The sequence below is a fragment of the Dreissena polymorpha genome, chromosome 3, assembly GCF_020536995.1.
Source record: "Dreissena polymorpha isolate Duluth1 chromosome 3, UMN_Dpol_1.0, whole genome shotgun sequence".
Lineage (NCBI taxonomy): Eukaryota > Metazoa > Mollusca > Bivalvia > Myida > Dreissenidae > Dreissena > Dreissena polymorpha.
The window spans coordinates 11,393,561-11,465,649 of NC_068357.1; the positions used below are offsets into that span (position 1 = coordinate 11,393,561).

The 72,089-nt window shown below is 36.1% G+C and overlaps 3 protein-coding genes across 3 annotated transcripts in view; all 3 read right to left on the bottom strand.

The window, feature by feature from the left end:
* The window catches only part of LOC127872987 (neurogenic locus notch homolog protein 2-like), a 19,992-nt gene extending 16,133 nt beyond the window's left edge, over positions 1-3,859 (bottom strand). Inside the window, exon 1 of the mRNA XM_052416520.1 lies at positions 3,622-3,859. Coding sequence (XP_052272480.1) covers positions 3,622-3,721 — 100 coding nt within the window. The 5' untranslated portion in view covers positions 3,722-3,859. The remainder of the gene's footprint in view (positions 1-3,621) is intronic.
* A 2,302-nt stretch (positions 3,860-6,161) lies between these two features.
* Positions 6,162-16,664, bottom strand: LOC127872988 (uncharacterized). Its single transcript, XM_052416521.1, has 3 exons — positions 16,553-16,664; positions 14,152-14,271; positions 6,162-7,271 (listed from the first exon to the last, which is right to left on the bottom strand). The coding sequence occupies exons 1-3, from the start codon at positions 16,635-16,637 to the stop codon at positions 6,319-6,321; spliced, it is 1,158 nt and encodes a 385-aa protein (XP_052272481.1). The 5' UTR covers positions 16,638-16,664; the 3' UTR covers positions 6,162-6,318.
* Positions 16,665-16,929: 265 nt separating this feature from the next.
* Positions 16,930-47,426, bottom strand: LOC127871204 (fibropellin-3-like). The gene is made up of 5 exons (XM_052413943.1): positions 46,986-47,426; positions 19,841-19,969; positions 18,449-18,577; positions 17,552-17,680; positions 16,930-16,964 (listed from the first exon to the last, which is right to left on the bottom strand). Exons 1-5 carry the CDS (start codon positions 47,080-47,082, stop codon positions 16,930-16,932), a joined length of 519 nt encoding a protein of 172 aa, XP_052269903.1. The 5' UTR covers positions 47,083-47,426.
* Between the last annotated feature and the right edge of the window lie 24,663 nt (positions 47,427-72,089).

Below are 72,089 nucleotides of genomic sequence, written 5' to 3' on the forward strand. Positions count from 1 at the left end.
TTATAGACATGTGACAGGATAAATGACTTTCTCGGATAGGCGTGGTAATCATTTTAGCACCTATCACAAAATTCAAATGAAACATGAGCTTTGCTCGAAAATTATACATGTAAACATGTTTTACTCGAGAAAACTGAGTTCTTTGATAAACTATATTCGAAGAATCCATGATTATTGTTTCAATATTAAAATTTCAAATTATCCCCGGTCGCACACTTCCATATCATCCGGCTAACAGCGACAAATCTTTGAGTGGATTTTAAGATTTTATTTTAATGAGCTTGGGATTTACGTGCCTGGTAACGGACAATTGAGTTGATTGAGAGTAAACGAATTAGGTTATGCTTTTATAAATTAGGATGTACAATATTTAATTTGTTTTTGATGATAGTAGTCACATTAAATTTATTTTTTGCCTTGGATGTTTGGTAATGACGCTTTTACATAAATGCGTGATTAATGGTTGTTTTTATGTTAACGACTCATCTAAAACGTATGGGGAATGTGCGCATCACACGTTTTAGTCTGGTGAAATAAAAAAATATATTAATAGTTCAAACCCTTTAAGCATTTAAAGGAGATGAGTATTATAAGTTCATGATATTGCATGATATTGCATACAATGCGCAATGAAGAGTTAGAGCTTGGGCTAGCCATGCGTCACCTTAAATGTAATGACTTAACATTGACAGACCCCATCTGGTATTTTGAGCGGCACACATTCTAAAATAGGCTTATATTTGCAGCAATTCATTTTGAACTCCTTCATCGCAACGCGAGATTAAGTTCAAGTTCAAGAGTAAGTTTGGAAACCTCAACCAACCGACCTAGAGAAAGAACGAGCGAATGAAAAAATCATGGTTACATAAAGACAACGACACCTTTCTGTTTTTTGGGAGCTAAGGACACCGTCCAACACGTTCTTAAATGACTATTTATCGACTGATTAAAAAAAAAATGATTTCATTTGTATGATGTTTCCTAAAACTATGCAATGGTACACAGATTTTGACTTTATATGTTTGTGTGATAGAGACATTGGTCATTAAGCTCGACATCAATACAAACTTTTCGCAGACAATGTAAAAAAGTGCATTATCAGCAAATTGTCTGCAAGCATATAAGTGTTACCTAGCTCGTACTTCAGTTTAAGGTATGATAGAAACAGATATTTTAAAACTTCCTACGGAAAAATATTTTTAATGAAAAATTAAAATAAATGTTTACAAGAGATGTGTTCGTCAGAAACACAATGCTCGTACTGCGTCGCTTTGAAATAAAATTTATATTTATCATTTGGCAGGTATAGAAATCATCTCCCTTTAAAGCTTATTAGTTCCCTTGGATTTTGTCCAATCCAAACATGGGGAGGGGGTCTATAGACAGTCAAAATTACCAAGTCAGACATCACTGACAACCAAGGCCTGTGGTTTATCAAGGAGATCATAGCCATCATGTACCTATAGACATAAGCCCAGAGGTATATAATGAACCCTACTATTCACAAATTAGTACAGTAAAGAAATGATAATTATATCATTAAAAAAACCGTTGAAATATCATTCATTTCAGTTATAAATAATCCAAATAAAAAATATGTACAGTAACTGTGAAAAGATGTTAAATTCTTGGTAAGGAAATATATAATATGAGATTTATAATTATATAAATTACTTCCCTTGAAAATAATTGTCTCTAACAAATCTCTATTTTTAGTAGCAAATAATTAAAAGCCACTCTCTATTTTAAGTAGATTCATCACTCAATGTGCAGCTCCATGAGATACACATGAATGCCAAATATCAAGTTGCTATGTTCAATATTTAATAATTATCTCCCTTTAAAGCTTATAACTTCCCCTTGATTTGTATTTTTTACCTTAGAACTTGTAGGATGACCTTGACCTTGACCTTTTACCACGATTTGTTTGTCAGAAACACAATGCCACCTACTGCGCCACTTTGATTTATTAAAAAAAATAAATTTGGCAGGTCAGATAACTATGTCCATTGAAAGCTTATTACTTCCCTTGGATTTGTTTTTCGATCCCTAGACCTGGAAGGATGATGTTCACCTTGAAATTGTACCACTCAAAATGTGCAGCTCCTTGAGATACACATGCATGCCAAATATCAAGCTGCTATATTCAATATTTAAAAAGTTATGGCTATTGTTAAAGTTTTTTTTTCGGACGGACGGACAGACTGACATACTGACTGACGGACAGTTCAACTGCTATATGTCACCCTACCGGGGGCATAAAAAGCCAGAAATTGTAGCGATTTAAATTTGATTTTGGGATTTCATTACAGGGTATAAGTTGTTTGGCTGCTTGCTTTTTTATACAGGATATAGGCGTGAGGTAAAACTGTCTAGGAATTTGAATAACTTCCGTTTGAACAGTTGTTTTTAAGCTTAAATATATCAAGCGTGTTAACAGTGAGTCAATTAGAATTGTGATGTTTTTTGTGTGTCATAAATGTAAACTGAATCCCACTCATATATGTACGAGCTGTTTAGCCAGATTTTAATATTTATTTATCAAAATTATATATTGATAATAATTTATCTATAGCATAATGCACAAATACTATGTGGAAAATGCAATAAAAGCATTGGGTTACCGCACTATCATGAATCACCCATACATATTTTAAATATGTATACGCGCGCGTTTTTACATACTTGTTTGAGTTGTTTGCCATACTATTTGACTGTTGTATATATTATTTATAGTATCGTTTATCAATTTAATTATGATAAGTATATTCGTTTAGTTTATGGAATATTTTTTAATTAAATGAACCAAAAATGATGACTATCATGTTAATGGTCTAAGCACATTCAATATCTAGTAAAGTGCACATGTCTTATATAAATGATGTACCCTAGTGTGCATGAAATGTTAGCACACGCCGAACGATGTTTGTTGTATCGCTTTGCATTCTAAGGACGATTTCTTGACACGCCACGCACTGGCCTTGATACTATGCGATATGGAATGTATCGCATTTTAAGAGACTGCACGCTAAAGTAGATGGAGGTGCTGTGAAAGCATGTGAGTTTGGTTGGTTGATACCATACTGGACTGGTACATGGTTTCTAGATGCGGGTACTCAAAATTCGAAAATTTTTGCGTAACAACTAACTAGCTGTAAATTACAGCTATTATTCAAAATTCAGTCCTATTTTCGTTAGTCTAGTAAATGTAATTTTTCACCCTTGAGAGGAAATGAAGTTCGATGTTTATATTAGACAAATCAAAGGCCACGAACAATACAACATAAATATGATTTCACTTAAATTGTCTACAGGGGCGAGATTTTGCTTCTTCGGGGGCATTAAAACAGTTTTAATTATTTAGTATAAATAAATATTGTTTAATTCGTATATGTTTGAGTGAAAATAATACACATGTAAATCAAACCTTTGATTTATTTCGTGTTCGTGTGTTGACATCTATTATACATGAACGTGGCATTTATAGTACATGTACCTTTATATCGATTTGCCTGTTCCCAAAAGCGGTCAAAGAAATCAATAGTTGAAGAGGTTTATCAACTTAACCATTAAATGATCAGAGCAATATTTATGTACGAAAATAAATAAATTAGTACTTACATGTATGGAAAGTGTGTACACACGCTCCGATATGTAACACCAGTACAAATACAGTCCGTAATTTAACTCTAGAATACCAGAGTTTTTCGCACGCTTCCATCTTTTTTATTTAAACAAGCTTTTCGTCAGATCCGTAAGTAATCACATTTAGTTATATATACTATGCAACATGATCTTTTCAGAAATACCCTAACGGTAACTGTGGTTATAGTTTTATCCTTAAGTTATTTATAAGCATGCGTAACAGTGTCGCGGAAGCAAATTTCAAGTATCTTCCTTGTTACGTCTAGATAGCAAGTTCGCAACGCAAGACGTTGTTTACAATATTCCATTAAAAGTTCAAAGTGTTGGACATTAAGGAAAACAACAAAGTCGTTGAGTTAAATTTTACTGTAGAAAATTGTGTATTTATTGAGAAGCAAATGCTTGAAAACGTTCGTCGATTGGTAGACGAGTATTACCAATCCGGAAATGAATATGGTGGACAGAAAATACACCTGGAGACTTTTCAAACGTCTTACTTTCGAAAATCGTATTTATTTACGGACACATTGTATTAAAACGCACGTCGACTGGTCATGGAATATAACACATCCAGACAATATTGCAGAAAGAAAATATTCTTAAGGTGGAATTTAAATGTACTTTGATTATGAACCGTACATTTGAATCAAATATGAATAATAAACAATTCCAATCTACCGGTAATCTAAATCAGATGTTTTTTTCTTTCATCCGATAACAAACTTAATCAGTAACCATGGTGTATTTTTTCTTATTTAGAATCTGAGAAGTGCTGGCCGTACATTTCCTAAACCAGTGAGCCTCGCTCTGCAAAAACGGGACTTAATTAATGTGCGTAAAAACTCGCCCTAGATTAGCCTGTGTAGTCCGCACAGGCTATTCATGGACGACACTTTCCGTCAAAACCGGATTTACGTTAAGAAAATACTTCATTCAAACGAAAAATTCCATAAAGCGGAAATTGTCGTCCCTGGCTAATCTGGGATGATACTTCCCGGGTGTAAGCATGATGGGCATGTACGATTACAACACGTTATTTTCTAGTAAAAAGAGGTTAAACTTTAAATCGAGAGTTTTTAACCCCAAAATAGGTTCTTTAACCCATTTATGCCTAGCGTCCTAAAAAAAGGACATTGCAAACAGCGTAGACCCAGATGAGACGCCGCATGATGCGGCGTCTCATCTGGGTCTGCGCTGTTTGCTAAAAGGATTTTCAGTAATAAATATTCTAAATATAGAAATAAGTATACTAGACATCCCTAATTTTCGAAATAAATTGATCCAATTTAGAAGGATGGGAGAGTCCATTGGGCATAAATGGGTTAACGTTCTTGATATGCTGAAATAAAGTCACATATTACTTACTAACAAAATTCTTGTACTCGTGTAATAAATATGACGACAACAACAGAATTCTCCAAATTATTCAATCGTTTCGCGTTGCAACGCTTTATAATTTTCAGGTTTTTAAATCGTCAAAAGATGCATATAATGGCTATTTTAGAGCATGGTAGATGTTCAGTATTACTGTTTCCTCACGAATATCATAACTAGAACGAAAATTTGCGTATCTGAAACATTTTTTTTTAATTTGTGAATTTACCAAAACGTGAAAAGGCCCCTTTAAAAATTAAGTGAATCACATAGAGAGTATAACAATGGGTTGTTTCCTTATCTGATTTTAAATGAATTTCATTCTACAAGTGTCATAGCAATATCTTCATATAAATAGACATATACATTAAAAAAAACAGTTTACGTTGGTGGTTATGTAAATATTCACACATTTGTTTTATTAACTTTGGGTTGTGTTGTTGAATTTGTAACACACTGCGGGATGTATGCAATCTATTCGAATGACAGAATTTATTTAAAAACTCGCAAAATATCTTGGACATTAGTATTGTGCTATAATTTTCAAAACCGGTTCAAATACTGCTTTTACGCGTGAATTTGCAATAACGTTGAAGATAACAGTGCAATTAATGACATATTCATGTATATGACAAGTACACTGATGAATAAAACGCACAATAGTTTATATGTAACGACGTTATAATCAAGATGTGAGGTGTTTAAGACGGCAAACAACAATCACTCACAAACAAAAAGATTCAATAAAATGAGATGCTAAATAACTTAAAATCGTTTATCAAAATAAATTACTGAATTATCATATGTGTCGCGTCTTGTGGACATGGGTCTTATGTCATATGCGACCAGCTTAACTCCAGACCAGCCTGTGCAGTCGCTAGCCTGGTCAAACACTACGCTGTCCGCGTTAAAACCGCGCTTGATTTCGTGGTCTCATTAACCCATTCACGCCTAGCGTCCTGAAAAAAGGACATTGCAAACAGCGTAGACACAGATGAGACGCCGCATAATGCGGCGTCTCATCTGGGTCTACACTGTTTGCTTTAACAAAATTCTGTTAGAAATATTCTAAAAATAGAAATAAATATACCAGACATCCTTAATTTTGAAAATAACTTGATCCAATTTAGAAGGATGGGAGAGTCCACTGGGCATAAATGGGTTAAGATATATAGAGTCGCTCCTGATCACACTACGAGGATGCACTTGCTCGGCTGGACCTACGCTTGCCGTATGCCATATACGTCCTTCTTTTATAGTGATCTTATACTTCTGTCTATTTTGGACAGCGTCCGTATGTCATATACGCCCTTCTTTTATAGTGATCTTATACTTCTGTCTATTTTGGACAGCGTCCTCATAGCTTGGAGGCAGATCGCCGCCGTCTTTGGGATCGGGCCACCGACCAGCTCTGTCTATGTGCTCTAGAGAACGGTATTCAGGTGGTGGCTGGTAGGTGGCCCTGTCTATAGGATCGCCGTATTCGTCAAAGGCCCGATTGTCGTTTCCTCCACTTCTGGAGGCGACGCCGCGACTCGCCAATTGGACCGTGAATATTGCATTGGCCCGACTGGTATTCGCTCGAGGTTGTAGCCTGCAGCACTTCCTTCGGAGAATGCTGTTCTCTGAGCGCAGACACATAGTGAGTATGATTGTGACGACCATGAAAAAGGCAATCAGACCGCCGACTAAGGCGCCGATGAGGCCACCGTTCGGCTCGGAGGATTTGATGTCCGAGCAAACGTCATCAGGGCTCTTACAATACTTGTCCTTATCTGGTCCACACGCTAGGGTTCGGTGCACGCACATGTTTGAACACAACGCTTCGTCGTTGTCACAACCTTTATTTTGCACGTACTGTAACGTGAATGCGCTGATTTGAAAACTAACTGACGCGTTGGGTGACATTTTCACACGAAATGCTAACTTGTCGCCTATAGATTTTGATTTTGAGTAATCAATCGTTTTGGCATTTTCTGCTGAACACAACTCATCCTTTATTGGACGGCCATTGTGAACATACTTCACAGTTAATGAATTCTTGCACTCACAATGTTCGTTTTCTCCCGCACAGAGGTTGTTTAAGTTTAGATACTCGAACTTGAAGGCGATGACATAACCAAGATCCGTTACCAGATTCATGAAGCAGTCAGTCGGCTGAGATGGATTCACTCTTCCCGAGAAATATATATCTGCGGTGTAATTTCCCGATCCCTTACCGAGTATTGTTGGTTTTTTGCATGGGCTTTCAACTGAAAAAGAACAACAGTACAATGAACTCAACTGAACATAAAACAGTTAGAATTTGTTTCTGTTTAAACAAGAAATTAAACAAAGATTATGTAGCATACATTAAACTGAGGATGTGCTGGGACAACTGTTGTTATTTCATTTGAAATGGCTTTATTCACTATTTGTAACAAGTAGCAAATGATTATTATTGTTATTAGGTCGACACTAGCAGAAATAATGGGTAGCTTTAGTAAAAACCTAATTATTTAAGCTCGAATACATCAAACGCCGAAAATGTATTAAAACGCTCTCGAGTCCGTTTCCTGGGCAAGTCTCTTTTTGTGTTCAAGATGCGTTTTATTTTTGTCTGAGTTGTGCATGGTGATGGTCTTATTTGAACTGCGTCGAGCGAAATTGGGTATTAGTCCATAGCCGAGAATTGTAGCCCCAATTACGCCCCTGCATTCGTATAGCTTAATGAAGACTCATACCCTCAGCTAATTAGACCACCAAACGTTGAGTGATATTATAGCGGACAGAGTGGCCTCTAGGCACAGCGCGCGAACGTGCTCATGTTCAGCTGATAAACATGGGTGGTTTTACTGATTCAACATTTTAACTAGGGATGGCACAATTATTCGGATATTCGAATATCCGATTTAATGGTCAGTCTGCGAATAACAGAATTGATATTTTCATATTCGCAAATAATTTACCAATTGACCGAACTGCGTCCATACGGTGACTACATGTATCTAAACTCGTCACCAATCGCACTCAAATGTAAACAAACACTCCTTAACATTCCCGAGTTTAATGTTTATTGTATATTTACTATTAATTAAGACATATCGGCATATCGGAACAATACCCCAGGGAGGTAATGGAAATCCGACAAAAGCTTATTCCAATTATGAAGAAGGCGAGAGAAGAGAATAAGGAGGCCTACCTGAGGGTGGATAAATTATTCATCGACGGCCGGGATTACAAGTCGAATGCTTAGGAGAAATGTGGGAGTGTTGTGAAATGTGTAACCTGGAACGTTGAGGGGCTCACAACGGACAAGTCTTCATCACCGGAATTTGTAAAATTACTTTCACAATATGATATTATTTGTTTAACTGAAACATGGACAAACTCAAAATCGAATATTAAATTGTCTGGATTTAGTGATCCAATACATTCATATAGACGTTATCAAAATAAGCGTGCGAAGCGTGCAAGTGGTGGAATTATTGTATATATTCGCGATAATATACGAAAAGGGGTTTCAGTTGTTAAAAATGAAATAGATTGTCTATTATGGATTAAACTTGATCAACATTTTTTTAATACTGAAAATGACACGTATATTGCTGTGACATATATTGCACCTGAAAATTCACCTGTTCACCCACGATTTGATAGAGATATTTTTAAAACTATTGAATCTGATATTAATATTTTCAGCGAGCTAGGTGCGGTTTACGTAACGGGCGATTTAAATGCAAGAATTGGTCGAAAACTAGATTATATTGCATATGATCGTAGTTTAAGTAATCTTGATTTTATAGACATTGACCATCCTATGCCTAGGGCAACGTGTGACTTGAATTCAAACCGCTTCGGGGACGCATTACTAGATTTATGTTTGGCTACAAATTTTCGAGTTGTTAACGGTAGATTACATAACGATAATAATATTGGTAAAATAACATGTTTTACACACAATGGGCAGAGTTTAGTTGACTATCTGTTAACACGCTCGGAAAATTTTGTAAATATCGTGCACTTTACAATACAAGATTTTAATGAATTTTCTAATCACGCTCCCCATGAATATAGTTTAAAAATTGGGACAACTAGCAAAACATATAAGCGAGGACGTAAAACTTTTGTGAAATGGAATCCTATTCACAAGGAAGCTTTCCTTTCAGAATTATCGGGCGACATTGCGAATCTCGAGTTAAGTTTAAAACGAGGGATAGATAATAACGATGATGCAGAGGAACTAGCATCAATGTTTACTCAATACTTAACGTCTAAAGGTAATCCTTATTTTGCGCACACTATTAACTGCGATAGAAATCAATTCGATTCACATGACAAAAATAAACAAAAATGGTATAATGCGGAGTGCGAAAGTAAACGTAAAGAATATAAGGATGCTTTGTACAATTATAACCAAATGAATAACGAGAGCAATCGACAGTCAGTATTAGAGAAAAAGAAATCGTATAAATATTATTGTCGTAAATGCAAGACAGATTTTAATAGAACTTTATGACGTAAAATGGATAGCATGAAATCTAAGTCACCTAAAGACTTTTGGAAAATGTTCAAAAAAAGATCACCAAATCCTAACGGAGAAACAATTGAATTAAATGAGTTCGTTGAACACTTTAAAAACCTGGCTAAAAACGAAGGTAATATAAATAATGAAAACAGTATAAATTTTGTTCGCAATTTCGACAGTAACCATAACTTTGAAAGTACTTACCCGGAGCTCGACAGATACATAACAATCGAGGAAATTATCATGGCAACAAAACGATTAGGAAATAATAAGGCATGTTCTTCGGACAATATAATATACGAATACTTTAAAGAAAGTGTTCATGTAATAGGTGATGCATTGGAATTGTTATTTAACCATATTCTCAAGTCCGGGAAATTTCCTCACAGCTGGTCAACGGGTCTGATTATCCCCCTCTATAAAAAAGGCGATCCTTCAATACCCAACAATTATAGAGGTATAACCCTTGTGAGTTGTTTTGCTAAGTTATTCACGAGTATACTCAATGAACGCTTACAAAATTGGGCTACAGCTAATGACATTTTAACTGACGCACAGTTCGGATTCAAACCGGGTTATAGTACGGTCGACGCATTATTTGTCCTTCAATCATTGATTGAAAGTCATATCAATAATAAACAAAAACTGTTTTGCTGCTTTGTCGATTATTTAAAGGCATATGACTTAACGGATCGTATGCATCTCTGGTTTAAGCTCATTAGGTCCGGTATCGATGGCAAACTCCTGTCCGTTTTTCGCTCTTTGTATAACCAGATTAAATTAGGTGTCAAACATATGAATAGTATTTCCGATTTATTTGAATCCGACATCGGGTTATTACAGGGAGAAATATGTTCGCCAATAATGTTTTCATTATTCTTAAATGACATTGAGTTGCACTTACAAGCTGATATAAATGCGGGCATTACAATTGATCAATTATCCATTTATCTTCTATGATTCGCCGACGACGCAGTACTAATCTCAGAATCAGCTGAGGGTTTACAATCATCCTTGAACAATTTGTTTGAGTATTGCACGAAGTGGAATATAACGGTGAATGTCGAAAAAACAAAAATTGTTATTTTTCATAAAGGCAGATTAAAATAAGGCTATAGATGGGTGTACAATAATAATCCAATTGAAATCGTGAACAATTTTAATTATCTAGGAATAGTAGTTTCAAGCAGCGGCTCGTTTATACAAGCCACAAATACTTTATCAGCCAAAGCGCTTAGAGCGATGAACGCATTATTTACTGTTACAAAATCATTGAATGTATCTGTTAAAATAATGTTAAATCTGTTTGATGCATATGTTGCCTCGATTCTAAATAATGGAAGCGAGGTATGGGGGTTTACTAAAGCCGAAAATATTGAGCGTGTCCAACGCAAATTCTGTAAATGGCTTTTAAGTGTTAAAGCTTCTACTAATTCAAATGCTTTGTATGCCGAAGTAGGGAGATACCCGATGTATATATGTCGATATTTGCGAGTAGTTAAATATTTCTTAAAATTGTTCAACGAAAAATCTTCTAACTGTATTTTAAGTAATATTATTCGTAAACAATTTAAAGAATCATGTGATAATCCTCACTCCAAGTCATGGATATCAAACGTTCGGAAACTCTTGCAAGAGTCAGGTTTTAATGACGTATGGTTATATCCAGAATCGGTTAATGTTAACAGCTTTATTATAATGTTCCGCAATAGATTAAAAGATTTGTTTATTTCAAAATGGCGAATTGATGTAAATGACTCTCCATCACTATATTTGTACAAAGAATTGAAACCCATGTTTGAAAGATCTATTTATTTAGACAAAATTGAAAATTCGAAATTAAGAAACATAATCGCAAAATTGAGATTATCTTCCCATGTTCTATTTATAGAAACTGGTAGGCACCAAAATATTCAAAGAAATGAAAGAACATGTACATTTTGTTCAATGAATGAAATTGAAGATGAGTACCATTTTGTTCTTATATGTCCTTTATATGATAATATTAGAAATACATGTATACCTGTTTTTTACAAATGAAGACCAAGTATGTTTAAATTTGTACAATTGTTGAATGAGACTAGAAAATCTGTATTGATACGTCTAGCTAATTTTTGTATAAAAGCATTTAAACTTAGAGCCGAAAATTTATAGTCTTATGAGAGAATAGTTTTTTCCCCAAAATTGTGATTTTGTAAATAATTTATAACTGCATAATGTCTATATTTTATTTTTGCTCAATCACTAACGGATCATAATCATTTACTTAACTTTGTTTAACAATTAAGAGCCTTCTCTTTCTCTTTCATATTGCATTCTCACAAAAATCATCTATGTGTAAAAATGCATAAACATTTGTTGTTAGTTTGACGCATGTGTATGTATATGTATTTATGATTGATTTATTGTTTTTGACGATGAGCTGTATATGCTTAAGTCGCAAATAAACTATCTGTTCTGTTCTGTTCATATCAACTGCACATAAGTATCTTTCAGCTGCTAAACTAGTGTTGGTTGGGTGTATCGATGATTGAGGCCAGTTTAAACAATGTTGATAAACGTGTCTTAAATTTATACAATTTTTCTTAATGTCATATCAATTGAATTTGAGGATGGATCATTTTATACAGGACTAGGTTTAGTGTACCGTGCATTACAATTATTAAAAAAGATTATATAAATTGGACCATCCTTCAATTCATACAATAGTACGAGTAAGGCAAATTATATACACACATGTGTTTGGCAATCCCTACTCACATCCCACTTAAGAAAATCGTCCGTGTTTAAAACTTCTTTCAATATAATCGAGTCAATTTTTGAACAATCATTTGAATACATGTAAAAAAGACAAATAAACAAACAATTATTTTATCTTTAGTTTGATTTTTCGCGATTTACACAATAGGGCATCTAGAAATTTACTTGCTTGTTTCTGTCGTAGATGGCTCTTAAAAAATATTAAAACTGAAACTACATGTAATACGATTCCTTCCCCTTATACATGTTAGGTCTACCTGCAAACAACTTTTGAGATGTTTATGGGAATAAATAAAAAACATGGCATTATATAACACTTAATATTCAAAGTCAAACAACCCCTTTTTCAATTTTTCTCTCATCTCGACGAAAATAGTCCGACCAGAGAGCAGTCAATATTTGTACAGCTTACTTTAAACAAGAGCTGTGTTTGTTAAACACAATGCCCCGTACTGCGCCGCTTTGAAGCCATATATTTGACTTTTGACCTTGAAGGATGACCTTGACCTTTCACCACTTAAAATGTGCAGCTCCATGAGATACACATGCATGCCAAATATCAAGTTGCTATCTTTAATATTGCAACCGTTATGACCAAGGTTTACGTTTTGTGACAGACACACAGACACGCACATACAATGACAGAAAGACAGACAGGCCAAAAACAATATACCTCCGATCATTCAATCCGGGGGGATAAAAACAATCAATAGCTTAGCCTCGTTCTTGTAGAACTGGGCTTAATGCATCAATGTAAAGTGTCATCCCAAATTAGCCTGTGCAGTCTGCACGGGCTAATTAGGATCAATACTCTCCGTTTTGTTTTCGTTCATAGGAGGTCTCATCCTAACACAATCCAGTGGAGGCGGAAAGTGCCGTCCCTGATAAGCCTGTTTGGCCTTCAGAGGCCAATCTGGGATTATTTACATTTAACGCACATGCATTAAACCCAAATTTTCAAAAACACTGCATCATATATTACGCATGAACAGATGAAAAGAACACAAAAAGCACATTCACTGTACACAATTAGAGTATAACAGACATACAATGAGGATAAGTTCTACATTAAAAGTTAAAACCCATAGGATTATGGTTGTATACAATTGATACAGTCATAGCCATACATGTCATAAACAGTTGTTTAAACTATGTAAATGTCTTGGGCAGGTGTTCAGAAAGCTCCGTAAGGAAATCTTAACCTTAGTTGCAAGGTGCACTTTAGGATTACATTATGCGCTGACTTCTAATTGAAAAATATTTAAACTACCAAACATCCTAAACATATGAATTAGTCAAACTAGAAACGTGCGACAAACACTGATGGCCCCACACCACATGTTTGGACACAGATAATTCAACTATATATTCTAGGATAGACACAACGAGGTTTGACACAAAGACAAAGGGACATAATTCCACTAAAACCGGTCAGTCTAAATTATTTTTTTTTACCATGATATCACATTAAAGTCATAAAACTGTGAAAGTTTGAGCTATAATCACTCAGTAGATTAAAGGGCCAAAAAAAAACACTAAATTTTGGGACATAATATTTTTTAGTGGAAAAAGGGGCCATAATTCTGCAAAACTAATCAAAGCTAAAATCCATTTCTCTGCAATAATCTGCATAATTATTATTGTCAGTCATCTGTGAATTTCACTGTTGGGCAGAGAGCCTGAAGTTTAGACTATTTACATTAAAGGGATAGTATATTATGAGTGATTTTTTAGAAATGCATGTCAAAGATTAAATTGATATTGTAACTAACGATTTTTTGTGAGTTTTGGCCCTGAGTATTAACTGGCATTCAAAAGTATTGTAGACATCGTACACTTGATATTGAATGTAACAATACGCTCACCTTCAGCACACTGCAGCCCAGTCCACTCGAAGGGGCACCTGCAAACGTAGGAACCATACGAGTTTTGACAGGTGCCTCTATTCTGACACACTGGTGATGTCTGGTCACACTCGTTCACATCTGAAACACCAACAATGTCATAAAATACTGAGCATGGAAGCTTGCTCTGGGAAAATGGGGCTTAATGCATGTACGTGAATTGTTGTCCAAGATAAGCCTGTGCAGTCCAAAGACTAATCATGGACGATAACTTCCGCTTTAGTATTTATTGTTTAAATGTACTGTCTTCTAAGTGAAAATCAAGTTTAGGCAGAAGATGTCGTCCCTGATTAGCCTGTGTGAACTGCACGAGCAAATCTGGGACAAAACTTTACGCACATGCATTAAATCCTTTTTTCCAAGAGCAAGGTTCATTTGTAATACATCAGACTAAAAGTGCTGGTACTTCTTGTTCATATGAAAGAACAGCTTGTATGAAAGTAGACCAGGTTTGCAGTCATAGAAATCGCAAGTTGGACAAACCAAGCCTGATTTTGTACATTATAATTGAGCAATGCTTTGGAAATATGGGGCTAAATTCTCAGTTTTACCAAACAAGCATCATGTCTTACATTTTAAAGTGAGACCAAGATAATGAAACAATCCCACCTGCATGTGAATATGCAACCAACCCATATTAACCCTTTCCCACTCAGAAGCAAAGTGAAAATGGCTACATGCAACGAGAATAAAACCAGAAGCGCATGCGAGTAAGTCTATGTGTGTTCAGGGTTTAACACTGTTTGCTGCTCATCAGTTCCTTAGGGTTGGAAATAAAGCCTTAAATTTGAAATTTGGAAAGGTTGCAATCGTTGAAGTCTTAACAGTGTACACAATGAAACATTGTTCAGTCAGGTTGCAAACATTGAAATATTCAATTAGTATACAATGTGGATTCTTAATTAAATACAAGGTAATTGGTGTGTACATTGTTTTTTGCAAATTGAAGCAGTTCTCTTAAATTAAAGTGGTTTTTAAGCAACAACAACAAATTAGGAATACATGTTATCACAAAAATTTATACACTACAGACCAGCAATCAAAAATGCCTCTGTTTACTGCTCTCAGTTTTACAAACAAGCACTAATGTTAATTTGATTAATACAATAGCTGAAATCAATTTTCATTCAGAATCCTATGCCAAGAATAAAAAAAAACACAATACAAATACTACAAGGAGGCCTTCTATATTGAGTAAGCACATGTATATACATACATTGTCTTAAAAATAAAAGTGTGTGCATGATTATCATGTGAGTTTTAAAGTTTGCCCACATCACTGCTGACACACATAACATGTGTAAATTTAGTTTTAAACCTATTTATTTCAGCTCAATTTCATCAAAAGCCTAGGGCTAATTGAAAAACTCTTGAATTTGTTTCCTGGGCAGAATAAGTAAGTAAGATCGATGGGGAAAATCTCAAGAAGGCTCCCACAGTGGAGATCAAATCCATTACCTCCTGGTCGCTGCTGGACACCATATCAACTACGCAACAGCGACCTTAAACGATTAACTGTCAATGACTGCGTATGATAGTCACGTGAGTAGTCCACATCACTACCTATGCACATTACATATCGCTTACCACTTGAGTCAAAAGTCACCAAGACCTACTAGGGAAAAAGAGAAATGAACTTCGACGTACATTATGTACGTTGAAGTACATTTTTTTGTACTTCGACGTACACAATTGTACTTCGAGGTACAGTTTTCACCGACCCTTGAGTGTTAGCCAATCAGAAGACGCCTTTTAATTGCGGATAATTCGCTGGTTCTTTTGCTACTTTGTTTGTTAATTCCATGGCTGTATATTTATTTTTCGACCGATTTCTACCAATCTAGTATCATTTGAAAGCTGAAACTCTTGCTTTTACGAATATATAAATATACTAGATAGTTTTTGCGAATCAAGAGGCGTAAATACTGTTCCTAATAGAGACATAAATACGGGTTCAACAATATGTGTACTCGTCGCCGCGACTTAATTTTTCGATTGGCAAAATGTAAATTTAAGACATGATTATTTCTTTCTTCAAATTTACCGTCGAGTAAATACTTATTATTGTTTTTTTTTTCGATTTTGATATTTTTATTCATTTTGTCCTCAATTAAAAAAGAGATTGTAAACATTTATTATGAATAAATCTGAAGGAAAAGCGCCTCAAAAGACGGGTGTTTTGATTGGCTGTGCAGAAAATGTGTACGTCGAAGTACGAACATGTACGTCGAAGTACAAATTGTACTTCGGGGACAAATATATACTTCGTATTTGTACTTCGAAGTACAATTTTATGTTTACCAAGAGGGCTACATAGACTTCGACCCAAATGGTACGCCATACATAACAAGTGTAATCTTACCGTCGCTGCATGTCTTGCCGGTCCATTGTGGGCGACACCTACACTGGAACCCCCCTCGTAAGTTGATACACTGGCCAGCATTCATACACGGGTTGTTTGTGATACACTCATCAATGTCTGGAGGACAGACACAAGCATAATTAGGGGGTATTTTTTATCATTTTCATTTTGTGATTTTCCCATCAATGTCTGGAGTACAGAAACCTTGTATCATAGGTGAGTTTTTTTTTCTATCATTATCAGCACGTTCATTTTATTTTAAAGTTAAATGATCAAGCGATTCATATGTTTCACCGCATAAGGAACATGCTGTTCCAAAAGCAACTGACACAAAACATATGACAAATAACTCAAGGATCATAAATAACTACCAACACCTAATTCAACTTCTGCATGGAGAATTGAATAGCTTCTGTCACAGCAGAACAAATTACAGTAAAAGCAAATGAAATTTAACCAACGCGAGGAATATGTTGATAATAAATATATCAAACTCAACTGTTGTATGTGTAAGTAGAAAAATATAATTTATAAGATGCAGGAATTTTATATTGATTTATGTTTGAAGCGTATTTCTAGGTTGTTAACACCATGGCTGGTGTGCAACAATAATTTCTTAGCTAACTTGGCACATTTGTGCAGAAACTTAAAATCATTCTTGTAGAAAGTTAAATTTGACGATTTTTTTATGCCAGCAAGTAATATATCATCAGCAAACCGATTTCTAGTAATTTTAAATTAACACTTTACCACTTAGAATCGTATTTTGACGCATTTGTGGTCCCTTAGGAAGTTTAATATAATGAAATACTTTTCATACTATATTCAAGTTTTAAAGGCTTCATTTCCAACCCTTAGATACTAATGAACAGCAAACAGTATAAAACTTGCAGTTACTTGCAGGCTGTTCTGGTTTTATGCACATAGCCATTTTCACTTTGCTTCTTAGTGGGTAAGGGTTAAGCATTCTAAAACTATCAATTAGCAGCAAATGAGTACTTAGCCAGCCGTCCCTACCCTGGAGGCACATGGGTCCAGTCCACTGGGGTCTACACTGACACTGGTAGGAACCCTTCGTGTTGATGCACGTACCGTTAGCACAGCGCTCCGTTCGACACTCGTCCACATCTGTGGGAGGACAATTATATATGAACCTCACTATGGGAAATAGGAGCTTAATGCATGTGCGTCAAGTGGTGTCCCATATTAGCCTGCGTCTTTAATGTTTTTTTTAATTAAAGGAAGTCTTTCTTAGAGAAAATCTAGTTTAAGCGCAAAGTGTTCTCACTGATTAGCCTGTGCAGACTACACAGCTGCACAGGCTAATCTGTGATGACACTTTCCACACATGCATTAAGCTGAGTTTTCTCACAGCATGGCTCGTATACATTCTTTGCATACAGATAAATGCAATAAAAGTGCTCAAGTTCAATTTGTATTATCCTTTTATTTAACATTTCTCTAAATAGGCCGTCATCCCAGTTAGGAATTGGCATAACATGATCCTTACCACCTAATTGTTCCATATAAAGATATGCAGTTTAGGGGGTATTCTTTTGTAACTACCCTTACAAGCTTTTTTATTCCGCTGGTAAGGATGAAACAAAATGTTAGGTTAGAAGCCTTACAGAATTCACCGATGTAAATGAATTTCATTTTGATGAAATATTAATGTAAACCTATTTATTTTTGCATGATTGCGTAGAAAGCCTTAGGCTTATTGAAACACTCTCGAGTCCGTTTCCTGCGACTATAACCAGTACTTGCTGTACTTAGGGGAGATAGAAGGAACGCTCCCATTTGGGGTTCACACCCATGACCATTCACAACCATATCCACTACGTCACTGCGACCTCCCAGATTCGTCTGAGCATAAAGGGTTAAATGGCTGAGTACCTAGTTCACAGTTGAGTCCGGTCCAGCCTGCATTACACTGGCAGATGTAGGAGCCGTTGGTGTTGATGCACGTTCCACCATTGAAGCATGGCACGTCAGGGACCTCGCCTGTTCCGCACTCATTCAAATCTGCAACACGTATAATAATACATATTTTATAGACAAAAGCCAGTCCAAACAGTTTTGTGTTAACATTTTTTTTTACTTAAGCCTTCAATGGGGACTAATATGAGTTGGTTTGGTTTCGGCATAATGACAATATTAAATTCTGCAGATCAATTATTTTTGTTCAAATGAAATCAACTGGGTTCACAAAATCTGGCATTTCATTTGATCATTAATGTAGGGATATTTTATTCTGTCTCATATAAGACTGCGGACTTGAATGTTTGTCGGACAATTGATTTTGTGGTAGAGAAAACCATACACAATCCACACACACACACAAATACATTCAACAAATATTATTAGTTTCAGAGAAATAAAATGAAGGTACTACAATGACTATTAAATCTGTTCATATAAAGTCTTACAAACTCATTGCCGATTAGAGGCGTATTTTGACGCGTTTAAAGTCCCTTAAACAGTTTTATTTAACTAAAGACCGTTCTTACTAAATTCAAATTTTAAAGACCACATTTTCAATTCTAAGATACTGATGAACAGCAAACAGTATAAAACCTGAACAGACTAAGAGTAACTCGCAGGCTGTTCATAGGTATTATGCTGTTTGCAAATAGCCATTTTCACTTAGTTTCTGAGTGGGAAAGGTTTAAATGTGTTTCTGTGCAAGAAGCTTCATAAGTAAAACTCCTGTCAGATTTATGAGAGGAGCACTGAAAATCCACACAAATTAGAGTATAACAAATAGCATTGGTTTTACAGTAAGTTCAGCAAGATAATTTTTATAATTCAAGTGAAATAAAACAAAAAGGTATTTGAGTCTTTATTAGTTTAAACCTATTTAGTTTTGCATGATTGCATAGAAGCTTAACCCTTAAAGCGCTGGAGCTGAATTTTAAAGGCCTTTGCAAACAGTTTGGATCCAGATGAGACGCCACAGAACGTGGCGTCTCATCTGGATCCAAACTGTTTGCTATTCTGATAGTATTCTTTGAAAAAAATTCGAAGAAAATGCTAATTTTAGAAATTTAGCAGACGACATTTTAGCAGACGACAAATTACCCAGCATGCAAAGGGTTAAGGCTTATTGAACTACTCTCGAGTCCGTTTCCTGGGAATGTAACCAGCACTTGCTGTCTTTGGGGAGATAGAAGGAACGCTCCCATTTGGGGTTCAAACCCACGACCTCCGAACTGCGGACACCATATCCACTACGTCACTGCGACCTCCAAGATTCTTCTGAACAAAAAGGGTTTAATGGCTGAGTACCTATTTCACAGTTGAGTCCGGTCCAGCCTGCCTTACACTGGCAGATGTTGGAGCCGTTGGTGTTGATGAACGTGCCACCATTGAAGCATGGCACGTCAGGGACCTCGCCTGTTCCGCACTCATTCAAATCTGCAACACGTATAATAATACATATTTTATAGACAAAAGCCAGTCCAAACAGTTTTGTGTTAACATTTTTTTTTACTAAAGCCTTCAATAGAATCTTATATGAGTTGATTTTGTTTCGATATAATGACAATATTAAATTCTGCAGATCAATTATTTTTGTTCAAATGAAATAAACTGGGTTCACAAAATCTGGCATTTCATTTGATCATTTATATGAGGATATTTTATTGTCTCATATAAGACTCCAGACTTGAATGATTGTCCGGGATTGTAGCGCCGTTAAATGTCGCATCGCCGTTATATGTCACAGGCTACGAGATTTGTCGCAACGTTGACGAAAAATGTCGCAAGGAAGATTCATGTCGCAAATCCTACTGACGATATATGTCGTAACTTTAGCGATAGATGTCGCAACAATTTCAACTGCCGATATATGTCGCAACATTAACGATAAATGTCGCACACCTTTGTAAGTCAAGTAAACAATGAAAAGTTGAAGTTAAATGACTAAAACTTTAAAGGTTAGATCTAGATTACCCGATGAAGTTCTTTGGGCCGAATTTCACCAGAATGGTCAGTGTTTTGTTAGAATTGTCCAAAATGGTCAGTTGTGGTCAGTATTTTCCAAAATTTTCAGTTGCGGTCAGTATTTCTAAAATGGTCAGTTGTTGTCAGTATTGACCCAGTCAGTTCTTATAAATCTTGGCTCGAGTAGCCAGTTGTTGATTTCCCTGTGCTAAATGGACTGCTGTTATCAAGATTGGCGAAAGGTTGTTAGATGTGATAAAACTGTAACATTATAACAGTATCACAAATTACGATAACATTTTATTGATTACTATGTTAGTTGTATGACCGTAGTACATGTATCATTATCTAAGTTAATGTATTACTATTTTGCAGACGCACTTGCATATACCGGAGTTTTTACTGGCATACTGATGAACTGAAAAAACATATGTTCTTTTTATTTTTTCAATATCGTTGCCTTCAATTTATGCTTAACATATAGGCAGCGGTTTTCTATGTCGCCGATTCACTGACTTGCTGCAGAGTATCAATCTGGTGAAAAATAGCTCATCACCGATTATCAGTGAACTGAGCCTTCTGTTAGTCTGTTGTTATTAGTCTGTTAGATATTTCCTTTACTGTCGTGAATATAAAAGTATTTGGTAAGTAACAGTGTCAAAGATCATCCTCCGTACTCAGTAATTTTGTTTTAATAGATTCCCTAGCCTTTTGGAATTTGAACTCGTATCTTTTAAACTAACCAATCACGAAAATGACCGCATTAACATTCAACATGTATATATTATCTGACACGAGTTGTCGGTTTATATCATTGTTTGTTAAACGAATTCAGAAATTTTGTTAGTAAGCGAGCCTTTGGCTTTACTACTTATTTGGACGAGTTAAAAAAATAGTATGAAATGACAACTCGTGTCAGATCGTTTTTAGGTGTTCGCTGACGAACAACGAACAACGAAGGTTAATAGCAAGTTTTGCAAGCTAGATTTGAAATAATTTATCCATATTTGCTTAAACTCATAACACACATTTCATGCGGTGAATATGTGACTGACAAGTGAGAAAACAATAACAATTTAAACCTTTTTATACATTAAATTATTTTAGAAACGTACTTTTTCTTACTTTATTTGATGAGAAAGTATTGTCCTGTTGAAACTAAAGAAAAATACGTCAATTTGCGATTAATGCATTGCAGAAGATAGTGCGTTCGTAACAAAATATTGGTGACCGTGGGGAGGGAGGGGCGAGTTGGGTATAGGAATTACACGTTAATACCAAGTCATGAACATATTTACACATGAAATGGAAATAAATGTAATGAAACATTTAATTTCTATGGGAAAATGGCTGAACTGGGAGGGAGTTCCCCAAAGAAATCTTACATGGAATGCGATCTGGACCATGGAATGTGACAGACTTAGTTTCCTGCTTAAGTCTGTCTACGACGTGCTGCCAAGTCCAACAAACTTAATGACTTGGGGTCTTACCGACACGCCGTATTGCAAGCTCTGTGGAAGACCAGCGAATCTTGAACGTGTCCTGAGCTCATGCAGGACATCCCTGTCTGATGACTGATATAGATAGCGTCACGACAGGGTTCTTGCTTCAATCGCAGAGCATCTGGATCAAGCACGAAAAGCGCAGAAGACGACCAACAAAGGCCCTTCGTTTATTTTCTTTGTCAAAGATGGAGAAGAAGGGGCAAAGGCCAAACGCGCATGTGCAATTCTTGTAACGGCAACCGATTGGAGAATTGAAACAGACTTGAAGAAACAGCTCAAGTTTCCACAGGAGATCACCGTGACGAACCAGAGACCCGACATAGTACTCTGGTCAGCTGCATCAAAACAGGTTGTGATGGTGGAGCTCACAGTACCATGGAAGTAGCGGTTCGAGGAAAGCTTTGCACGAAAACACACAGTACCAGGCTCTTACAGATACCTGCACAGAGAAAGGCTGGAAGGCATGGTGTTTTCCGGTGGAGGTGGGCTGCAGAGGTTTCCCAGCGCAATCACTGTGGCGCACTTTTAGCAGACATTGGGTTACAGGCCAGGTCCCGAAACGGGCCATATCGGTTGTTGCATGTGAAACGGAGTCTGCTTCCTTGTAGCTATGGCGGAAGATAAAGGAGAAGTGGATAGGGGGACACAGGGCAGTTGAGTAGCGACCGGCCACCGAGACCTGGAAGATGAGAAAGTGAAGCGGAGGCTAACTATCTCCTGGACGGAAATTGATCACTTCCGGTCGGCACACCATAGGAGGACGTCGTGGGACAGTGCCGAAACGTCCGATGAATATGGCCCACCTGATGAAGGAGATAGTAGCAGCATTACGGCTGTATCTGACAACTACTACTAACAAAAATTAAAAAAAAAGTGGTTTGCTTGAAAATTTTATTCAATACAGTTACTATTATAAGTATGTTAAGGTTCATTCTTTGTTAGACTCAAACAAATCGACGCGTACACTCACGTTTATCACCTGTGGAGCAGATTAGCTTAGGATATTGGTCGTAATCGCAACGCTGGAACATCGAGTATTGAAGGCAAACCTTTGCAACTGTTTAGTATTTCTCGTAAGATGCTATAGTAAACAGTACACTATACGATTAACCCATTTATGCCCAATGGACTCTCCCATCCTTCTAAATTGGATCATTTTATTTCGAAAATTAGGGATGTCTAGTATACTTATTTCTATATTTAGAATATTTATTACTAAAAATCCTTTTAACAAACAGCGCAGACCCAGATGAGACGCCGCATCATGCGGCGTCTCATTTGGGTCTACGCTGTTTGCAATGTCCTTTTTTCAGGACGCTAGGCATAAATGGGTTAACCTGTGGGTGTTTTAGCGTGTTTATTTAATTGAAACGCAGTTCAATGGGAAAATTCGTGACAATTCAAAACAATCTATTAATTTTCGCTAAAACTCAACAGAAAACAACATAACTGTTTGGTTTGATCATTTTCGATATTATTGTGCGTGATATATGTTTAAATAATACTTCGCATTTTGACTCGGTACTAAACCGTCCAGGGAAAAAATAATGGACTATTGATAAAAGTTGATAACACAATTTGCTTTCAAGATGAGGAAACAAAAACTGCCGAAATAATATAGTGTCATGATAAGACGGAAATCGTTTCATTATCAACAAATGTTTGCCGTACTCGTTCAGTCGGTATTGAAAGACTGAATAGGCTAACGTTATTTGCCGGTTCGCTATAAATAACACAGTTTGACCACATTTTACTATCGAAAAGTATTGTGCTAAGATGGTTCATTTATATGACTCATAAATATATATTTTTTATAGACCCGCGTCATGCGATACTGGGTCTTATGCCATATGCGGCTAGCGTAGCTATGGTCTAGTCTGCGCATCTCGCAGTAGGTCAGCAGATACCTTATGAGACCACGCGTGATTTATACTGGACAGCGCAGCTCCTGATTAGACTACGCAACTGCGCAGAAAGGGCTTTAGTTACGCTAGCCAACGTGCCATAAGACCCATTTTCGCATGACGCGGCTCGAAAAGTATGATTTGAATGTGTCGATGGAAAACTGCGTGTTAACCAAATATTATAATACCATATATTTCGATGGTGAAAAAGTAAACTCATAATAAGCAATGTGCGGACACAAATACTGTGATCCCCCGTAGTAATTTGTTTTACGAACATGTACGTGTGGTATTCAAAAATTGTGCAATTAATAGCACACATTTCATGCAGTGTAAATGCGACAAACAAGTGACACAAAACTACAATAACAACAATTCAAACCTTTTTGTTTAACTTTATTATTCAAAATGTATTTTTCTAGCTTTAGTTCAAAGTCAGGATATTATATTTTAGCGTTTCCGATCGACAAAATCGACAATAGCGATTGAATATGTAAGTTGGTGATTAAAGTTGAAATTGTAAAAGAAAGGGTGCTTATAAAAAACATACAAGGTTACTCTTTATAGTTTATTGTATTCATTAGTTAAAAAGAGTTCGGTAAGCAGCTGGAGCGTGTACATATACGTCGCGACCGCAGCGAGTCACCCGCATAAGTTTTTCTTGAAGACTCCGAAGAATCGCCAACCGGAATGGTAATTATCCGTGGGTGGAAAATGGTTTCGCTGCATCGTCTGAGGAGGGTCGGATATGTGAACTTCTGCGGGCGGCTGTGTTAACCCATTCATGCCTAGCGTCCTGAAAAAAGGACATTGCAAACAGCGTTAACCCAGATGAGACGCCGCATGATGCGGCGTCTCATCTGGGTCTACGCTGTTTGCTTAAATGAATTTCTGTAAGAATTATTCTAAATATAGAAATAAATATACTAGACATCTCTAATTTTGGAAATACGTGGATCCAACTTAGAAGGATGGGAGAGTCCACTGGGCGTAAATGGGTTAATCAAGCAAGTACCGTCATTCCTCGACCCGGACGTAATCTCCTGCTGACTTCGCTGACTCTATTTGGCAGGATCGCGAAATGGTAATTGTCCTGAGGTGGATAGTGGTTTCACTACATCGCCGGAAGAGGGACGGAATCAGCAGAGGTAGCAGCGTAGAGGACGGGTGTGGCGGACCTTGGGCAGATATACACACCAGGATGACGATGGGTGGAAGATAATGGAAGTGTCCCAGGACGGTGGTACCCAGTACGCTCAACGTGCTGGGGAAACCGTTTTGGGGATCGGGTCGACGACTTGTGGCGCCTATTGAGGTAATACAAGCGGCGCAGCGCGCGAGGAGCGGGAAGTAGGTTTTTTATTTAGTTTTTATATATTTTCAGCACTCCCTTGGAGTAGTAACCTTGTTTTTTTAAGGGCGACCAGGCATGTATTTTCTTTAGATTGTCTTCCAGTACACATTAAGGTCTATTTGGATATAAATTATTTCGTTGGCGAATACCCGTCAGCCGAGAAAAATTTGATAAGCCACATTACAGTCATGTGTGTTGACAAAGATGCGTAACGAGAAATTCTAAGTTAACTTCCTAGTCCCCAAACTTTAATTTTCGGCGTCCAATCGTTTCCGAGAATGCTTATTAGGACGGGGTTAACTGGCAACTATAACTTTTGATTGACGTCGGTCGATTGGCGTCGGTCGGCCGGTCAGCGTTAACCGCAGATTGTTTAACAAATAATTACAGTTTTACCATTTACGTAATATAGAACGGTAACATTAATTTAGTACATTAAAGACAATGTCGGGCATCATCCTCACACTTTTAACTGTAAACAATAGTATCGTTTGAAAAGTTAAAAGCAAATAGTGAGCAATTGATCATTATTGCAAGTAAGTTGTGGAAACAACAACCTTTAAAGAATCTTCTTTGTAGCAATTTAATTTCAGTACATGTATATTTCGCTTTTCTATAGCCATGTGTTATTTTTGGCTGATTAAAGTTCATTCGTATGCATGCATATAAAATGGCGTGTTTTTATAAGAGCGCGATATTGTTGCTGTTGTCTGTCAAGTTCCACGCATGAAAAGCGTGCTTGTTGCAACAGACAAGGTGCTGTAACTAAATATAGACGTGCAATTCAGTACATGTAGTATTTTATGATGAAAAAAGTTAATCATAATAAATGCAGACGATGAGAAATTATTTACCCATTGAAACTATATAAAAAAAATACGTTAATATACGACTTAAACATTGGCGTAGATGTCATAAAAGACAATGTTATTGTGTAATTCATTTACAGACAGTTCACGTGACTATCGTGTCTTACTGTTTTTGCATACATTTTATTATTTCGCAACATAACGCATAATTTGTTTCTGTTTTCTTTTCCAATAGACTGTAAACCATCATACAATACAGACAAAAGATAAACAGCATCATTCTAATGGATGACTTCAAAGCCAAGATCGGCAATGACAGCCGAGGATATAAGGAAATCATGGGGAAGCAAGGGTTAGGCAAGATGAACGACAACGGGAAGAGATTCGCCGACCTGCGCGACACAAGTACATGTAACCTGGTCAATAGAGGAGGTATTTTCCATCACAGAAGGATACACAAGGCAACGTTTGGTGTCACCGGACCTGTCAACGGAGAACCAGATAGACCACCTGTGCATCGCAGGGAAATTTCGTCGCTCTCTTCCGGTTGTACGTATCAAGCGATAAGCAGACGTTGCTTCGGACCATCATCTCCGTGTCGCCCGCTTGAAACTAAAGCTGAATAAGAGTTGAACAGGGGGCTCAGACAACGCCAACGTTACAACACTGCCACACTGAAAGACAACTGGAAGCAAGAAGAGTTCAAGGTTACTCTCTCCAACAAATACCAGGTCCTAGAGGAGGTGCTTGAAGAAGTGACGATAGAGTAGACGTGGCAAAACGTGAAGGAAGAAGTGACTTAAACATGCCAATACTTACTGGGCTCCAGGTCTTACACCCACATGGAGTGAGTATCAGCAGAGACGCTTCAGAAAGTTTCGGAAAGACGAAGAGAGCAGGCGACAACCGCAGAACACTAGCCGCAAAAGTGAAAGCTCTAGAAGAGTACACCGAAGCAAATTGGAGCGTGAAGAGAAGTATGAGAGCAGACAAGCGAAATTACTTATAAATTGGTTACCTCCCCTTATCTATCGCATACTCTCTATATAGGAATCGGTACAAGCTTATTTTACCGGTACAAAATTGGACCGGTTATTTTTAGAAACATATCGCGAGATTATTCGAGGTTCGAGGGAAGTAATCCGCGTACCATTTCCGGTTTATTTTCCCGAACTTTTTGACAGCAGACAGGCTATAATAAATGCTCGTTCTTGTCAAATAAGATTTATAATACATATGCAAATTGAATACTATATAAAACTCAATATCCTCGCGTTAATTAAAAGTGGAAATTCTTGATATGTGAGCATGTGCACCTTTTTATTCGATTTAGTTACCAACGGAATGATAGAGAGATTTAAAAAAATAATCTGAGAAACGCCGCGCGCGAACCATAACATTGTAACGTCACGTCATAAACAGCGCTACCGATTGGTCTTCGCGTTATCCAATTAAAATCGCCGAATCATTAGTCTGTACCTGTTGTATATTATAGTCTACGGTTATATTCAACGGGCGACCAGTTAAAACTATATAAAGACGCTTGCAACAGAGGCGGAAGAGGCAGCCTATCAGAACAGAACTAAAGATCTGTACTCCATCACAAAAGTGAAAGCTCTAGCAGAAAAGTATGCCATGCCAAAGAGATGAATAAGGGACAAAAATGGAGGAGTAATAACAGATGACGGAGGGAAAAAGAAGAGTTGGATTGAACATTCTCAGGAGCTACTCAACAGGCCCACTTCTGCGAATCCACCGCTGTTTCCGCCAGCTACAAACGATCTGCCAATCAATTGCTGCACTCCCACAAAGGAATAAATCAGCAGCGCCATCAAGCAATTGAAGAACGGCAAATCCACAGGACCTGACAGCACACCTACATAAGCTTAAGGCTGACGTGAAGACCAGTGTGAAGCTACTGCACCCGCTCTTCAGCAAAATATTGGAAGAAGAAGTAATCCCAACAGGATGGAAAGATGGTTACTTAATCAAGCTTCCCAAGAAAGGCGACCTCAGCTCCTGCTCCAACTACCGAGGAATCACACTGTTGTCCATCCCAGGAAAGGTGTTTAATCGCATCCTGCTGAACCGAATAAAAGACGCAGTAGACCCGCATCTCTGTGACCAACAAGCAGGCTTTAGAAAGGATAGATCGTGCATAGATCAGATCGGAACCCTGCGCATCATTCTGGAACAATCCCTGGAGTGGAATTTGCCGTTGTATGTCAACTTTATAGACTATGACAAGGCGTTCGACAGCGATGACCGGGAGTCCCTGTGGAGACGTCGGCACTACGGAGAGCCAGGATAGAACAGCAACGTCATCAGAAGGTCTTATGAAGGACCGACCGGCAGAGTAGTTCATGGCAGACAGCTCACGGACGCCTTTGAAGTCAAAACTGATGTGAGGCATGGCTGCTTACTCTCACCTTCCCTGTTCCTGCTTGCCATAGACTGGGTATTGAAGACATCGACGGAGCAGAAGCAGAACGGAATACAGTGGACACTCTGAACACAGTTGGAAGATCTCGACTTTGCCGATGATCTGGCTGTTCTCTTCCAACCCAACAACAGATGCAGGAAAAGTCAAACATGGTAGCGGAAAACTCAGCTAGACTGGGCCTGACCATCAACAGAGTGACGAACAATGTTTTCAGGACCAACACATCAAACAACACACACATCGAAGTCCAAGGCCAGTCGCCTCCAGAGGTGGAAAGCTTCACATATCTCGGCAGCATCCTGGAAAAACAGGGAGGAACGGATGCAGATGTCAGAACCCGCATCAGTAAAGCACGAGCAGTCTTCCATCAGCTGAAGATCATCTGGGGATCCAGCGAAATTGGCATCGCAACCAAGATTAGGCTCTATAATACCATCGTGAAACCACTAGTCCCCTGTGGAACAGAGATCTGGAGAACCACTGTCACCACCATAAGGAAAATACAGGTCTTCATCAACACCTGCCTCAGGAAGTTTCTCGAGATCCGCTGGCCAGACAAGATCTCCGATGAAGAATTATGGAGAAGAACAAAGCAGCAGCCAGTTGAAGAAGACATGCTTCAGAGACGTTGGCGGTGGATAGTCCACACCCTTCGCAAACCTGAATCCAATACGACAAGGCAATCTTTCACATAAAACCCCCAACATGCTAAGCAGATGGGCCAAACATGGGGGCACCTGGAGAGACTCGCCCAGAACCGAGACGCCTGGAGGAAGCTGGTTGGCACTATGTTCCAGATGAGACCACGGGCGAAGATGAGATGAGAAATTTAATCATATGAGTGTGTGTAAGCTTCTATCATAAGGCTCGTTAAAGATAACATCGACATCGAATTCAACACCAAACTGAACAGCTTAAACAATCTTAAAACGGAACGAACGAAAGCGAACAAATTATGATCGGACCATTTGTGTGTGTGTGTGTGTGTGTGTCCTTAAATTGTGTTAGTTACTTAAAAGCTACCCGTGAAATCTGCAAATGTGTAGCTTGTCAGTGTTTTGACAAAAGAAAGTTTTCTTTCAATATTTACGACGTTTCAAACCAACGTTGTTATGAAAGCAAACTTTCCTTTAAAACAAAAAAGGTAAAATACGTACGTGTGCAATGCGGCCGCGCTTTAAAGAGATCTGATATAGAGATTATTTTCAATTACTATGCAGCAAAGCGTTTATAGCTCCTGTCATGGATTATGGCGTATCAAGCGACTTGTGGTTTCAACTGCATTTCGAAGATTTACGAATTGTAAATTATTATCTTTTAAAAATAAATTTCAATCACATGTAATGCCCAGGGTTGCGAGAGAATTAACATATTTTATTTGTATACATGTTAAACCTTCAATTTTATGAAGTGTCATTTTAATATTCATGGTTACCCATGCGTCGGCGTTGAGGTATTAAACCACGATTTAAAGTGGTTTTGGAAATATATCTTTATATCTTGAGGAAATATAGATTTGTTATGAGTTTTCACAAAATTAAATCTTCAAAGCAAGTCGCAACATTTAGCTTACCAGGATCAGATTTTTTTAATTTAATGAACTTGTATACAATATATTTTGCTTAAAGCGGTAATATACGATTTTTTATATGTGTTTAATTGTAATATACTGATAAAATATGTTACAATAACACAAATTAGGCAAGAAAAAATATACATTAAAGCAGAATTGAATAAAATGCATCAAAGACAAACTTAGCGCCCCGAGCCGATTGTGACGTACATATTTTCCTACAATAACCGAAGCATTCGTCTTTGTATTAGGATCGGAGTTAGTGTTCGTGTGTCGTATGAATAGATATCGTTGCAGGAATTCAAATAAATCGTTTAACTAAGTTTAGATTCGCATCGTACATGTATGGTTTACATGCTGGCGAATTCGGCTGTACAGCCGTTTTCAATTTCAGAATTAAATATCTGGCTTATTTCTCATTTTTCGACACACTTTCTTCTTAACTTTTACAACATGTATTTTAATTTATATTTAAATATATATATAATTAGTTTTTTACACATTTTATATAAATTCATAAATATTTGACAAAATCGTATATACCCGCTTTAATAAAAGAAAGAAAACTATTCCTAAGGTTGTTCTACATATATTAATATAAAGTCTATGGTTTTTGTTCGATTATTTATGCGTAAAAAACAACATGGGTATTACTACAAGTATTATAAAATCGTTACCATGCACTCATAGAAATATTAAATTAATTTACAAAATCCGAGTTTTTTAGAACGTACAATACTAGTTTAACAAAGAAATTCAATAAATAAACACTAAACGTTATCCTATGTTTTGAATTTATAAGAAATACATACATTTACCAAAATATAGTGTGTATTTCTTTAAGAAATACACGCTTACTACTGCTGACATGCAATCATTTTCTTTTTGTTCAGTCAACGTTATGATCGATTTGAGCACCTTCGTCAGCTTCGTAATTGATATTCGTGTATTATTCATAGAGGCCAAACAAAATACTTATTTCATTATATGGACGTCATTACATTCAGATTATAACACAACGTTATGAAAATTGTATACCTGTGAATTTAGTTCTAGGTTGGCGGCTATAGATATTATTATTCTTAATTTAACCCGATTAATCTTAACAATTGTGAAACTTTACATAATAAAATATGCACCAGTTATTGGTCTATGTTGTACAATTGATGTACGTTTTTATTAATATATAAAAGTGGCCTAAAAGGCTTTGAACAACATTAACAACAACAACAATAACACTAGATATAAACCAGTTGAACGTTTTAACGTATATTGCTTGTAGCATTACATTTATTAACCCTTACAGTGCGGGAACCGAGTTGTGAAGGCCTTTGCAAACAGTTTGGATCCAGATGAGACGCCACAGAACGTGGCGTCTCATCTGGATCCAAACTGTTTGCTATTCTGATAGTATTCTTTGAAAAAAAATCGTAGAAAATGCTAATTTTAGAAATTCAGCAGACGACATTTTAGCAGACGACAAATTTCCCAGCATGCAAAGGGTTAATGTAAGCATAATGAGTATGAAGTACACGCCTTTCTCGGATAGGCGTGGTAATCATTTTAGCACCTATCACAAAATTAAAATGAAACATGAGCTTTGCTCGAAAATTATACATGTAAACATGTTTTACTCGAGAAAACTGAGTCCTTTGATAAACTATATTCGAAGAATCCATGATTATTGTTTCAATATTATTATTTCAACTGATCCACGGACTAACGCTATATAACATCCGGCTAACAGCGACAAATCTTTGAGTGGATGAAAGGATTTTATTTTAATGAGCTTGGGATTTACGTGGTGGTAACGGAAAATTGAGTTCATTGACAGTAAACGAATGAAGTTATGCTTCAATAAACTAGGATGTACAATATTTGATTTGTTTTTGAAGATAGTAGTCACATTAAATTTCTTTTTTCTTTGGATGTTTGGTAATGACGCTTTTACATAAATATGTGCTTAATGGTTGTTTTCATGTTAACGTCTCATCTGAAACGTATGGGGAATGTGCGCATCACACGTTTTAGTCTGGTGAAATATATTTTTCTATTAATTGTTCAAACCCTTCAAGCATTTAAAGGAGCAGAGTATTATAAGTTCATGATATTGCATACAATGCGCAATGTACAGTTAGAGCTTGAGCTAGTCATTCGTCACCTTAAATGTAATGACTTAACTTTGACAGACCCCATCTGGTAGTTTGAGCGATACACATTCTAAAATAGGCTTATATTTGCAGCCATTCATTTTGAAATCCTTCATCGCAACGCGAGATTAAGTTCAAGTTCAAGAATAAGTTTGGAAACCTCAACCAACCGACCTAGAGGAAGATAATGAATGAAAAAATCATTGTTACATATAGACACCTACACCTTTTTGTTATTTGGAGCTAAGTACACCGTCCAACATGTTCATAAATGACTGTGTACCGATTGATTTAAAAAAAAAAGATTTCATTTATATGATGTTTCCTACAACTATGCAATCGTGCACATATTTTGACTTTATATGTTTGTGTGATAGAGACATTGAGCATTAACCTCGACATCAATACAAACCTTTCGCTGACAATGTAAACAAGTGCATTATCAGCAAATTGTCTGCAAGCATATAAGACGATTGTGGTACCCAGCTCGTACTTCAGTTTAAGGTATGATAGAAAAAGATTTTTTTCAACTTCATAATTAACAAATATTTTTAATGAAAAATTAAAATAAATATTAAAAAGCCAAAAAGTGTAGCGATTTAAATTTGATGTTGGGATTTCATTACATGGTATTAGTTGTTTGGCTGTTCGATTATTTTTTAATACAGGATATAAGCGTAGGGTAAAACTGTCTAGAAATTTGAATAACATCCGTGTGTACGGTTGTTTTTAAGCTTTAATATATGAAGCGTGTTAACAGTGAGTCAATTAGAATTGTGGTGGCTTATGTTGCGGATGTGTTTTTTTCATAAATATTAACTGAATCACACCCATATCTGTACGAGCTGTTTGGGCAGATTTTAATATTTATTTATCAAAATTATATATTGATAATAACTTATTTATAGCTAAAATGCATAAATACTACGTGTAAAAGGCAATAAAAGCATTTGGTTACCGCACTATCATGAATCACCCATACATATTTTAAATATGTATACGCGCGTGTACTTTACATACATGTTTGAGTTGTTGGCCATACTATTTATATATTATTTATAGTATCGTTTATCAATTTTATTATGCTAAGTACAGTTAAGTTTATAGAATAGTTTTTTATTAAATGAACAAAAAATGATGACTATCATGTTAATGGTCTAAGCACATTCAGTATCTAGTAAAGTGCACTTGTCTTATTTAAATGATGTACCTTAGTGTGCATGAAATGTTAGCATTCGCCGAACGATGTTTGTTGTATCGCTTTAGCATATGCCAAAGCTTTGTAAGACGATTTTCTGACACATACCGCGCACTGGCCTTGATACTATGCGATATGGAATGCATCGCATTTTAAGAGACTGAACGATTAAGTAAATGGAGAGGTTGTGAAAGTATGTGAGTTTGGTTGATGGATACCATACTGGACTGGTAGGGTTTCTAGCTGCGGGTACTCAAAATTCAAAATCTTTCAATAACAACCAATGAGCTGTAAATTACAGCTTTTATTCAAAATTCAGTCCTACTTTCGCTTGTCTAGTAAATGTATTTTTTCTCCCTTGAGGTGTTTACAAAATCTCACCCCCGAAGAAGCAAAATCTCGCCCCTATAGACAATTTAAGTGCAATTATATTTATGTTTGTATGTTTCATGGCCTTTGATTTGCCTAATGTAAAAGATCGAACTTCATTTCCTGTGACTGCTATTGCTTACACTCAAAGAGCGAACAACTGCAGCACCTTCAGCGCTTTGATTTTCACACTCTTTTAAACTAAATAAAATACATATTAAAGGGACCTTTTCACAGATAAGGCCATGTATTTAAGTTTGTCATTATATGCTTTATATTGATAAATGTAAACATTTGATCGAAAAAGCTCAAGTAAAAAGAACAAAAATAAAATTAAAAAAAGAAAGAAAAAAATAACCCTCAACTCGGCTCTTACAACTGAACCCTGGAGAACAAGTGAATCGCTTAGACCACTCGGCCATTCCTGCTCACACAATGAATAATGTATTTTATACTTTATATAAGTAATCCTCATAGCGTCACAAATTATAACGACAACAACAGAACTCTCCAAATAATTCAATCGTTTCGCGTTGCAACGCTTTATAATTTTCAGGTTTTTAAATCGTCAACAGATGCCTGTAATGGATATTTTAAAGCATGGTAAATGGTTAGTATTACTGTTTCCTCACAAATATCATAACTACAAATAAATTTGTGAATCTGAAACTATTTTTTTTTATTTCGTCAATTTACCCTACCCCTTTGATTGACCAAACACATTCTGGTCGATATAATTAAGTTGTTTACTATCGTGACGTCATTTCATGTTGACGAGGTCATATCACCAAAATAAAGCCATGCGATTGAAAAGTTATTGATTCTGTAGCCATTAAAAACGCTTTAAAATGCTGTATCACATATTGCTATATACAAAAATGCGTAATGTCTGTATTATATTGAAAACAAGGTATAGCATGTGATAAAATGTGATTCAAGCTATGAACGTTTATTGCAAGGAAATTCAATAGGACATAAAATAACGAAACAATTTGTTTTTAGTTTATAATAATAACAACTTCTGTCTTATTCCTATGAATGCTGCATTCTAATGGATAATTTGTTCACGTGACCGGTTTTTCATTTTCCGATGAACCCACCTCGTATGCAATATAAAGAAGTGAAACTCCAGCTGCTGGAGCAGTATTGAATTTTCACTAAAAACAATTAGTTGGTCCTTTATTTAATGCAAGTGACCAATCGCCCAAACAGCACATACAGCACAATACAAACCAACATAAACACAAAATATGAATAAAGCTGGGGTCACCGCCTTGGAGCGGTCAATGCAAAGCATTGGGGGTTTAAACCTGGTTAAAGAGCGCTCAACCTCACACTTGGCCCAGCAATATTCATAATCAATTTAAGTGTAAATAAAATTTAACGTCATAGCATTGTAACTCAAATTAAACAATAATAAAAGGGAATTAAAACGCATTCAATTTAATTACTATTTAATTACTCAATTGCATTGAAGATACAAGAGTAACAGAATTACAACTTTTTGCCGAACGATCAAATAAAACTATTAACAATTGTCAACTACATTCTTTGAGATTTGAGAATATAGAATCATGGAGTTAATATCTCAGATAATCATCGCGCGAATACAGGAAGAAGCAGCAATAATGGGTGTAAAAATACCATATTACATAGCTTGGTTGTTTATGTGACTGCTAAAAAAATATAAATAATTAAATCAAACAAGAAACGCCAATCAGAGAGAAAATATAAATAAAATGGAACGTTATAAACCCAATGACCTCACTGGGGGCTGACGAGGTCAAAGCGTAGTCCGTTTCGCTACGACGTCGGGTATATGTTTTACTACGAAAACATGGTGTAAATACACTACTTAATCAGGCGAGTTCCATATTTTCTGGTGTTTATGGATTAGAGAACGGAATATCCAGTAATGGTAGGTACTTATTTTCAATAACAAACTAATAACAAATGCGCGTAGTTGCAACCTTTAAGTTTATTTTGAGCTAAAATCGAAATATTTTGATTTGAAGCAATGCATAAGGTGGTTATTCTGTTAAAATAGCCTATTACGGTAACTTAAATTAAATAAAACTACATTTTACTTCGACTCAGTGTACATTACACATTTTAAAGTACAAAACAGGTTACGAACATATATTTTAATTATGCAAATTCTTTGTTTCGAAGGAAATTACAAGTCGTTTTATGTAAAGGTTTCGCACAGAGTATGTATTGGTTGCGCAACGAAGTACAAATATAATGTATAGGTTGCTCAACGAAGTTTCTGTATCCATTTCTGGACATATCACATGCAGTTTTCAGTTACTGCAGACTGCCATTTCCCAGTGCAAAAGATGCCGTGCTTCACTGTGCGCATGAACATCCAAACGAAAAGGTTGAACCCGGTGAAAGCCTGCAGAGTCCCGGCAGAGCCCCGGTATACCGTCACTACGCCGGCACTCACCGGGGTTATACCGGCATCAGACCCCGGCAGAGCTGCGGCAACGCCCCGGTTTAACCGGGGACAACCGGGGCTCCACCGGGAAAGTATTCAAATGTTTAATACCTCCGGGATGAACCAGGAGTTACCGGGAAGGACCGGCAATAACCGGCTTGGCACTGGAAACAACCGGGACTGCATCGGGAACAACCGGGACGGTACCGTCAGAGCACCGGTTTACTTATGTAACGTAGCTATAAAGGGACTCTGCCGGCATTCACCGGGGCGTTGCCGTAGCTCTGCCGGGGTGGTTTTGGGCCCCGGTGGAGCTAAGGTGCCGTCCCGGTTGTTCCCGGTACAGTCCCGGTTGTTCCAGGTGCCACGCAGGTCGTTGCCGGTCCTACCCGGTGACTCCCGGTTCATCCCGGAGGTATTAAACATTTTAATACTTTCCCGGTGGAGCACCGGTTGTCCCCGGTCGTCCTCGGTTTATCCCGGTGGAGCACCGGTTCATCCCGGTAGGGCCCCGGTTCATCCCGGTAGATGCCTGATCACGCACTGGGGCTCCGCCGGCATCATAGTGAGACTGGGCCTTAACCGCATTGTAACACGAAGTAAATTTACCGGCCGTCATGTACGCAGTTAACAATAACCTGTGACAGAAACCCACTGCCACAACTTTACAACAATATATTGATTATGCAATTGCGGATTTGTGCCATTGGGGTCCTACTTTCCACACCTTACGGCTGTTACAGGTGTGGATTTTACAGGTACAATCATGTATACGAACATGAAATTCACCTCAAAATTAGTTGACGATTACCGATTTTCAAGAAAATCGCTTTGATATATACAATGTAAAAATCAAAATCCGTATGAGATAAATAATGATCGAAGTTGGAACATGGGATTTACTTTGACATAAGCAGAGTTTCGAGATAAGCGAGTTGGGAATAACGAGAATCGAATGTCATTTGATAAAGAGTACCGTATGCTGAAAACCTATCGTCGGTCTCTATCAAAATGAACGTATAAGGGATTGTCAAAAGGTGAAGATGCGTCATTTTTATTGAGACCGACGACATTAGGTTCTCGACTCTCAACTGTCATCTTATATATGGATTTTCGATTTTAATCGTTTCCTTTGGCCTAGTCGTGAATGTAATTATAACATAATAATGTGCATTACCATGTCGACTGTGCGCTTCGGATCATGTTGTGCCGTTGTTACTACCTCTGTCTCAAAGGAAACATCCAGCCACTCCATGACTCTGTATTAATTTTTTTTCTTCTTTATTTTGCCTTTGAGAGATAACCAATACGTCTTCTGTGAGAAACGCATGCACGCTAAAGCGTTGTCGTAGCGAGGCATATACGTATGCTGTCAGAGACATGATCATGCCTTATAATAATATGTAGCCTTTATTTCTGATAACTGGGTCACCCTACACATTTCTAAACACCCCAGTGGCTTAACAATACATAGATCAATATGGAAATTGTAAAATTGTGTCAATTAAACACAGTTGTAAACCTTAATTGCATTTTTTTAAAGTGAAACTTGACTTCGGTTTGATAAATCAGCGGTCTATTTCATGTTTAACCGCATAAACCAGACACATCTTGGATTATAATTTGATGTAACAGACCTATGAAATGACATTGTGCTTAAATTCAGAGTTTTGTTATTACAAAATCATAATCTTACATGTTTTAAACACAATTTTCGACTTATCCGTTCTCGATGTCATGTGTATTTAAACAATGTTTTCGTAGTAAAACATATACTCGACGTCGTAGCGAAACGGACTACGCTTTGACCTCGTCAGCCCCCAGTGGACCTATGCATGTAGATTACAACTGGGAAAGTCGGTCGTATGACGTCACAAAAATCCATAATGACATAATGACGTGAACAAATTCCAGGGGCAGTACTAAATAAAAATATTAATGGGGCTGTGCTACTAATAAAACAAGTTTAGGTGATTTAATATTAAGAAGCAAATGAATAAAAATGGCAATTCCATTAAAGCGACATTATTGGAATCAAACAGTATATAGGTGTTTTGACAACTGAAGACAGAAATGATTTGATGTACGATTTGAGTCCAAATGTAGTTTACATGCAGATTTGTTTATACGACACAATGACACAATTTTATTCAACAGTGAAAAATGCCTATAATGTAGTATTCATGCAGATTTGTTGATACGACACAATGACACAAATTTATTCAACAGTGAAAAATGCCTATAATATCACTAATGATTTCAAATTTTAAGGGAAGAAAGATATAGTGAATCGAAAACCATCAAACACGTGTTTTAAGTACATAAGCATCGTATCCTTTTGATAAAAACAAGTTAATTAAAGTGAAAAGTTTAATATGAACATTTGGTTTAACATATTTTAATTTGCGGACACGCTTCAAAACATCTCCGTAAAATGATGGATGGGGGATTCCATTAAATAAATGCCATTTTAAAGAAACATTATATTTTGAAATTAAATCACCATACTTAGAGTAAAATCTAGCAAATTTATTTCTTAGGTTATGATACAAAAAGCCTTGTTTTAGCAATTTTTTAGTTAATATTAGATTACGGTCATTAAAATCTTTAATACACAAACATGCTCTGGCATAACGTACCAACTGCGAAATGTAAATACCATAGGAAGGTCCTTTTGGGATGTTGCCATCTAGAAACGGAAAATTCACAATTTCAAAGTTAAAATCGTCCCGTTTGTCGTATAAACTATTTTTGATCAAATTATTATTAATAGTTAAATGTAAGTCTAAATACGCAGCGTCTGTATTGGATATACACGATCTATTTAAGAATAGTTCTTTTGGTTAGATTTTGTGAATATATTGTTCAAATAATGGATTATCTAAATTGAGTATGTCATCAATGTACCTACTAGTAAGGTTAAAACAATTAATCAAATCTACTTGCTTAGTTTTAGATTATTCTAACATAAATTCGCTTTCATAACAATATAAAAAAAGGTCAGCTATAAGTGGTGCACAATTAGTAACCATAGGAACGCCAATAATTTGTTTAAATATTTTACCATTAAATTCAACAAACAAGTTATCCAAAAGAAAAGTAAGTGCTGTACAAAAGTCAAGACCAGTCCAAATGATGTAATTATCTAATATTTGATTAGTAAAAAAAGCTGTTTTAGTGTTTAAAGCTAGATACAAACACTTCTCTCTAGCAAAAGTTTTTTCAATCAAAGAAACAAGTTTGGATTTTATTAAAGCGCGAGGAAGCGTTGTATATAGTGTAGAAAAATCATAAGTACTTACCTGTGACACCTTATATTTTTTATTTTCAATTTTATCAATAACTTCTAAGGTGTTTTTTATTGACCAAAATAGGTTAATATTACTATTTTCATAAACTTTATTACAAAATTTAGCTATATGATATCTCTAAACATGAATATTCATGGCGCTACTTTCTGGTCATAAACAAGTTGCCATAAAGACGTTATGTTTTGCTCGAAACTTAATGGCGTTGTTTTTATGTGTCAATAGCGAAATGGCGTTATATTTTTTGTGCGAACTTCAACGATATACCCGTTTGACGGAGAAAAAACCGAAACTGAAAATAGATTCATACGCTAGATTAAGAAGGACTTTTATGACCCTTAACACAATAAAATTTCAGCTTTAAGATCATTTTTTGTTGTAATTATAAGAATTGAATAGCATTTTCCTGCATTTCATTGGTGTATGAACTTGTCACGTAATCGGATGTACATTAGTGAAGATAAAACAAGTCTCTGATGTCTAAAATATTTCTTTTATTTTACTCTATTCCCTAACACCAAAATTGTGCTATAATAATTCCAAAGTCAAAGTAAATAACATAACGTGTATAATTCCTAAGAGAAAGCGAGGTCCCGTCTGCCTATTTTGAGGATTATTTATACTGATCCCGTTGTGTATTCGCTTAATTCGTGACCCACGCCTGTCAACAAGTAATGGACGTCAATGTGTGTATCTTGACGTATATAGACAGATGATGTATGATCCCTACAGATTTTACACCGCCTGTAATCGCGGGCCCCTATGTAATTTGACAAGCCAATTTGTGTTCACAGGTGTATTCACACCTGGAACACGCATCGGAACGTCAGTCCTCTCGCTTAACGTATTTACCAACCATTTATATGCATTTTACGAGTCACGAATCTTGCTTAATGGATTTACTAATTGCCTATATGCATTTTGCGAGTCACGACCCCCATGTTTTCTGTTAGTTACATCTCGCTGAAATATTTCTATTGACTTTTCATAAAGTAACATATTCATTATAACCCATTACATTACACATCTACATAATCAATTTCAAATTTCATTACACCCTACCCGAAGGTTCTATTTCCTAAATTAGTTTGTTTATACAACAATAACACGACAATAACAACACAATAATGTACAATGAGATAAATTCTATTATTATATATTATATGTATACCCTACCCGAAAGTTCTATGACGTTACACAACTCACTCTTTCAAATGATTTTTTTCTATTATTATATATATTATATGTATACTCTACCCGAAGGTTCTATGGGATAAATTCTATTATTATATATATTATATGTACATTACGTTACACAACTCACTCTTTCAAATGAATTTTTTCTTATTTCATGATATGAAAAAATTACGATGATGTCAACAATTTAAGCATGAGATCTGTACGAAGATAAAATACTGTATAACTCTGAACCAACGAGATTCTAAAAATATTTCCTGTTATGAAATAATGATTTTTTTTTTTTTTTTTTTTTTTTTTTTTGTTTACCAAACTTGGTGATGTCTATTACTAAGTTTACGTCGTTTGAGTTCTAGTAGTATTTGTTTGTATCTCTGTATGTGTGGTAACTGATGTGATGCATGAATGAGGGCTATATCTGGTAATGTCAAATGTGTGAAACAAAATGTACATACACGTGTGTTGTTGAAAGTTCTGTATGGTGTGCCACATGTTGGATGATATCTAAGTTTACAGCAAGGTGTTTGTACTGCTGCTATACTATGTTTTGAACAGAACTTACATAAAAGTTTTGATAAAAATTGATAACGTCTTTGACGTTGGTGACCTTGAGCGAAATATTGTTGGATGTGGTTATGCAATTGAGTGTTATCTGTTTGAGCGAATGTGGTGATTGACATGTTGCGTATTTTGTTTGGGATGGATGTTGAATATTTTAATCGACGGAATGTTTGTAGTGATTCTAAAGAGTCAATGCCGTAGTACGTGAATATTGCTTTGCAAATTTGGTAATTGAGAATGTGTTGTTCATTTGTTAAATGATTGAGCATCTGTTGATGAAGAAGAGGTATGTTGAAATACGTAATCAAGAAAATCAATGTATCCACTTGAATTTCGCCAGATCTCATCATATAAGTAAAAATTGAAACATTATGTTCTTGTTCAAGGGTGGACATTTGTTCAAACGTAGTTATAAAATAATGTATTTCTTCTAATTGAGTTTCTTCAATGGGTAAAGTAATGGAAACTGGCAATTGAAAATTAAATTCTTTGTAAAATCTAAAAAATGATTGAAAGAAAATCGAATTAGTGATCCAAAAAGTAATGTGTACAAAGAGGTCAACGAGGTACATGGTTAATAAATGAAATATATAGTTATAAAAATAAGGAAATGTTTATATCCGTTTCGTCAGTGGACAACACAGTTCTTGTATGTTGTTTTAGTGGACAATAAAGTTAGTGTAGCTGGGCGTCAGCGAACAATGTTGTTCTTGTAGAGTTGGCGTCAGCGGTTGATGTAGGTCTTGTAGACTGGGTGATATTGGACGATGGAGCTCCTGCAGACTGGGTGTCGGCAGACGATAAAGTGGGTGATATTGGACGATGGAGCTCCTGCAGACTGGGTGTCGGCAGACGATAAAGTTTGTGGAGTTTGGTGTCAGTGAACGATGTTGGTCTTGTAGAGTTGGCGCCCGCGGATGATGGGTTTCTGGTAGATTGGGCGGCAGCGTCCGGTAGAGTTCTTGTAGTTGTTGGTTTGACTCTGCGGTAGAATAACTCGTGGAATCAAAATCATCGTTAGATACAGTTCATGGTGTTGACATTAGTCTTGGTAAATTATATACAATGTGGCAATAACACATATTTCAAACGTTCGTTGCAGATTATACGAGTGTTCAACGCATCTTGGTTAACTATAGACAACATCCGAATAATACATGTTCCAAACATTCTTTGAAGATTATACGAGTGTTCAACACATATATACAGTCACAATAGATGAATACGGGTGATATATCGATCGATGTAGTAGTGCACTAAACAATTGTTCGTAGATTTTAGTTTTCAAGTATATCGTTCTGTTCATTATTGACGATAGTAGGTAATATCCAGTAAACAGCCCATGGTGCTGTTTATGGTTCACAACTTGGTTGTTGACAAGTTGTTATCGCCAAGGATCATCCTGGTGTCGTCGTCTGGAAGGATTTGTTACCCTCGTAGAGACGGGTATAGGGATGACAGTGTTCTCGGTCGTTGTGGGGGTGCCGAGGGCTTTTTGACCTCAGACACGAGAGGTTCGTGCGCCACATCACAGGAAGCCACGCCCACATAACCCGGGGGACTGATTTCTCCCAGGTGCATATCATCGTTGGCAGATCGGAATTGGGTAATTATGGGACGATTAGATCGGGTCATACGTTTACATTTACAGTAAATAAGGAGTGCTGCACCAGAACTCAGAGCGGTCGCTACACCTATGATAATGTAACCCCAAAATGGGAAGTCACCTGATGTCTAAAATATTTCTTTTATTTTACTCTATTCCCTAACACCAAAATTGTACTATAATAATTCCAAAGTCAAAGTAAATAACATAACGTGTATAATTCCTAAGAGAAAGCGAGGTCCCGTCTGCCTATTTTGAGGATTATTTATACTGATCCCGTTGTGTATTCGCTTAATTCGTGACCCACGCCTGTCAACAAGTAATGGACGTCAATGTGTGTATCTTGACGTATATAGACAGATGATGTATGATCCCTACAGATTTTACACCGCCTGTAATCGCGGGCCCCTATGTAATTTGACAAGCCAATTTGTGTTCACAGGTGTATTCACACCTTGAACACGCATCGGAACGTCAGTCCTCTCGCTTAACGTATTTACCAACCATTTATATGCATTTTACGAGTCACGAATCTTGCTTAATGGATTTACTAATTGCCTATATGCATTTTGCGAGTCACGACCCCCATGTTTTCTGTTAGTTACATCTCGCTGAAATATTTATATTGACTTTTCATAAAGTAACATATTCATTATAACCCATTACATTACACATCTACATAATCAATTTCAAATTTCATTACACCCTACCCGAAGGTTCTATTTCCTAAATTAGTTTGTTTATACAACAATAACACGACAATAACAACACAATAATGTACAATGAGATAAATTCTATTATTATATATTATATGTATACCCTACCCGAAAGTTCTATGACGTTACACAACTCACTCTTTCAAATGATTTTTTTCTATTATTATATATATTATATGTATACTCTACCCGAAGGTTCTATGGGATAAATTCTATTATTATATATATTATATGTACATTACGTTACAAACTGTCGGGAAAAATACACCAAATTTATGCATAAACGCCGTTTATGCAAAAGAGGCGTCATTTTCCCGACAGTGCATACACCGATGAAATGCAGAAAAATGCTATTCAATTCTAAGCTCATTTGAAAAACAACAAATCATATGTTTCTACATATTGTAAGCAATAAGCAGTAAATGAATACAAGATTATAAGTAATCAATTAATGTAGACATTATAATCATTTTTAAATAAAATACTTTAAAATGACAACACTTTCTTTGTTGATATGATGAAAACAATAAGGCATTCTTCGTGGGTATATATAAGAACCAACAAAACTATGTAATTACTATATTTTCTCAAACATCATGTTATCATGTTATAAAAAGCCTTAAAAGTATTTGGTTATATCATAAGTAGTTTTTGCGAGCACATTCTGTGAAGAAATACATACTTTCATGTTAATTTTCATAGTGATAAAATAAAATGGTAACCCACATGTGTATTAAGTTTTGATACTTTATGTGGATCCGTTGCTGCAGTTGCCGTCTATACCAAATTCCTTCTACATGTACCGCCTAAACGCAGATATAGCCATGCATTTACCCACGAGGAATGCCTTATAAGTTGACGAATCACGTGGACCAGTCCACTGCCAAGGCCAGATATTGCGTTAATCTTTCGAACACTAATGGGCGATACGGTAACGTCACCGAACCGACTAGGGCATAGCTACAACCACGAAGGCGGTTTCTTACCTACTAAATCTCTAAAAATCCTATTTACCCGTTGAACGGAATATCTTGGCAAAGGGCTTAGTTTGAGAACAATTTAGACAATTATAGACAAAATCTCACGCGGCAAAATCACATAGCGGTTTTGATTAACGTGGTTTCGGTTTCTTTTTAACTGTGACATTTCTCGCAATCGCGAACTGTCATTGGTATTGTGCGATCCAAAGTCGCCAGCGTTCAGGTCATCACCGTCAGCGTTCATGTCTTTAACGCCAGCGCTCAGGTCATAACCACTAGCGTCAGGTCATCACCGTCAGTGTTCAGGTCATCACCGCCAGCGCTCAGGTCACCTCCACCAGCGTTCAGGTCATCTTCGCCGACTTTCAGGTCATCAGTGCCAGCGTTCAAGTCATCACCGTCAGCAATCAGGTAATCACCGCCAGCGTTCAGGTCATCACCGTCAGCGTTTAGGTCATCAGTTCCAGCGTTCAGGTCACTACCGCCAGCGTTCAGGTCATCACCGTCAGCGTTTAGGTCATCAGTTCCAGCGCTCAGGTCACCTCCACCAGCGTTCAGGTCATCTTCGCCGACTTTCAGGTCATCAGTGCCAGCGTTCAAGTCATCACCGTCAGCGTTCAGGTAATCACCGCCAGCGTTCAGGTAATCACCGCCAGCGTTCAGGTCATCACCGTCAGCGTTTAGGTCATCAGTTCCAGCGTTCAGGTCACTACCGCCAGCGTTCTGGTCATCATCGCTATTAGGTGAATCAGTTCCCCACGGTACTTGTGCTGATGCGGCTACAATTCTTTAAAAAGAAGTTCACTTCACCATTTCATTTTTAACATTACTTACAAAGGTGTGCGACATTTATCGTTATTGTTGAAACATATATCGGCAGTTGAAATTTTTGCGACATTTATCGTGAAAGTTGCGACATATATCGTCAGAAGGATTTGCGACATAAATCGGTGTTTATCGTCAACGTTGCGATAAATTTCGTACCCTGCGACATATAACGACGATGTGACATTTAACGCCGCTACAGACATTTCATTTTGTGGTAGAGAGGACCCAAGACATTCCACACATACACACATACATGCAACAAATATTATTAGTTTTAGGGAAACAAAATGAAGATATAACAATTACTATTGAATCTGTTCATATAAAGTCTTATTAACACTTTGCCACTTAGATACGTATTTTGACGCGTTTATAGTCCCTTAACAAGTTTTATTCAACTGAAGACCGTTCTTACTAATTTCAAGTTTTTAAGGTTTCATTTCCAATTCTTAGATACTGAAGAGCACCAGCAGTATAAAACCTGAACAGACTAAGAGTAACTCGCAGGCTGTTCCTATGTATTAAGCTGTTTGCAAATAGCCATTTTCACTTAGTTTCTGAGTGGGAAAGGTTTAACTGTGTTTCTGTGCAAGTAGCTTCATAAGTAAAACTCCTGTCAGATCTATGAGAGGACCAATGAAAATCCACGAAAATAAGAGTATAACAAATGGCATTGGTTGTACAGTATGCAATTTAAAAAAGATGGTCGAGCAAGTTCAGCCAGATAATGTTTAATTCAGGTGAAATAAAAAATATATTTGAGTCTTGTGAAATAATTTCTGCAAATGAATGTTTTACTTTCAAGCCATCACTTAAACGGATGACAATTACAAAACTTGCTCTCATCAATCGATTTTTTAACACGCTCTTTTAGGGAATTCCATACTTGATGAAAGTCACTGTGAATTGAGTAAGATTACTTGCTACATGATGAGTCAAAGTGTGTTTCAATAAAATGATAAACACATAGAGAACAAGAGCTGTTACCATAGGAGGACATATACCCCCGAAAAACTATTTTTCGTAACCTTAACGCCGACCCTAAGTTCAAGGTCAAGGTCAAAGGGGTCAACATTTGTGTGCGTATGGAAAGGCCTTGTCCATATTCACATGCATTCTAAATATGAAGGTTACATCTGAAGCGACATATAAGTCATGAACATTTTTTGAAACCTAAACGCAAAGTGTGACGGACAGACAAACGGACAGACAGACGGACAGACAGACGGACGGACGGACATGCGATCACTATATGCCCACCTTCGGGGGCATAAAATAAGTTTAAATTACTTAGTATCAATAAATAGTGTTTAATTCGTATATGTTTGAGTGAAAATGACATGTAAATCAAGCGGTTTATTTATTTCGTTTTCGTGTGTTGACATCTTTTATACATGAACGTGGCATTTATAGTACATGTACATTTATATCGATTTGTGTGTTCCCATAAGCGGTCAAAGAAATCAATAGTTATAGAGGTTTATCAACTTAACCATTAAATGATCAGAGCAATATTTATGTACGAAAATAAATAAATTAGTACTTACATGTATGGAAAGTGTGTACACCTGCTCCGATATGTAGCACCAGTACAAATACAATCCGTAATTTAACTCCAGAATAGAGTTTTTCGCACGCTTCCATCTTATTTAAAAAAGCTTTTCGTCAGATCCGTTAGTAATCGCATTTAATTATACATACTATGCAACATGATCATTTCAGAAATACCCTAACGGTAATTGTGGTTATCGTTTTATCCTTAAGTTATTTATGAGCATGCGTAACAGTGTCGCGAAAGCAAAATCCGTGTATTATCCCTTTAAAGATATCCGGTTGGTTACCTAAGCAGAGTTTACCTGCCGTATCGATCTTAAATCGCCGTGAGTCACGGCAAAATGTCGACTGCGATTCGCGTAGATTCAGTGGTATGTTTTCAAACTTAATTAATGTTGACAAATTGTAGAATATGTTTTTATGCGTGTTCTGTGGTGAAGCGTCCGTCTTATTGTAGCAGGGTTCGGTATAAGGAGAACTTATACTGCCTTGCAGTATGAGCCAGCTTTTATAGCGACGCGGTAGAGTGTCTGCCTGATTTGGAACCCGGAGGTCCCGGGTTCGATCCCCAGTATGGTCGGTGATTTTTCTGGCTGGGTTACATTATTTTTAAATGGGTTTTACAAACCTAATGAACCTAATAAATGTATTTGTTCAACCATGTTAAAACATGCATTCACACTTACTTTGGAAAATATATTTTTTAACTTGAAAAACATATAAATTTCGTTTTTACTTTAAGTATATCTGTAAAAAACAAAGCGCAATTAAAAAACTCAGAATGTTTTGCCCATGTACTTTGTTCAACTACTGTTAAAAATCAGACTGTCCAAAAGTAGTCCACTGTTCGTAACAAACGAAATTTTGATAACGATTATGTTTAAGCAGAAATTTTAAGATAATTTGTTACGTCTAGATAGCAAGTTCGCAACGCAAGGCGTTGTTTACAATATTCCATTAAAAGTTCAAAGTTTCTGGACGTTTAAGATAACAACACAGTCGTTGAGTTAAATTTTACTGTAAACAATGATGGAAGGGAAAGACCGCCAATATTATTCATCACCAGAAATGTTGCACGTGTTGAGTATACAGCTGATATGCTCCATGTTGCAATTATAGATCATACATACATGTCAAATAATATCCGTTCAAATAAGCAATGTTCGATATTTTATGTTTCAATTGTCAACAATGTTAATTTTTAAGGTGGAGACAACTCAAATGTTCATGTTGTGCATTGTCCAATTAAAACTGTTCAATGAATAAAAACTTAAATGTTCAATAGGTAAAATATACATTTACTTGCATTTTTAAATCTCATACACAACGCATAAAACTTACAAATGTGCAACAGTAACTTTAACGAACTGCCAATTTCCACTGTAAGCATGTAAACATGTCTAGATTGGTCAACGCGTATCTTTACACATTGCAATATTACAAGTTTACATCTGCACAATTGTAGAGTCTCCTTAACAACCTTCTTTACCCGGTGAATAATATTGGCGGTCTTTTCCTTCATATACGCCGTGGAAGCGACAAAATTATTTTTCGTCTTAGCCAGGAACCTATGCCTAGCTTACGAGCCGGGAACCTTTGTAATTGTAAAGAATGATTTTTTTGGTTCACAGGTGTTGGGCGCGTGGTCAATTCATTTTAACACTATTAATATGTCATAAAAAACCATTTTCATCATTTTCACCAACAATTTTTTGTGACAAGGACAAAGCGGTGTTGTTCGGTAGCTGTGATATTTCGATGGTTTTTCTCGAATGTTTCACCTTGCCTACCAGTCCTTTCATGTACCGGCACTTAAATTATGTACCACTATCTGACACTATATGTACCATATTATATAGAGAAAAAATATATGGTTTAATATTAATGTGTGTTATTAATAAAATGCATTTTGTGTAATTATATTCAAATTTTTGGTTCTTTACAATAACAAAATTATTTAAATAGATATAAAATATAATTCAGCAATATTTTATTTAGTAAGAACTGAGATACTAAGTTACTCACTTTTATATCTGATACTTTTTTTAAATATTTACGCGAACACATTAATTTAATCAAATTTTATTTAACTTTTTCCAAATTACAACAACTTTTCTGATAGCAAGAAAAAAATGATTCTGTACAATAAATTGCAATGTTATAGTGCGAACAATATTTGATTAACTCAAATTTGACTCAATCAACACTTGTGTCAAATTAATCAAAGTTGTTTGCACAGGTAATTATTGCCCATTCATACTGCTATGAATGAATGGACAATAACACCTATAGTATACAACAACAACATCAACAACATTTATACATAAATTATGTGTTACGTAAAGTTTCAAAGTGGTACATAAAAGGCCTGGTATATAAAAGTAATGGTACATAAGGTGTCACATTGGTTTTACTCTTGTAAAAATCGGCACAGAACGTTCGGCCAGACGAAAGCCGACCTAACGTTTCTACGAGTTCGAGAAGTGTTTTCTTGTAGTTTTTGCTTGCGAGTAGCCGTTCGTGGTCATTTTTTGTCACGAGGAAGCCTTTCCCTACAAAATGACACATAGTTTACAAAAATCGACCGCCATTTAGGTACTTAATGGCTAAATATATTGATGTAGGTGATTTTCCAGTGTCAAGAGACACCTACCTTGTATACATATATATCATATCAGAATTTGTTTATCAAAATTATTTAACATGTTGTTTTTTGACATATAGATAGTGTTTAAGTGACTTGGCCACGCGACCAACACCTGTGGCTACTACTAATGACAATATGTACCCTAACATCGGATGACTTGAAAATGCGTTGTAAAATGTTGAATTGTGATTCGCCAACTTGTGTTCTGTACAATTGTGTAGTGTACACTTGTTAGATGCTGACTTGTAGCAGATTACTAAAACCGATCGTACAACTTAAAAATATTCAACATGCTAATGTAGTTTGTCATCAACTAACTTTCAGATGGATCTATTATCCTGTATTTATTATTATGACTTCAATATAAGGTCTATGAAGATGTAGACTTTATATATGTATTATCTTCATTTTCAGATCTGTTGTTTAAGGAATTTCATGTTTGTTTTTAAACATTTAAACATTTTGTAGAATCGGAAAATACAACATTTTACACTTTACAATACCGTGCAATCGACTAACGCATCGTCTGCGGTTCATCCATCGGCTGCGGAAGCGTATACATGTCGGGTAAAAGCGGAGTGTAAGTATTTCCCTATTCTTTATATTTTACGCATTGAATTGAGCAGATTTGCGCGTGTTCTTTAAGCGCCTAAGTAAGAATGACTTTGTGAACGTAATCCTTACCTTCCTAGCTGCTTACTTTTAAAGAAATCCGTTAAAATGTGGTCAAAAATCAAACAAAATTCACCACTCTCTCTGTCAAACTCTAATTACACAGGATTTAGACCAAAGATAAATATGAACAACATTTTATTGAAATATTTAATAATTTCTCTTCGGTTATTCCAAATTACAGCATCCCACATGAACACACAGCATTTTTATCAACGTTTAAATTCGAGTGGGGTTGGAAAAACGGCTCAAGACAACGGCCGCGGCTACTTATTAGATGGTCATAACATCGGCTGCGAAAATAAAATTATGCTCAAGCCATCGGCTGCGGCAATGAAAATTGGCATGATGAGATTTGGACGTTACTCATTGACCATATTCGATAGAACTATCATATCTTTTGATTACAAAAACAGTTTTAAGATTTTCATTCGTATTTTGAAATAAAATGGGATGGGTGATTGGATTTCGTTTTAAATAATTCATTCTTTGACAGTATTGAAACAAGTCATTTACACGCAATATGTCTCCACATCATGTAGTGAACTCAAAGCGACACACGAAATTTTGCGCGACACACGAAGCGACACGCGATATTTTGCGCGATACTCAAAGCGACACACGATATTTTGCGAAATACACGAAGCGACGCGCGATAATGTACCACGAAATATCGCCCTTGTGTAGGACACACGATATTGTAATATGTAAAAAGGCGATATATCGTGGTAAATATCGCGCGTCGCTCCGTGTATCGCGCAAAATATCGTGTATCGCTTCTTTTGTCGAGCAAAATATCGTATGTCGCTTTGAGTATCGCGCAAAATATCGTGTGTCGCTTCGTGCATCGCATAACATGTCGTGTGTCGCCCTTTGAACGCGAGACACAATATTTTGCTAGGTACTGAAAGCGACACACACTATTTTGGGCGACTCACGAATCGACACACGATATGTTGCCGTATACTCAAAGCGACACACGATATTTACCGCGATATGTCGCCTTTTGGGCTACCTACACAAGGGCGATATTTCGTGGTACATTCTCGCGCGTCGCTTCGTGTATCGCGCATAATATTGTTTGTCGATTTATGTTTCGCGCAAAATTTATTGTGTCGCTTTGACAATCGCGCATAATATCGTGAGTCGCTTCGTGTGTCGCGCAAAATATCGTGTATCGCTTCGTGTGTCGTATGTCGCCCTTGATGAAAGAAGGGCTAGATAATAGATGGCACTATCCGGATTCCGTATCTGCGTAATAATTAAATGTTCAACTTGTTAATTTATTTGAATGTGTGAGTTCTATACAGTTTCAACTATTTTCAGTCGTACCGCGACAAATCACATATGAATTATCCATGGTCCTTAAATTCCAAATAGTATAATCTTGAAAGAATGCCGCAACTGATATATATATATATATATATATATATATATATATATATATATATATATATATTTATATATATATTATTAGCTCGTAATAAGAGTTTTTCCATAATTATCGCTATTTTAACAAAAGGATAGAAGGAAATCATATAGTAAAACGCATGCCAAACACATTTGACAATCTCCTTCGAAGTACAGTGGAATCTCGAACAGTCGAAGTTCATAAACCACACAAATTATTTCGATATAAAAGATATTCGAGTAACCCGATTAATAAGACGTACACTTCTGACTAGTTATAACTAGATACAGGTGACAAACGATTCTGAAAGCTCTCCAATAGGAGATTCCAACATTACTGTCAACCTTCATGTAGCTGTCTTTAAGTTTGTAAATTCATTCATGCGTTTCAATTAAGAAAAACCTTGTATCTCAAATTTGAGAAGGGAATGAACATTTATGTTCGAAGTTTCCATTACTTCGATATATCCGTCTTCGGCATAGCGAGAGTCAAGTGTACTCTACATTATGGGGAGACATATTGCGTGACTTGTTTCAATACTGTCAAAGTATGAATTATTTAAAACGAAATCCACTCACCCATCCCATTTTATTTCAAAATACGAATGAAAATCTTAAAACTGTTTTTGTGATCAAAATATATGATAGTTCTATCGAATATGGTCAATGAGTAACGTCCAAATTTCTTCATGCCAATTTTCATTGCCGCAGCCGATGGCTTGAGCATAATTTTGTTTTCGCAGCCGATGCCATGACCATCTAATAAGTAGCCGCGGTCGTTGTCTTGAGCCGTTTTCCCAACCCCACTCGAATTTAAACGTTGATAAAAATGTTGTGTGTTCATGTGGGATGCTGTAATTTGGAATAACCGAAGAGAAATGATTGAATATTTCAATAAAATTTTGTTCATATTTATCTTTGGGCTAAATCCTGTGTAATTAGAGTTTGACAGAGAGAGTGGTGAATTTTGTTTGATTTTTGACCACATTTTAACGGATTTCTTTAAAAGTAAGCAGCTAGGAAGGTAAGGATTACGTTCACAAAGTCATTCTTACTTAGGCTCTTAAAGAACACGCGCAAATCTGCTCAATTCAATACGTAAAATATAAAGAATAGGGAAATACTTACACTCCGCTTTTACCCGACATGTATACGCTTCCGCAGCCGATGGATGAACCGCAGACGATGCGTTAGTCGATTGCACGGTGTGAAAACAGATATTAAAATGTTGCATTTTAAAAATTCTCTGTTAAACAAATAAGCTGAATATTCAACACGTGCAACATTTCTGGTGATGAATAATATTTGCGGTCTTTCCCTTCCATAAAAAAGTGTGTATTCATTGAGAAGCAAATGCTTGAAAACGTTCGTCGATGGTTAGACGAGTATTACCAATCCGGAAATGAATATGGTGGACAGAAAATACACCTGGAGACTTTTCAAACGTCTTACTTTCGAAAATCGTATTTATTTAAGGACAAATTGTATTAAAACGCACGTCGACTGGTCATGGAATATTACACATCCAGACAATATGGCAGAAATAACATATTCTTAAGGTGGAATTTAAATGTACTTTGATTATGAACCGTGCATTTGAATCATATATGAATAATAAACAAATCCAATAATCTAAATCAGCTGCTTTTTTCTTTCATCCGATAACAAACTTAATTTGTAACCATGGTGTACTTTTTTCTAATTTAGAATCTGAGAAGTGCTTGCCGTACATTTCCCAAACCAATGAGCCTCGCTCTGGGAAAACGGGACTTAATTCATGTGCGTTAACACTCGTCCTAGATTAGCTTGTGTAGTCCGCACAGGCTATTCAGGGACGACACTTTCCGCCTTATCCGGATTTACGTTAAGCAAAGACTTCATTCAAATGAAAAATTCCATAATTGTCGTCCCTGGCTACTCTGGGGCGATACTTTACGCTCATGCATTAACCCCGTTTTCCCATGGCGCGGCTAAAATATTGAATCGTCCTCCCGGGCGTCAGCATGATGGGCATGTACGAGTACCATACGTCATTTTCTAGTACGAAAACGTCGGCATTATACAAGCATATTATTTCATGGATAAGATAGGCAACGTGGTGCACTCTTTTTGCCAACAAATGTCAATTGTAACACAACGGAAAATCGTGTTAAAAAAGAGGTAACTCTTAAAATCGAGAGTTTTTAACCCCAAAATAGGTTCTTTAACGTTATTGATATGCTGAAATAAAATCACAAATAATGATGATTTTTTCCTAACTCCAATCGATAGATTTAAATGTAGGTTCAATTATACAAAGATCTTTTAAAGGGGCATATCGACGGTATTTCCCGTCGATATTGACACGTGTTTGAGAAAAAAAAATACATTTTCCCTTTTTTACGCCTATATTTTGATCGCTCGCTACACCTTGTTTTCTATGCTGTATAGCCATAACGAATATTTTATCTCAAACACGTGTCATATAACTTTCTGAGCGCTTTCATTTGATACTTTTTGTTTGACTGTCTAATAGCGTGACGTTATTTTGTTATTTCACGCCATCGCTTAAAGTGACGTCTCGCAAATTTTTCGGTTTTATCATGACGTTTAAAATAATTTCCAATTGCGTTACGTTATTTTGTTATTTAACGTCGTCGCTTAAAGTGACGTCTCGTAAATTTTTCGGTTTTATCATGACGTTTAAGCAAATAATACTTTCTTTTGTTGAGTTTAAAGCTCGTGTTTAAAAAAGATCATTTATACTAATTCATTGAACTCGGCAAGGGATTTAGTCAGTAAGCTTGCCAAAGGCTTACTAACTAACAAAATTCCTGAACTCGTGTAATCCATATGGTATGAGATGAAATTCAGATCTTATATATCAAGTAACATGGATATATTGATTATATTGTTTAAAAGAAAAAAGAAAAACTTAAAAAAAATACGCGCTCAGTCACGCCTCTAAAAAAATGTTTCTTTCACAGCTACCGTTCAACAACAACAAAAATCGTTGTTTATTAAAAGTTCTTGGAACTAAATGATCCGTTTTAAAAGTGCGCATACGGTCATCGATACTTTAGTCACATATTAAGGATTGTATAACTAGTACCTATTTTTCCTTGTCTGCTAAACGTTTTCCCGGGGATTTTTTATACTTTAAAATAAAGGTTTTTCGAGCGTCTGAAAAAGATATTCAGTCGATGGCCTTCGATATGTCCCTTTATCTGCATATTCAGTCACTTCATAGCTATAGACCTTTTATGAACATTGTTTCAACACCAGTGAGCCATCTAGCTTAAAACCGCACGTCTTTCCAACGACGTAAAACCAATACAATATAGAGATTAGATATTGGTAACATACCAACTATGGAAAGGTACTTGAGCGACCATGATTTTATTGTATTAGTGCCAATTTTAATATGAAAGCGCTAACATGTATAATATTTTGATATAAATCATTCAACAATCTTTTGAAAGACTTCTAAACAAAAATGGGTACAATAAATGGCTTATGCGCAACACGATTGTCACTTTTTGTTATCTTTTTTTAGTTTTCTTAGACAAATATTAAATTATTATTTTTCAAAAGAAAAAAACAACAACAACCAGATCTATTTCAAAGAATTCTCACGAAATACAGATTATTAACTTCAAGGGACATTTTCACGTGTTGGCTAATTAACAAAATTGATAAAAATTGTTTCAGTTTCGCAAATTCTCGTTGTAGTTATGATATTTGCGAGGACATAGTATTACTAACATTTCCAATGCTTTAAAATATCCATTACCAGTAGATGAATCTTTTGATGTATTAAAAAATTATCAAGCGGAACAAACGCGAACCGATTTAATTATTTAGTTATCGTTATATTTTGTGATGCTTTGAGGATTGCTTATAATAAAGTATAAAAAAAATACATCACTATATTTTTGAGCACGGATGGCCGTGTGGTTTAAGTGATAAATGTTTGCTCCAAGGGTCAGTGGTAAAAATGTCTGAAAGAATAGTAATTAGAGATAATGGAATTTCACGAAACAAAAATCATAGTAGGTCTTTTGCCATTCAAACTAGCCTACGCAATCGCACAGTGTTCAGCTACGTTGTCAGCTGTAAAGTCACTCAAGGTTTCGTCGTCTCATTAGCGGATAGGGTAGCTCCTGACGACGTCTTTCATATACGTCTATGCATTTGCTATCTATTTCTGTTCAAGATCGTTATTTTGTACATAGCTCTCAAGTGAACCACGAGCTCAATATGAGCGTTTGGAATCGCCTCTTCTCCGCGGCTATGAAACTTCAGGGCCCAAAGGATTATATTTGTGTTTGTGACGTCATACAGTGGTCCAAATCATACCTCCGTGTTTTGTTTTATGGTCCTTATGACCGTCAATTGACGACTAATGGCTACTTGGCAAAACATTGTGATAACAAGTGTTCTATGCATGCACAGTTTTTTGTTTTTATATTATTCAATACCAATGTATATCTGTAATTAAACGCTGAATAACTAAAATTGTGTCGTTCTTTACATATGCATAAACAATCAAGTCAGTCGAGTACTGCTAGATATTTGTGTGAATTTCTAAACCTTTGTTAAGCTTTTTTATAATGTAAATATCGTACATTGCTAGAGTTTAGTTCAGTGTTACGATGTTTCTTTTAAACGCAATTACGCGACTTTGATACACATTTTTTATAAAGATTTTTTTAATTAATCATATAAATGCGCTATTTTGTTAAGTACTAACTGTGTTAAAAGTGCTAAGTTACGTATTCACATTGTTGGGATGTTGGTAGTGATTGTGGTAGTAGTCTTTAGTTTACTTATAAAAGGTTACGGAGATCGGATATATTCGAATACTGGATGCGATTATTCGAATACCAATTTAGGATACGATTCCCATCCCTAATCATAAGAGTGCTTAAATCTTCTTCTCGGAAACTACCAAGCCACGAGCTTTATTCTTTGGAATTTTTTTTATAAGGTAGTTGTAATCTACATCTTTAGCTTAAATCATGCGCTAGGAAAGAAACCCGATTGTGCTAGAGCGGTCACATGTAAATATTAGCTTTATTAAGAAAAATAAATGACTTCTCTCTCAAAAGGGTAATGTTTAGTATGAAACATTTTGTCAAAACAGGCCCCTGAAAAACTATCCATAGCGAGGTTTGTATTTCAAAATGAACGTAAAATTTTAAACAAAAAACATGCCTCAGAGCTATAATATACATTTGGCATTTGCCATCAGGTAGTGGCACTGCCAGTCTGGACAAACTTTATTCAATTCATATGCCGCAAAAATGGGTCACATTAAAATAAATACCATTAAACACAATAACATTCATACGTTTTCTATAAGTAACAATAACATAGATTGAGCATGTAGATTTTGATTAGATTCCTAACACATTTGGAACACTCAATTCCTGAGACAAGATATAGTGGTCACAATATTTATATTGTATTGCTGCAAACCTTTGTAAAGTTCTTCACATTGGAACTAAAATGCCACAGATGTTATACATTTGATATGTAAAATTGGATCAATGCATTGCTCCAAAATAAAAATAAGAACAGAACATATGTTTAATTTTGACTTGCACAATGTACATCGTCAGTATAACAAAAAAAAAAAACAAATCATGATTTAGATTCATGTCACGTTAATCATATAATACATAGTTTTAGTACATACGGTATACAATAAAGTACATTACTTCATATAATATATTATTTCAGCACATACGGTGTGTAGCAAAGTACATACGGTATACCTGGTCTTTACTATAAAAAATATAACATTTGAATATTTTAATCAAATAAATTGTGTTAGTTCAGAATTTTTAAGTTTCATTATTTAAGAGGATGAACTTACATTTAACAATGTGTTTCTTTTATTTAATGCGTATTTAATAAAAAGAGAAATTTTAATTAATTTGGTCTTGTTATCAATGCCCAACATTTCCAAAAATTTAAACATCGATGGTCGTTGGTAATAGTACTTTGGTACATATTTTTTGCGAATCTCATCTAAGAATGGACATATAAGCATGAATTGATATTCATCTTCAATATCTTGTGAATTACAAAATAAACAATAACGCTGATCCCTATCAATTATATTTCTACCATATCTACCCGTTTGTATTCTTAAGGGGTGGACCGACAGTCTTAGTCTACAAAAGAACATTCTAAGGCTGCTTGGTAGTAAATCTAGGTATGATTCGTAGTTGATAATGTTTTTAAAGAGGACATAATTAGTAAGAACATGTTTTGTCTGCATGCTCTGTGACCATTCCTGAATGAAATTGTCTATGACACGTTGTTTGAAAATGCTGATAAAAGATTTAAAATCGTCATTGTCAGCATCTTCGAAGATATAAGAGAAACCATAATTATTCAGCAATAACTTTACATTTGAAACCCAATTTGTAAAACCATTGTTACAATCTTCCTTGGCTTGCTCATAAACCTTTTAAATAATAATATTATCCGTATGTATAATTTTACTTCCGTATTTAATAATTTTTAGATACCTAGAAATGAACAGAGGGTACTGACCTAATTCCCCATATACGCCCGCATTAGATGTATTAGTTTTAAGTTTTAAAATACGTTTGCAAAATTTAAGGTGAATTCTCTCTAGTTCTTTTGATTGTTTAAATCTCCATACCTCTGCTGAATAGTTAAGTATAGAACCAACAAATGAATCAAAGAGTTGACACAATATCTTTGGCTTCAGTTCGTACTCTTTACAATCTTGCAGAAGTATATTCAATGCCTTAATAGCTTTACCTGCTAAATATTCTTGATTCAGCTTAAAATTTCCAATGTAGTTGAAAACAGTACCAAGACAATTAAAATCGTCCACAACCAATAATTCTTTCCCATCGAAGCTCCATTTTCCATTTGCTAACAGTCTGCCCCTCTTTCTGAAAACCATAATTTTTGTTTTGTCTGTGTTTACAATAAGTCCCCATGTTTTACAATATGAGTGCAAAAGATTTATATTGGTTTGTTATTCCTCTGGCGATTTCGCAAAAATTGCCATATCATCTGCAAAAAGTAAAAGCATTAACACAATATCGTCTATTAATAAACCAGAATTAGGTTTATTTTGTAAATAAAGTTCAAGGTCATTAACAAAGAATGAAAACAAAATCGGCGAGAGTTCCTCACCTTGACTCAGGCCAACTGCATATTCAAAAAAATTGGAATGTGTCGGGCAATCTACCGTTAAGAATGCGTAAACTGGTTGATTGACAAAGGTCAATAAGTTTAACACCATGACTCTTTACAATATTATCGGGTGTGGCCCGGTACAGTGGTTCATCTGGAATATAATCGTAATCATCAATGCAATCAGTCATTCTATCATGCATAATATAATCACATTTAGAGCCTACACGACTATTAAAATCTCCAACTATATAAACATATCCCAATGTGTCGTATACATTAATATCTGATTATAAAACGTCAAATATATCAACGTTAAAAATATTGTACGCTGGAGAATCTTCACCCCATACGTAAACACCACATACGTAAGCATCTTTGTCCATATGAACAACATTTTTATCCAATTTAATCCATGTAACAGTGTCCAGATAGTTTCGAATAATTTCAACACCATTAGAAATAGAATCTTTTATATACATAACAGTTCCACCACTCGCGCGCTTCGCGTTTCGATGCTGGAATTTTCTGAAGAAATTAAAAGATTTAAAGCCGGGTATATCAACGACACTAGAGTCGGAAGTCCACGTTTCGTATAGAAAAATTATGTCATGTTTAGCAACAATATTAATAAAATCAACGCTGTCTCGTTTCAAAGCAGTAAGTCCATGTACGTTCCATGATAGTACGCGCAGCTCTTCCCCGACGCACTCCTAGTCCCGAACTGGCTTCCCGTCGACAAACAGTGTATCGTACGCAATCCATGCCTTTTTACCTTGGCTGCGGGCTTCCTTCATTCGTGGCACCAACTTTCGGCGTTTGTCGGACACTTCCTTTGCTCGTTCACGTAGAACGGGGTACCCTTGAGCTCGCTCCCCTGGTGCCGTACAAGCTCTCTCTCTCCTTACACAGAGTAAACTTTGCCACAATACTCCTGGGTCTACTTTCACCTTTACGCTAAGGCCCCATTATGTGCACTCTCTCAAAGCTTATTTTGTCGACAATGTCCTTTGCGATCCTCATTTTTTCATGAATAAAGCCTCTCACCTTGGTTTCTGCGTCTTCTTGCCCTTCGTTTGTACTTTCCGCAATACCACTAAACACCAGATTGTTCCGCATGGAGTGTGACTGTAGATAAGTCACTTCCTCTTGCAGTCTGACATTGGTTTTCTCTAGCTCAACCATTTTACTATTCGCCATACCTAGGCAAAAGTCCGCGGACTCAACTTTCTCTTCCACCTTTGAAATCCTTTCCTCTAATTTCCGGTTCCTATCCTCAAATGCAGTCCTCAGCTTTTAAGCTCCATATCCAAATTGTCAACCTTTTTTTCTAATCCCATTAGGGAATCGAGCCTCTTTTCAACATTAAACTAGTCGGCCATCAATTCGTTTGAGAAACTCCAGTATTTCGATACTAGTATTACTAGTATTAGACATTTCCGGTCGCCCTTGCGCCTCCATATTTTGATCTAAAGGTCTTACGTCAGTCTCACTACTCTCACTACTGCCTACAAAAACATCACTGTCTAGAATTTGAAATCTGTTAGCACCAAATAAAATAGAGTTTGTTTCGCAGAGAAGTTCACTCACCGCGATATTGGTCTCCTCGGACGGGCCTCTTGTTTTCACATTCGTGTAAAAATTATTCAACTTTTCACTTTCACTGCCGTTACTGTCCCGATCTCGCTTCTTTTTATTTCCCATAACACATATCACTTATAGCACTGATAGTCTTGTATAAACTTTTATTTTATAGAGAGTAAACTATCACAATTTGCGATTAAAATCCAATTTTTCTTTCCCACTTAAAAATTGCGACCGTTCGCGCCAAGATCACGTGACACTTATAATAAGCAATTGGGGAATTAGGGAAAACAAACTTTTAAATAAAAATAACTTTGAAAAAAAACTCTTAAAAGTGAGTATTACATGTCCGTCTTGATCCGCTTAAAGGGGCCTTTTAACGTTTGGGTAAATTGACAAAATTGACAAAAGTTGTTTCAGAATCGCAAATTTTCGTTTAAGTTATGCTATTTGTGAAGAAACAGTAATACTGAATATTAACCATGCTCTAAAATAGACATTATATGCATCTTTTTACGATTTAAAACCCCGAAAATTATAAAGCGTTGCAACGCGAATCGAATTAATAATTTGGAGAGTTCTGTTGTTGTCGTTATATTTTGTGAAATTACGAGGATTGCTTATGTAAGGTATTAAATACAACTGACATTGTATCTGGAAGGATGATCGAGTGGTCTAAGTGGTAGACTTTTTACCCCAGGACTGCAGGGGTTAGTGGTTCGAGCCCTGCTGAGGGTTACCTTTTTTTCTTTTTTTTAAATTTCATTCTTGATTTTTGTTTACTGGAGCTTTTTATATCAAATGTTTACATTTATCAATATAAAGCATTTTATAACAAACTTCAAAACATGCCAAAATCTGTGAAAATGCCCTTTTAATAAGGCTGTATTTGCACCCATATCTATGTCCTTTGCTTGAAAAAAAGACTAAACTAACTACTCGACTTTTACTTGTATTCAACAGTAAGGTGGACCTACAAACATTACCTTGATGCTTTATTTCATTTTGATTTGGGTAAGCATAGAAAAAGAATTGTCGATGTTACCATACCACGTTTATACGTCAATCTCTAGTAAGTGAATCTTCTCCAATAATAAGTTTTCTGAATAAATAGGTTTGTTGTATTGTGCTTACAATAATGGTCGTATGCAGATTACGGCGGATATTATGTTATCACACTTTGATTTCTAAGTTAAATACGTATATACGATATTTTGTCTTAAACACAGCTCGTTTGGTATTTGTATTGCTAACTAACCCGGTATGCAATGACTCGTGTCTGATCATGTGCATATTTTTTAATCATTTAATGCTTTTGTAGGTAAGGCAACACTTTCATACAAATGCCATATTTATTCAATATATATAAAACATATTATATATTTATATATTTAAAAATACCATCGTGCATAAACTAGTTTTAATAAAGGATTTTATATTTTTAACAGATTGTTAACTTTCCACATCCGAAAGTAAGCATGTAATAGTAACATCGTCCGTCCGTCCGTCACGCTTTATGCGTCATTAAGTTTTAACTAGATGCAAATGAAAGTTTGTGTAACAACAGAGGGAAAAGCAAAGTATAATAAACATAACTTTATCTATTAAAGATTAAAAAATTATTTGCTTGCAATCAATTTGTGTGTGCAGCTTGAAAGAGGACATTGCGAGGGAGTACACTGACCACAACTTTATTGTTAGTATTTGTGGAGCAAATGATGTCATTGATTTTTATTTATTGCTGTGTATTGTCCGTTTCTTGTTTGGATCATAACTTCGCAACAATTGAATTCATTCAAATGAATATCCAAATAGTGATAGATGCCCTTTAGAAGGATCATAACTCTGTCTTCAGTATTTACGGAGTTAGTGTCGTTTGTTTAGTGTTTCATGTGCCAAGCATAAATCAAAAAGTATTTAACCCATTTATGCCTAGTGGACTCTCCCATCCTACTAAATTGGATCAATTTATTTCCAAAATAAGGGATATCTAGTATATTTAGTTCTATATTTAGAATATTTCTTACAGAAATTCCTTTAAACAAACAGCGCAGATTCTGATGTGACGCCGCATCATGCGGCGTCTCATCTGGGTCTACGCTGTTTGCCAAGGCCTTTTTTCTAGACGATAGGAATAAATGGGTTAAGAGATGAAAATCATTCATACATTCGCAGAGAACTTTGAGAGGGTACACGAACCATAAGTCTATCTTTCATTGATGAATTTGTCGCCATTTGCTTACGAATTCGCATACAAAAACGTATGTTGTTATTTGAAAGAAGAAAAGAAGCGAGAAAAGTGGCTAGAAGAAAGGTATTAGTGAAGTATTAATTAGCACTTCGAGGTACTTGCAAGAGGATTGATATATCACAATAAAGCACTTCAAGATTTCAACAAGTTTTTCGAAACGGAAATGCACAGTATGTGGATCCAGATGAGGTAAATATAATTTGTGTTCTGAGAAAACTGGGCATAATGAATGTGCGTTAAGTGTCGTCCCAGATTAGCCTCTGCAGTTTTGAAAGATTTCGTTTAATTCTTTCAGTGCGGGAACCGAATTTTGAAGGCCTTTGCAAACAGTTTGGATCCAGATGAGACGCCACAGAACGTGGCGTCTCATCAGGATCCAAACTGTTTGCTATTCTGATAGTATTCTTTGAAAAAAATCAAAGAAAATGCTCATTTTACAAATTCAGCAGACGACATTTTAGCAGACGACAAATTTCCCAGCATGCAAAAGGTTAAAGGAAGTCTAGTTCAAACAAAATCAAGTTTAGACGAAAGGTGTCATGCCAGATTAGCCTGTGCAGATATTAAACTACGAATGAAAAGACTGATAACTAACATACCGATAGGAACAATATTAAATTGTGTATTGATTTTTTTTAAATACCCGGTGTTTTGAGTTACGTTGACTCATCAACTATTCCTGCAGCGTTACTGTATATAAATTATGTATATATTGCCACATTGACATTGACATACATCACTTAACATCATTCCCTAATAGCAAACGTAGTATCTTAGGGGAAACGGAAAACTACAACGGGCGAGCATGGTATGGTATTGCGCGAGGGGGGGGTAGAGGGTTAGGGTTAGGGTTTGGGTTAGTGTTAGGGGTCGGGTTAGGGTTTTGGTAAGCCTAAACCCAACCCTAACCCTAACCCGACCCCTAACCCTAACCCTTACCCTAACCCTTTTTTGGGGTTATCACCCCTGACCATGCCTCGCCCGTTGTAGTTTTCCGTCTCCTCTCCCGTATCTTAGTTGTTGCTATTCGTGGTGTTTTTTTAATCCTATTATCAGACTTGCATTATCAAAATAAAAGACCCATGCGATTGTTAAAAGAATAATCGATACATATTTGTAATAATCGAATTTAAAAATAGAGTATTAAGCAAGAATAAGCAATGAACGTTATCTGAAGACTGCTTAAAACTATATTTCTTACGTGTACAGTTGATGTATTTTAAGCATAGGAATGCACCTGATACATATGCAAAAGCGCGACAACTTCAATATTTGTACATGTGTTGTTGACCGAAGTAGTTGAGGAAATAGGCGCCAGGTGAGATAATTAAAGTGAACAGGAACTTTAGGTCAGACAAGGTTTATCTCCCCGTAAATTGCATAACATAGTACCTCAAATGACCAGACACACTGATCCGTGTTGCTTTTCTGTTTATTTATGACACAGGTGATTAGCGTATGGCTATGATATTAATGAGTGAAGACATCATTTTGAATGATAAATTATCAAATAATAACGAAAAATAATTTTTTCTGAAAAAAAAATAATTTTCACTATCAAATATATATATTTATAAAAATTCATTAAACAACTAGCATCATATTCTTATCATTTGTCTTTTTTTTTCTTTCACTTCTTTAATGATGTTTTCACTAATGAACCCATTTATGCCTAGCGTCCTGAAAAAAGGACATTGCAAACAGCGTAGACCCAGATGAGACGCCGCCGTAGACCCAGATGAGACGCCGCATGATGCGGCGTCTCATCTGGGTCTGCGCTGTTTGCTCAAAGGATTTTCAGTAATAAATATTCTAAATATAGAAATAAGTATACTAGACATCCCTAATTTTCGAAATAAATTTATCCAATTTAGAAGGATGGGAGAGTCCATTGGGCATAAATGGGTTAATATCATAGCCACACGCTAACCACCTGTGATTTTTGAGCCACAATTTGGGAAAACCGCGCTTGCTCATCCCTTAAAATCATTCGCAATCCACTTGAAAGTACATGTATATATACCTGAAACACGGCTTTTGTTACCTGTTGTGTGCTATTAATTTATTATAATTCCAACCTGTTCAGGGATGGAAAACGGGCTGGTATCTCAGATATTTATATTGTAACTGATCTCTTTATCTGCAATACTACTGCATCAGTGCGGCACTGATTAGAAAAATAAATGAATCGTTTTTTTAAATCGTTTCATCTAGATTGCTGACCGCCCATCTATATTGTGATTAATTCACAATGCATCTAAATAATTAATACAACAATACAATCGTAATTAAGGACTGAACAATACTGTCAAGTCAAATTAAGGGTGATTTCCGCACTATTACTGTTTAAACCAATCTGTTTTATGAATTAATAGCGGTAATGGTTACTTAAGAGAATTGAAGCCCTGCGATGGGCCACGGCGATGCATGTACGGGAGGCAGATAAATTGAAAATCAAGTCAAATTCCTGGAAATTAACGACATCAAAACGCGGGCAGGGGAAATTTTAAAATGAGTTGCTAATCGACTTCGGAGGAAATAACCATTTTTCTCATTCGCATTGGTTACTTTAATTATTTTTCTGACTATGCTGCAGCTCGAGAGAAGTACTATCAGTTTTCATCTATTTCAACAGAAGCCTTTCACGTTAATAGAGCGACTGATAGATTAAACTATGGGAATCACTGATATATTAACTAAAAGGGTAAATGATTTAAATGGGAAACAGATACCGGATCATATTTAGTGAATTGATATTTATTTTGCAAGTAACGACCTCGTAGTCTTGTTTAATGATAATTCATAATTTGTTCTGGGAATTGTATCGAGAAGTGTATCAGTTATGGTATGTATTACAAATATCGGGCGATTATCAGGCTTAACCCTTAAAGCGCTGGAGCTGAATTTTAAAGGCCTTTGCAAACAGTTTGGATCCAGATGAGACGCCACAGAACGTGGCGTCTCATCTGGATCCAAACTGTTTGCTATTCTGATAGTATTCTTTGAAAAAAATTCGAAGAAAATGCTAATTTTAGAAATTCAACAGACGACATTTTAGCAGACGACAAATTTCCCAGCATGCAAAGGCTTAACGCGTGATTTGTACTTTGGTAATATGGGATGTGTAACAGTTGACTTGATGGACAAACTAATAAAACCCTAAATTTTGATATTCATGTATCTGAATTTATTACCATCTGTTTCTGGCATGCAAAACATTGATCGATAATTTAATCTACTTTTGATCATGTAAAATAGAGTGAAAAATACATTTTGTAATTCTGGGAAAAAAACTACCAGTCGTATTTTAATATAGAAATACGCATTCTTCTCGGACATGTCGCCTTCACCAAGCAAAACTGGTGGAAAAAAACAACACAGTAACGACACACACATTATTGAGCACTACTTTTTCTCATAATATTTTTTAAAATCAAGTCATTTTCAAAAATAGAACTACCAACAACTCATTTAAACAAATTAACTCTTGAATTCACACGCGAACTGTTTTTTTCATTTCTGTGTGATTATTATTTGTCATACTAAATATAATATAACACATTCAAAATACGAACGTTCTTAAATAAAGATTCTTGCTAAGTACCAACATCTATGGTTAGTTTGGTTGGGTCATTGTATGTATTGCTGTCTTTCAAGTGTCATTAATTTTATTATCATCGTAGTTATAAATTTCTATTTGATGTGATGAACAACTTGCGATCTTAGAAAATGCACGGCAATTATTGATTTTTATTGTCATAATGTTTACCAAACGGAAACAGCTAAATAGTAATTGTTCAACAACATTTGTTTGATAGTAGTAGTTTCTACCTTAAAAAACGTGACTTTACCTTCAACGGAAGTCAGCAGAAATCGCATATAAGCACATATAATAGTCATTAGAAAACGTCCAAAAATGTAGAGTAATAGTGCATCTTTGAAATCGACATTTATAAGCTCGAACGCAAATATTGAGTGTAATAAATACATATCCAAACGCAGAGCACATTTATAAGCTCGAATGCAAACATTGAGTGTAATAAATACATATCCAAACGCATAGCACATTTTTAAGCTCGAACGCAAACATTGAGTGTAATAAATACATATCCAAACGCAGAGCACATTTATAAGCTCGAACGCAAACATTGAGTGTAATAAATACATATCCAAACGCAGAGCACATTTATAAGCTCGAACGCAAACATTGAGTGTAATAAATACATATCCAAATGCAGAGCACATTACATCTATATAAGCGCGTTTGGGCTTGCTCTTTTTTTAATTCATTATTTCAAAAGGGGTAAAAGTGCAGTGTTAAGTGAATGTTATGAGAGATAAACCTTTATAAAGGGTCTTTCACGTGTAAATGACAGACCTGGAGTTGTTAAAATACAGTTTTATTCTTGTGACTGACATTCGAATACCGACATACAGCAAACAAAACTACAGGAGAACACTTACAACGAAATTAATATTAGTTAATACTATAAACAAAAACTACACAATGACACTCTATTTATTGGATCTCCAGAGGGAGGAAATTATTAAAACTTGATACAGTCACTCTTTTATTAAATATTTCGGCCACAGGCCTTCGTCAGTAAACGATTATACGGAAAATTTCACATAGCGTTTCCTTCTGTTGACTATACCGGACATAAATGCAGTTTTTACAAAAAAACAATCGCATCGGTTGAAATTTTAATACAGCATGACCAAATCATTCAGAAATAGAAACACATGAGATGAACACGTAACCAAAAGGTGAAACGATAATGTATGTATTGCAAAAGAATGAACATTTAATTATTTAACATTACGATCAATTGAAACATGAAAAATAGCTAATGCAACCGTATTATGATATTTGTATTAGAGACGTTGAATTGGGGGTACAACATAGATATTTGGTCACATATACGGATAATGCAATTTAAATTTAGCAACACTTTTTGCTGCTCAACAATGTCAAAACACTTGTCAACAACGAAATGCAATACAGAATATATAACTGAACATTTCAGAAAAGAAACAATTTGAGGAAACGCATAAGTGAGGCTGTCATGAAAAGCTCAATTGCATTAATTAAGTCGGCAAGAAACAGTTGCAGCAATTTATACAAAATACGATATGAAATAACAAATTACAGACGTGGATTCGTACAGAAAAATATGCAACTAATACAATAATAATTGACAAAAGGAACATTGCGGTTATGAATAGCTCATAAGCATAAATGGCGGAAACAAAATCATTTATGATTGATTGAATGCGAAGAAACAGCGTGTCTCACGCACCAAATTTGTAAAAATTTGAAAAGGAATTGTTCCCGTAATTGCATTCGTCAAATTTCTTTTATTGGCCTATTTCGCTTCCAAATGAGCGCTGATTAACGTAATATTGGCGGACTGGAGGCTCTATATGGTAATGAAGAAGATAATGCTAACATGGTACAAGTCCAGACAGGATTGTCAAACTATAAAAATGACTGATATTAGAGAAACCGTACAATCTGTGAAAGTTAAACAAGAGATGTCGATAAAACGTATATGCACCCTTCTCCGCCGACTTGCAGCAAATTCGCCACTGTGACCTTCACCTTTAAATCTCTTGATTTGAACATCATTAGGCGCCACCCTTTATCAATACTTTCCTTTCCTCTTTAGAAGTAACAACTGTACATATTTTATGATCTAAGGTCAAGCATTCCCGAGATATCTTGCGGATTAAATTACTTTCAACAATATTGACAATGCCCATTGACCTTGAAATTGAACATTACACCTCATAATCGATAGCCCTTTATTATGCCTTTTTCAAGCAGACATCATATTTATTTTTGTATGTTGGATGTAGGAGAATACGTTCTCTTAAAGCGTATTTGGTTTCATCATTGAAATCTTAAAAATGTCGAAATAAGTATTCTAAACAACGAGAATTAAGTAATAATGTTATGCAAGAGTTTGCACGGTCTGTTAAGGAATGACGCGTTCGCCTTTAACCCATTTATGCCCAGTGGACTCTCCCATCCTTCTAAGTTGGATCCACGTATTTCCAAAATTAGGGATGTCTAGAATATTTATTTCTATATTTAGAATAATTCTTACAGAAATTCATTTAAGCAAACAGCGTAGACCCAGTTGAGACGCCGCATCATGCGGCGTCTCATCTGGGTCTACGCTGTTTGCAATGTCCTTTTTTTCAGGACGCTAGGAATAAATGGGTTAATGTTTTTGATAAGCCGGAAAGTGTCCGTGAAAGGCATGTGCGGACCACACAGGCTAATATTGGAAGTCCCTTTACTCACATGCATTAACGTCCGTTTTCTCAAAGCGAGACTCAAATAGCAGACGATATTGAATAGAGCCTTCTGGACATAACCTAAGAAGACATTTAACATTCCTCAATGAACAAACTGATGTTTGAGACTCGTGACAAAGTCAAATTCTATTACAATACGAGCCTCGGTCTGGGAAAATATGCTTCATGCATGTGTCCTCCTAAATTAGCATGCGCAGTCCGCAGAGGCTAATCAGGGACGACACTTTCCGCCTTAACAGGATTTTCGAGAAGAAGAAACCTCCTTTTAAAACACAACGAAAATTCCATGAAATCGGCAAGTGTCGTGTCTGATTAGCCTCTTTGGACTCCACAGGCTAATCTGGTAGGACACGTTAAGCACGTGCATCAAGCCTCGTGTTATCAAAGCGAGGCTCATACGACGATGAATAATGAAATATGGCGGATCTTCCATGCGTTAATATTTGAGTCGTGTTCTGAGAAAACTGGGCATAATGCATGTGCGTAAAGTTTCGTCCCAGATTAGCCTGTGCAATCCGCACAGGCTAATCAGGGACAACACTTTCCGCCTAAATTGGATTTTTGCTAAGAAGAGACTTCATGTAAACAAAAAATGTTATAAAAGCGGAAAGTGTCTTCCCTGATAAGCCTGTGCGGACTGCACAGGCTAATCTGGGACGACACTTAACGCTCATGCATTATGCCCAGTTTTCTCAGAACGCGACTCATTTGATTGTCTGTTAATTATGTTGTTGATTCAATGTATCTAAATAACACTTTTATGTAAAGATTCGTTTTGTTCAAGCGTACGTTAACTGTCGTCATTCACAGTATTAATATAAAGAGATGTTAGCGTTATTGTTTATTATTGGAACATTAATTATCCGAATGTAACCATAAACGTTAAACTAGTCTCCATTAAATTTTGTTAAGAACACGTTGGTACCTCATTAAACGCGTTTATTTGAACAACGGCTAATCTAATGGCAACCAAATAAATACGTCGATTTGTTTAAACTGAACGCATCAACGGCTAATTGCAGTATATTCATTAACTAATTATAGCCATTAGTGTTCTAATTGTTGGAATATGAAACTGTGATATTGGAAGATGAACTTTGTATAGAATTAGCTCGCAGAGTGATACAATAGCTGAGAGTGCCAAAGGCAGCTTTTGTGAAGTTCGTATCTAGTGATGTCCCTGTGGATTTTAACGTAATTACCAGTTGACGATTAGTTCAACACAGGTAACAAGGCTTAAGTGGTCAATTGTTTCATTACTGACATAAACGTTTTAAATACAATGAATTAACATTATTATAAATTGGTGTTCTTTTTACGTATTCTTTAAATGTCATAAAATCGATGTGTACATTGAACATTGTTAAACACATGTTTAACATGTTCATTTAGAAGGTCAAGAAAGGCGTTACAATTTAGCAAACATGGTGATTTCATTACACGATTGTCACCTGTAAATAAATTGCAAAACAAATACAACATGCCCTGCTGTGGAAAAGGACTTTGTAAACGTCGAACGTGACTATTTTACATGATGTGGCATCCGTCATTGAGACCCAGTGGACACGTGACCATCCGTTAGTTGTCCTTCACATTACGCTGGAGCCCTATTGTCTATATGAGCTCAGCGTCATGCGAAAATGGGTCTAATACCATATACGACCAACGTCGCACAAGACCAAACCGCACCTCTACACAGTCTGGTAAGGAGCTGCACTGTCCGCTAATAAGACCACGAAAAATCGCATGACTTTATAGCGGACAATGTAGCTCTTGTCCGGACTGCGCGTATGCGCATGCCGGTCTGGAGCTTGGGTGGGCGCCTTTGGCTGACGACCCAATTTTGCATGATACATTAAACATAACACTTACCATATTATAATCATAACTACATACCACTTTATAAAGAAACGTCTGTATTGTCCTTGTACATAAACTGATATGAGTAAAACTTCGATGACAGTTATTTTTCAATGGTGAAGATCAAATTTACATTTTACATTTCAATGTAACAATAAGAAGGCCATAATGACGTCTAAGAACAATAAGTTTTATTAACCCATTTATGCCCAATGGACTCTCCCATCCTTCTAAATTGGATCAATTTATTTCCAAAAGTAGGGGTGTCTGGTATATTTATTTCTATATTTAGAATATTTCTTACAGAAATTTCTTTAAGCAAACAGCGCAGACCCAGATGAGACGCCGCATCATGCGGCGTCTCATCTGGGTCTACGCTGTTTGCAAAGTCCTTTTTATCCAGGACGCTAGGCATGAATGGGTTAAAATACTTGTATTACATTATTTAAAAAAAACTTAACAGAACAAAAATCAAATTCAATTTATCATTTGTCAATATGACAATCCGTAAGACCCAATACCAAACATGACCAAATAATGAGAAATGCGTTCCCCGCCTTGGAACGTTGTTAGCCAAGGATATGAGTTTATGGATTAAAGGCAGTACTTTTAACACAGAACTATTCACAAGATTATAACTAAACTAAATCAACTTCAAATAAACATACAACCGCGCTACATGCTTACCGCAGCAAAGGAAAGTTTTCTACTATCGAAAAGCGATTTATGCATTGCCCGTAACAACATTTTTTATTCTTTGAATTGATGTTCGATGCGATCAGTCATTCCTTACAATGCTTTATTTTCGCAGAACACTTGTTCCAAAAAGTAATCACATCGCTTGGATATTCATATCTTTGTTGCATCTTTTCATGTCCAACATTTTATTAATTAAACGATGTATGCTGATTAAAATAGCTGCTGAGCGCTCTATGATCACCATCAAAAGATGTTAATTGAATCGTTTAATAGGATTTATTGGCGCATGCGCCGAACGGGACGGTGTTGGTGCAAACAATCTTGTAATGAGGTAATTGCATTAAATATTTACCCATCTGGACAAAAGAGACGGCTATTATCCACTGAATCTTGCACATGTTTGGGTCAGCTACAGTTGAAGGGGAACTGTACGTCTATCACATGCTGCCGAACGAACACCGCACACGCAGACAGTCGCGTAAACAG

Coding starts and splice junctions, on each gene's coding strand:
- LOC127872988 (XM_052416521.1), bottom strand. CDS start 16,637: ATGAATGCTGGCCAGTGTATCAACTTACGAGGGGGGTTCCAGTGTAGG. Junction 14,272..16,552: donor CGGCAAGACATGCAGCGACG/GTAAGATTACAC, acceptor TTGGTGTTTCAG/ATGTGAACGAGTGTGACCAG. Junction 7,272..14,151: donor TGGGCTGCAGTGTGCTGAAG/GTGAGCGTATTG, acceptor GTTCTTTTTCAG/TTGAAAGCCCATGCAAAAAA.
- LOC127871204 (XM_052413943.1), bottom strand. CDS start 47,082: ATGGAAGCGTGCGAAAAACTCTATTCTGGAGTTAAATTACGGATTGTA. Junction 17,681..18,448: donor CGGACTCAACTGTGAACTAG/GTACTCAGCCAT, acceptor GTCCTCCCACAG/ATGTGGACGAGTGTCGAACG. Junction 16,965..17,551: donor GGGTAGGGACGGCTGGCTAA/GTACTCATTTGC, acceptor CTGCTGTGACAG/AAGCTATTCAATTCTCCATG.